The sequence below is a fragment of the Coptis chinensis genome, chromosome 9 (assembly GCF_015680905.1).
Source record: "Coptis chinensis isolate HL-2020 chromosome 9, ASM1568090v1, whole genome shotgun sequence".
Taxonomy (NCBI): domain Eukaryota; kingdom Viridiplantae; phylum Streptophyta; class Magnoliopsida; order Ranunculales; family Ranunculaceae; genus Coptis; species Coptis chinensis.
In genome coordinates, this window is record NC_141464.1 from 42,477,036 (window position 1) to 42,549,124 (window position 72,089).

General features: G+C 37.0%; 3 protein-coding genes and 1 pseudogene across 15 annotated transcripts in view; 1 reads left to right on the forward strand and 3 right to left on the reverse strand.

The window, feature by feature from the left end:
* LOC147476121 (formiminotransferase cyclodeaminase-like protein) overlaps positions 1-120 on the reverse strand; it is a 5,212-nt gene extending 5,092 nt beyond the window's left edge. Inside the window, exon 1 of the mRNA XM_086584153.1 lies at positions 1-120. This exon is cut by the window's left edge and continues 290 nt beyond it. Coding sequence (XP_086440279.1) covers positions 1-101 — 101 coding nt within the window. The 5' untranslated portion in view covers positions 102-120.
* Positions 121-3,753: 3,633 nt separating this feature from the next.
* LOC147476123 (uncharacterized) lies at positions 3,754-4,611 on the reverse strand. Its single transcript, XM_086585635.1, has one exon. The coding sequence runs from the start codon at positions 4,609-4,611 to the stop codon at positions 3,754-3,756; it is 858 nt and encodes a 285-aa protein (XP_086441761.1).
* Positions 4,612-28,555: 23,944 nt separating this feature from the next.
* Positions 28,556-37,927, reverse strand: LOC147476124 (uncharacterized). 12 transcript variants are annotated; one of them, XR_015208532.1, is made up of 8 exons: positions 37,671-37,926; positions 37,200-37,329; positions 36,400-36,494; positions 32,169-32,218; positions 31,422-31,556; positions 31,012-31,092; positions 30,632-30,682; positions 28,556-28,795 (listed from the first exon to the last, which is right to left on the reverse strand). XR_015208532.1 is itself a non-coding variant. In XM_086583741.1 (6 exons), exons 4-6 carry the CDS (start codon positions 31,551-31,553, stop codon positions 28,610-28,612), a joined length of 369 nt encoding a protein of 122 aa, XP_086439867.1. In that variant the 5' UTR covers positions 31,554-31,556; positions 32,169-32,218; positions 36,400-36,494; positions 37,671-37,913; the 3' UTR covers positions 28,556-28,609. The 12 variants fall into 12 exon arrangements, 4 of the variants coding, with proteins under 4 accessions (XP_086439867.1, XP_086439866.1, XP_086439868.1 ...); XR_015208531.1 differs by having other exon boundaries at positions 31,008-31,092; XR_015208535.1 differs by lacking the exon at positions 28,556-28,795 and adding an exon at positions 29,688-29,920 and having other exon boundaries at positions 37,671-37,927.
* A 13,054-nt stretch (positions 37,928-50,981) lies between these two features.
* Positions 50,982-52,335, forward strand: LOC147476125 (electron transfer flavoprotein subunit alpha, mitochondrial-like; annotated as a pseudogene). Its single transcript, XR_015209748.1, has 5 exons — positions 50,982-51,168; positions 51,242-51,455; positions 51,650-51,817; positions 52,037-52,102; positions 52,315-52,335. The product of XR_015209748.1 is annotated as an electron transfer flavoprotein subunit alpha, mitochondrial-like (transcript).
* Positions 52,336-72,089: the final 19,754 nt, after the last annotated feature.

Sequence of the window (72,089 nt, forward strand, 5' to 3'; positions counted from 1 at the left end):
CTTGGGTATGGCTTAGCAGCTTGTTCAAGCGAACTCAACGCTAATTTATTTCGACTTTCGGATATGTAGACTTTACAACATGCAAGTATACCTCTTAACATTTCTCTTTTCCTCTTTCACAATCTGTCCAAAGATATCATCAGTAGGTAACAAGAATGACTGTAAATACTGATAAAAACTTGGTGATAGCCACAGTTTCTCTAGGACCACATGTCCACTAAAATACACATATGTCTATTGAGGATAAGATTTTTGTTTCACATACATCAATCGGTAAAGAGTGCAAGATACTTGAATTTTAAAACAAGTATATGATACTCTGATAAGGGGTCTAATAAGACTCAGAGGCGTCGTCCATAGTCCATACTAAGTTGTAAGAGCACAATCTTAAAAGAAGTGAAAGAGCTTCAAATTCACAACTTGAACAGGGAAACTTGAACGGGAAGACAGACTTTGATGGCCATATATAATTCATACGGTCTTGAACTACATTATGACTTATGAGTTTAAACAATTTTAGATTCAAACCAAGTCACTGATATTCTGCTAAATACAATTTACACGAGCAAACTTGTTTCAGAGATCATAACAGAATAACCGATTGTGCAGGATGCAAGAGTTTCCCATGTGTTTGGAGATACGAGGATTCGAACCTCGAACCTCTCGATTAAGGGCGGGTGCCCTATACCGAAGAAAGCACTCTGTTACCAGTTGAGCTACATCCCCAAATTGATAATATTTTCGAGAGTACATTGAATTGGTTCTGTAACTCTTTATTCTCTCGGAATGGTATGGGTTTCAACCCGAAGGCGATCATACCGAATATCCATAAACCCACCAACCATTTAATAATAATAATATTTTGAAGCCCACAAATTAATTTATTCTAGCTAACTGGCACGTGTTTACGCCACGTGTGCAGTCAAATAGTTTGGGTCCGGCAACACAAAAATCCAATTTTCGGTTGGTGGCAATTTCATAATTGTTTGTAAAATTGAGGGCAGTGTGATAAATCAAGAGAGACGCGTCTGAATTTTTACTATACAAACTAGCCATTAAGCCCGACCTATGGTCGGGCCTACTACCTTGATAGATGAATATATGGTTGAATAAATTTTTTAAATATGTATGTATTTTATGAAATCCATTAAGAACTTTTAGTTTAAAACGTTAAGTTGTGATGGAAGAAGAATCAATGAATTAGAACGATTTATTTATTATTAATTGAACTATTATTTATCTACTATTATTTATCAATATGGTTGAATAAATTTTCTAAATATGTATGTATTTTATGAAAGACGTTAAGTAACTTTTAGTTCAAAACGTTAAGTAACTTTTAGTTCCGGGCAGATGCAGGTCTTTTCTAGTTCACCTGTTGCCAGTACAAAGAATGTCCCAGTGAGAGGCAAGGAGCATATAGTGTTATGGAGAGATCAAACTCCTAAGTAACTCCTGAGTCTAATATGATAGTACACGCACCAAATCAAGGCCTCAGAAGAGGTAGGGGTTGGCAAAGAACAGTTCCTGGGCGTTAAGAAATGCAACAAAAAATTATAGTAATTTTGCCTGGCAGCGTGATTAATTACATCTGGTTTGACAAATGGGCGTATATAGTGTTCCACTTATGGTTTAGCGGAATATATTTGGACTCACCACAGTGGTGACAGGAGGAAGATGTAAGATACAATCAGACGACTCTAGCCTTTTTGTTGACACATTAATGGGTTCCTCATTCTTGCGTTGATCCTATTTTTGGTGCCAGCGTCAGGAAAATGCTGCAAGCATCTTGTACTTGTTATATGGCGACTGTAAGTACAATGTGGTCAAACCGTAAAAGCGTATTTCGGTGTGGCGTTAAGTACTTGTTATATGAACCGTAAGTAGAAGGGCTATCGTATTTTGGGGTGAGTGTGGTCCATTAAGTTGAATGCGGTATGCTTCTTGTATGTTCTGGACTTTTGGGTAGTTGTTGTAAGTAGGATATGGAGTTTAGCAATTGTCAACATAATGAGGAGAAAATAAAACAGAAATGATATATATCTTTTCGAACAATAAAACTTAATAAATTGATAATATCCAATTTTTTCTAATCTATTGATATGATGCAAACAGATACATCAATTAGCTAGAAGCTAATAGTCTACGAAGGCAACAAAACCAAAACAGAAGAACAGATAGCAACACAGAAAGTGCCACTCAGAAAGCACCACCATCTACCACGGCAACATTCTTCGCCATATGATGTTCCTACGGTTAAATGTATATATGGTTCAGTACTCCTATGAAAACACTCCTCCCACCGAAAGAGGTATAATCATGACGCTTTCTTATCTCATCTCATATGATATTTCGAATCGGTTGCTGAAACTGGGAATACTAAATATAGTCTCTAGTTATATCATAACTCTATAGCTGTTGTTATTTCTGCTACCCATTTTTCCCAGGGGATTTGTCCTACTCCGCTATATCTTCTCCTACTTTCTCCACCACCGCAACTAACAACAACAGTAATTCCTTCTCCATCTCCTGCATTGTAAGTAGTGGTTTCTTCTTTTGGAGTTGCTACTTGAGTTTCAGCTGTGGTAGTTATTGTAGTTGATTTAATGCTTCCACCTTCTTGTTTTACTGTAGAGAGATAGGAAATAAAGTCAAAACAAAATTTTTACTTGGAAGTGAATATATATATTAGAAGAAAGAATATTGTTCGATAAAGATGAAATAATATTAGTTTACCAACAGAGGTGTAAAAGTATGTTAAAGAAATGTGTCATCATACTTAACATTCAAATGACTTCGATACAAAAATTTAAATAAAGCAGATAATTGAAAATGAGACAGGAATAATAAAAAGGACACTATTATAACTAACTATGATCCATAATTTAAGGATATATGAGATATGTTCACTCTAACCAAGTTTGTTTTTAAGCGCCGAGGGGTGAATTGGACAAAGTGCTTAAGCACCTGCACCTCCTTGATTTAATGCTTCCACCTTCTTGTTTTACTGTAGAGAGATAGGAAATAAAGTCAAAACAACATTTTTACTTGGAAGTGAATATATATATTAGAAGAAAGAATATTGTTCGATAAAGATGAAATAATATTAGTTTACCAACAGAGGTGTAAAAGTATGTTAAAGAAATGTGTCATACGAACATTCGAAATGACTCGATACAAAAATTTAAATAAAGCAGATAATTGAAAATGAGACAGGAATAATAAAAAGGACACTATTATAACTAACTATGATCCATAATTTAAGGATATATGAGATATGTTCACTCTAACCAAGTTTGTTTTTAAACGCCGAGGGGTGAATTGGACAAAGTGCTTAAGCACCTGCACCTCCCCTCGCTAACAACATAATAGAGAAAGGTAAATAAAAAAACTACAATGACAAAGGATGAGTAGAGAATGTCAAGGAAGATTGTTGAAGACTTCTTGGAAGACAATATTTTTGGTATCTTTGATGCAATTTGTCTTCTCGTGGATTTAATAAAATCTTCAAGCCGGGCGTGAAGTCACACATGACACTGCAACATATAACTGCCCATGCGAGAATACTGAATTTTTGAGATATACTCCAACACTGCTTAGAGTTTGGTCTTGGCTTTTGTTTATTGTCATACAATAACAAAGCTTTATTGGATACTGCGTTCGGCGTAAGACAAAAGGCCAATTTTTATTTTCTGACTTCATCACAATCCGAGGAATGGTGTGTTCATCTCCACTTCGTACTCCAGTAATGATTTATGCTTTTAGGACATAATCAGTTATTTTTGTCACTTTCATCCGAGTACCATTGCAAAGTCCCTTACTCTGGTTTATGTTTCTAATAAGCATGATAGGAGCTCCCTCTTTTAGTTGAATTTGATGATTTGCAATCCCTGATATTTGAAGAATGTTAAGGAAATCCGTAGGATACAAAATGTCTTGATCTGCGATTTTATCAGATGCCGCACTTAATGTGTCTGCACTCAAGTATTCATGTATTTCACCTGGAATTAATGAGAGAACATATTTGTTTAACTCATCTGCAGAAGCATTCGTAGGTGTTAGAATGCATCGACTTCTCAAGTATTCTACATCTTTGTAGTTCCTTGAAAGTTCTGTATAAACAGTATTTACAATCTCTTCTATCCCATCTCCTTCTGAACGAATAATTAGATCTTCAGGTATTTCAATCCATGATGGTTCTTCCCCTTCACATAATGATTGACTGGGCAGTTTTCCTTCACCAATAGCTAATATCCAATTGTTAAATTCTACATCGGATTGGGTACTTGGTGATGTAGAATCTATTCTACTCAAATGCATGTTTATGGAAAGACGAAAAACCTTGAAGTGACGCCATAAGTAGGATCTGTTTATCGAAGCTGATACAATAGCTTCTCTTGAGCCTTTTTCTATAACTGGAAGCGTCTGCCTGAAGTCACCTCCCAAAACAACTGTTTTCCTGCCAAATGGTTTATCTTTCAAGCTTTTATCAATCACAGACATTATGTCTCTAAATGTCTTGTCAACAGACTCAAAGTCATTTTTCTTACTCATTGGTGCTTCGTCCCATATGACCAAATCTGTTTTCTGAATGAGTTTTGCCAAGTGCATCTTTAGTGTATGTAACATTGCAAGTTGTAGATTCATCTGATCGAATGGGAATTTTGAACCTCGAGTGGGCAGTTCGACCACCTGGTAATAAAAGAGATGCTATGCCCGATGATGCTTCTGGTAGAACTATTTTTCTTCGGAGCTTGACTTTGCAATTATTGTATTCCATAGATAAGTTTTTCCTGTTCCTCCACTTCCATATACAAAGAAGAGACTTCCAGCATTACTTTCAACAGCGCTAATGATAGCATCAAAAACAGTTTTTTGTTCGACATTCAATCCACCATGAAGTTGTAAGTACTGTGAGGAAAGTAAATTGCAATTATAATTTAGTTCCTCTTGTATCATTCTGTTCTCAGCTTCATCTGCTTCTGGGATATCAAACTTATAATCTTTTAGACTCCACCCATTCTCGTTCATTAGAATTTCAACTTCAAGAAGTGTTTTCCTTTCCAGTTCCGATTCAGATAAATTTGGATTAGCCCTTAAGATATCATCAGATAGTAACTCCCAATGGCAGTTCCACATATCAATAGCATTGGATAACTCACAAAACACTAAGAATGTTACAAATAACTGGTGTAATGACGAACTGGAAGACCATTCAGCTGCTTCTTTAATGGCAAGATGCCATTCATTGTCATCTTGTAAAAGACCAAGCGCATGGCAAGCTGACTTGTAATCATCATAGAGAGTACCATTAACAGTTCTGATTTCTTCAAAATTTCTAGCTCCCTTTACAATGTTTAGAAGCATATGCATATAGTATCTTTCCCCTTCTGTTGGCTGAGCATAGAATATTCTTCCAATCTTTAATCCTTGGCTTTTTCTTTTCCATTCCTGAAAAAATTAACAAATATGTATGTTATGAATAAATATAAATTTTATATGTAATTTCAAATATAATTTTTTGTTTGGAAATTGTAATGTATTGAGACCTTTGCATTTCTGTCCCACACAAATTGTAAAGGGAAGTCAACATATGTAAGATGTCTTCCACTTTCGGTCTTTTTCATTAATTAGCGATCCACTCGGAAACATAGTTTTTGTCTTTTTTTCACTTGCAACAATTTCAAATTTGGATCCCCATTTGCACGAAAAACAATATTCTGGCGATTTTCAAGATGGAAACTCATTCTTTCAACGTAAGGATCTCTCAGACTAGATGTCAAATTCATAAATCCTCCAACTTGCTTCTGATGCAGATACATATCTGAAGTCTAGATGGTGCTTAATCTCATCAACTTGATGTACGACCCGCTTCTGGTTATCTTGGTCATAGACATTATTTTCTTCAACAATACCTGTAGCTCGATCTTGCCCTTTTGAAATGTACTTGAATAAGTACTTAATCATTCGTGAACGGTTACAATGTTCAACATTGATGTGACACTGAAATTCTTTGGTAAGTTAAGGGTTGTGAGGAACAACCCACTGATTGTCAATTTCAACTGGATTTTGATGGCCCACCACTGCAGTTCTTTTATTATCTCGCCTTCGATAAACTGCAAAACCTTTCTCATCAAATGTCGTTTCACTGCAAAAATCCTTTGGAAATTTCCTTGTACATTTCTTCTTCTTAGTGTCCATACATGGAGAACCCTTTTTCTTCTCACCACACGGACCATGAATCATTTTTTGGACTACAATATCATACAGTAGAGGTTCACTGGCTTTGTCTGGAAATTCAGTTGATATCATCTTGTCTATATCCGAAGCACTTTTAGCTTTATCTTCCAGATGTAAAAACAATAAAATGTGAGCATGTGGCAGTCCTCGTTTTTGAAATTCAATAACATACAATACTGCACACAAAAAAGAAAAATTTATTTATCTTCCGGATGTAAAAACAATAAAATGTGAGCATGTGGCAGTCCTCATTTTTGAAATTCAATAACATACAATAATGTACACAACAAAGAAAAAATTATTTAGTAGCAGTCTTTAAATAATTATAAAGGTATATGATCTTATCAATAAGTAAGAAATATATCTTCCTATTAAGAAGTGAAATAGATGGATCACTCAGAAAATGAGACAAACCATAAGCATCAATCTTAACAAATTGAATTTAAAAGGGTACTAAAGTACATTAACTAAGCAAATGACACTGACACAACAAAAAAATGGGTAGTTTTCTGTTAGATGGATGCTAATTCTGCTTTTGTGGCTGAGTTTTATGAGGACAATTTTCATTTCATTGGGGAGTTATTCTTGTAAATCAGTAGTGCTGCTAACCTAAGAACCTCACTAATGATAATAACTCAACATGTACACCAGCTAATTGAGTATCTCTGAAGGTCTAACTGTCGTACTGTAGCATTTACCAACTATGCCCAGAGTGGGTGCTCGGACTTCTTACTTCTAAAATTTGGTGCTCGGACTTCAAAATAATAACCGTTAGTGTGTTTTTTCACTGGTGAAGGTAGCTTCCTTCTTTTTTCCTCCCATCTCCTCTTCATTACGTATCTGGTTTCTAACAACTTTGACTATATATTATCTTAGCCACAATGCACTGTTTTCCATAAAAAACACATAGCTCAATTGGTGCTCGGACTTCAAAATAATAACAGTTAGTGTGTGTGTTCTCCCCTGTCTAAATATAGGATGTTAAAACACATAAATTTACATTTTACAGTTAATAGCAAACATGAATTCCACATTTATGAATAAATTATTAACTATTGTTTCACATTTTGTAGGTTTTTCCTCTACGTCAATTTATAGTCTTACTGGACATTATCTATTCTATAAAAAAAAAAAGGTATGTGATTATAACCTGCAATGACTCTGCCGAAATGATTTCCATAATGCAATCTTTTCATGATGCACTCCGACTTCATTTTGAATACTCAACACACAACATCAGGAACATCATTAGGCAATAGTCCAGGGTCTTTTTGTAGATAACTAAGAATTTCATTCCAATTTGGATTGCAAGTCACAAAGAACAAAAGATCGTGGTCCTCGCCCATCTACATATGGCAATAGCATCTTGGTAGGTCTGTATCATGTATCTAGGGCCTCCTGTAAATGTTGATGGAAGGATCAAACGTTTACCAATTGATGCTGTTGTAGTATCACCTGTGTTTATTTTAAAATGGGTTATTGATAGATTAAAACAAATTATAAGCTAATGGAAATAAAATTTAAAAATTAAATAATATTACTTATATACTTGTGACCACCGCATCCATCACATTGCTGTATAAATCAGCCCTAATTTCTTCTTGGTGTGTCCGATACCAACACATTCTTTGATCTTCTATACATGTATAACCATCAACAATGATTGTTTGACGTAAACGTCCACCTATCCAGAGTGGGCGACTTTCTAGTGTCCTTCTTTGCAGTCTAAAAGCCCAATATTGTCTCATACTAACCGTATCTCTTTTATGATCATCTATATTAAAAACTCTTTCATTTTCCTCACTATTAGGAAATCTTCTATAAGGAATCCCAGGTCTATAACCATCTTCACCACGGGGAAACATTAAAGGATATTGCAAAGCCATGAATTTAGGATGCAATTCATTTATTCTCTCCAAACCTCCTCTAGTTTCAACAATTATGTCCCTAAAATCATTAACATTAAATCCATCCCCTTCAATTAAAGCTGCAACTTCATTGCCACCAAGATTGTATTGTCTTCCATCACCTGCCGAGAATTAATAAGTCTTAGGCGGACATCAATCATTTCATCTTCTTTAAATCTGTCTCTAGCCATCCTAAAAGATCAGACAACTTTATTGTGTTGATCAAACATTTTGATCAATCCATCAACAATTGCAGGATCAGGAAGTTCATTATATTCATTGAATAATTGCATCTTATTCTTCAATTCATTTTGAGTATCGTATACATATAACTGGGCAAATTGAGGAGGCTTATTTTCGAATGGAAGAAGAGACCCAATTTTATGATGATTTTGCCCACTTATTCTGAAAACGCAAGGACCTCCTCCATCATTGATAGTCTTATCTATCTTCCCTCCTGCAGAAGTAAATTGAAACATGGAGTTGTATGTCCGTATATATCTTCTAAATTTAGTAGATCTTATTCCTCCTTGCAAGTCTAAGAGTTTATTAAGAAACTCAGGGGTAGCCTCAAATAGTGGAAGTTGAACTTTTCCTTCTCCACAACATATAGAGAATGTTGGAACAGATGATTTTCCTTTGTTGTTTCTTTCTTCTTCCCAAAGAATTGCTCCACAGTACATACACTCTTCAGTTGGTGGTCCAAAGTCATGAACTCCTAAAATATAAAAAGTAGTTGTGAATTTGGCAAACATTTTGAATAAAATATCAAAATTGAAGAAGAAAACACATACCATCATTGTTAGTATACTTGCTTAGATCACGATGATTTTTTTTTTTTGCTTTTGCAAATGTTTATTCCTTTCACTGATATTTGTGATTTGAGATATTGAAGTCATTATACGACGCATAGCATCTGTAAGATTCAAAGTACCTATTTGGCTTGTGTAATAAAAAATATAAAATTTCAAAAACTCTAATTAATCCTCAACGGAATATAAAATACAATTTTACCTTTATTTGAACGCAAGTTGTTTCCTTGGATGCCAACAAACGACTTCGATTAAGGTGAGCTATTTTAGCAGTCTGTTCCTTTGTAGATTCAACATTGACTATTTGAGAATTTTACCAAAAAAGGGTCAACTTTAGCCATTTCTTGTGGAAAGGATATTAAAATTGTTGTGTCATTATAAAATCAGTAAGTTCATACCAGTGCTATTGCTTAAATGATTGCTCAGTTGCTCATTTAATTCCTGTGTGTATCAATTCCTCTGTAATAAAGGCATAAAGAAAAATATAGATATCAGTTACTTACATCTATACAATATCTTAAAATCAAATGAGAGTATAAAACGGTATTTTTTTATTTCTCAAGTTACATACCAATGTGACTTTGATATTCCATTAGCTATGGATGTTTTCTTCTATGCTCTTTCACCACTTTTTCTCTATGGTTGCTCTTTGTATTTGCAGACATCATAATTCTTCTATGACGCATAAGGTTAGAACCTTCAATATATTCGCATAAGGTTAGACCCTTCAATATATTATTTTGTTAGAATATTTATCAAGTGTGTAAAATAAAAATTAACACTTCATACCATTATTCTTTTTTCATTGCAAGAATACATCGCCTATTGTACCGAACAATTCGGAGGTATATTTTTTTCGTCATCCATAAGGTAAACCTGAACAACTCTTCCTCTCTTTGGCTAAAGCTTTAACTCTTCTTATAGCTGCTGCTCTTATTCATTGCAAGGAAGTGCATTTGCATCGGAGTTGGGAATAATGTAGGTTTTGGAGCAGACTGATACATTGAGAGTTCTTGGTAATCGACCCAATTGGATTGCCTTGTCATGCCGAGTGATTGCTTGTTGTGTTGCTTTGCCGATTTTGACGCTGATTTGTTTCAGTATAAATATTATACTGGAAGCCTTAGGATATAATCGAGTGCTAGGATTACGTTGCAGGTGTTTGGGGGAATTATTTATATTGTCAGCTGTGCTTGGGGTGTTAAAACTCTTGGAGGTGCTAAGGGCGTTGGGGAGTTTACTACTTCGGCATATATGTGACACTATAGGATTTGTAATTGTGTAAGAACTGAGTTAGCTTTAGAGTTTTAATTGTATAAGACTTCTTAAATTTATCCTTGGACATTTGAGTTGAATTTCTATGCAAGTAAGATAAAGATTCTTAGAGTAGGATTTGTAATTGTGTAAGAACTTAGTTAGCTTTAGAGTTTTAATTGTATAAGATTCTTAAATTAATCTTAACATTTGTAGTAATTTATTAGGTTATCTACTTATTTGAATAAAGAGTGTGAAACAAAATCAAATTCCTAGTTTCGTCAAGATAAAACAGGATCCTATTCCTAGATCCCATATAATAGCTCTGTTCATGTTTGTGCTAGCTCGTGTTAAGATTTCACTACAAAATAAGGCTCTCCGATGATATAGGTGCTGCAAGATAATGTCTAGATAATTATGGGGTGCAAGTATAAAGCTCAGCCCCATCAGTTGTTGTGGATAATATATAGGTGCTACAAGACAACGTTTAGACAGTTTTGGGGGGTTAAGTATTGAGTTCGGCAAATCAGTTGTGAATATCTTTTGCTCCAATTTCAGAAGTTTTAGAGTTCCTAAGATTCATTTCATCTTGAAATTCATCATCAGTTTCACTTTCTATTTAAGAGTGAACCTAACCAACTAACATCATAATAGAAATTACTGAGCCACGTATAGTTCGAACTGAAAAAGGATAACAAATTAAGAAACGCACATCAAATAATTCGAATTAAGCATAACTATTACCAAAGTTTAGTACCACTTCGAGAGGGAATCCAAATAGAGCTAGCAGACCCTCAAAAACGTCATTTCATTTTTACAATAAAGCTTAGTAATATATAGTAAGAAAGATTTAAAAGATATTAATCACTTGTCTAGCAACCAATTCAATTCCTGACTGCATTGGGAGTTGCGGGTATTGTTTACGAAAGTATGAGACACTGAAGTGACCAAGAAGTGGAGCTCCTTCAGCATCGGTTTATTCTGACGATTAAAGTCGCAAACATCCATTGGCCTACCAAGAAGATTAAATTTCCACTTGAGCTGCGTGGTGTTGATATTTCTCTCCGTTCTATAGTTTTTATCAAGTCCATTCCTTTTCCCTATTCAGCTGCATCTGCTGCTATGGAAATGGCTGCTGCCTTGAGTCTACTGCCAGCTTCCCCATCCTCGGCTTCTGTCATGTCACCTAATCCTTTCATGCCACTGATGTCTCTGTCAGCCAGTGGCATTTCACAAAACTTCAATAGCACAGTTTTTACTTGGGGTAAGTAACAGTAGATATAGCTCCCACGGATATAGAATCACATCAGCCCTTCATTCTTAAGATATCTTGAAGAACCTTTGATCGTAACTCGAGGAATGCGAACAGTAGGTAGTTTTGTCAAGGCAGATTCATGTTGCCTTAGCTTCCGAATGGGCTGAAAGAAACAAAGAAACAGAGTGATCCTGTGTGTCTTCAAGTCATTCGGACATGTAAGGAAAAGTTCATATATTGAAGCACCTCTTGATTTGGTAGCTTGAAAACCGCGCATGTTCAAAGAATTTCCTAGCACCGAGGATACTTGAGATCCTTACCTTCACTACAAATCTATCACCACTCGGTAGAGTACAAAACAATGTCGAGAGACAGGTTAGCATCAATAATTACGATGCTAACAAAGATGGTATGATGTTTAAAGCATTACTCTTAAGGGTCCAAGAAACTTCAGTGACATTTCTGATAATGCTAAAGCTTCGCCATTACGAGCAATTGCATCTGCGCTGATGCCCATCCTTTCAAACAACTCATGACGACCTGATCAACATCTTGAACAAACTATCATTACAATGAAAAGGCCAAATGAGCTCAGTGACTGTTAAATTACATCGATGTCCGTAGTCTCCGAACTAATGATCGAGACAAAGATCGGGAATGTTAAAATTAGTCCAAAGCATTAAAATATTTGTCAAGTAGAAACTTACCACCATGTTTGGATGATTTATAAGTTCTGCCAATGCCCATTGGATTGGAGTAGAAGTCGAGTCTGTACCTGCTACGAAAAGCTCCTGAAAAAGGATATAGTAATCGACTAATAGCAAATTAGATTCCAAATGTAAGGATGTTCAAGTCGTAATAGTGAAAAACAGAACAAAATAGGGTGGCAATTCAACAAAAAACTGCTAAGTTATGAATGATGCTAGTCCTAGTGTTTCTCTTTCATGTCTCATCCATTTGATTCTGTTTTCATGAAGGTGGCAATAAACTTCAAGGTTTAACAGGCTATCTCGGGTCAGATTTCTTTTCTAGTATTGGTCTGCAGAATATAGAAAAACTCCCTATAGCCATGTAATGGTCTCATCTTAAAAAAAATTAAACAGATTTGCTTCTAGCCATTGGTCAGGGACTCGAGCGTATGTATACAACAGCACTACATACAGCGGCACTGCAGCAGTAGTGTCTTTTATGTAAAAGTTCACCCTGTATGCTCAGAGCACAATTTAAATTCAGAATAGGCTGATTGTGTTCCACATCTGCAGGCAGCAGCAAGAGAGCCAGTTATGGGAGATTAGTTTATTCGTTAGTAACATTAACATATAATCTCTAATCAATTACTGCAAAATGAGCATACCTCGTGTTGCAATGGATCAGACCACGCAAGTGGACCAACGAAACCTTAACACAGTTCACCTGGGTCGGCTGGATATATTCTTCAACGGATGTTCCACATTCTCATAATGGATATGTCAAAGATCTTCTGGTCTAGTCCCATGCTTCCAATGAATTTAACCATTGGGATCCAATCCATCTATACCCCCTAGTTCAGAGACACTACATATTGTTGGGATGCCTCCTCCTAAAGTAAGATTCTTCACATCTAAAAAAGTAGAAGTTGACCTTGTAACCTTCTAATATATAAAAGTCGACTCTATGCTTCTACTCTGCTTACTTTCAATTTGAAATGGGCTATTCTCTGCTTACTTTCAATATCTATTCCAGCTAATATACCTGGTTGTGTAACTTGTGTATGTAAAACTACAAACAAAACAAAGGAGTAATCAAAAGAGATGGAATTTATTAATAAACATTATTAGGATGTTAATAACAAAATTCGATGCATAAACTAAGAACATGAATATTAAGAATCACATTGTTTTCTTAACACTGGATCTTCCAATGGTTGTGAATATTTACTCGGGAATTCTTAGGTCATCAATTTCCATATTTGGACAGCCTATAAGCAAGTATTCGTTTATTCCCTTTAAATAAGCATTATCTTTTTTCAATGCTTTAATCTGCTTATGAAGTTCTTCTACTTGAATATTTGCTTCGTAGAGCTCTTCACGTCTAGTCATGAGTTCGTTGTAGTTCACATCTAGTACTTCAAATATACATCAGAAATTTATATATACATCAGAAATTTATAGCAAATAAGAATATACATATACTTGTATAGGTTTGGCAATGAGAAGTCTAATAACAAATACCGTCTTTTTCATTGTTAGTAAGTACTGGTTTCTAATAATTACGTTGTGTGAGCTTGTGTACATAATGTGTCGATTTACCGAATTGATAGTGGATACATTTCAGGTTTAATTATAGTGAACTTCTTTTTTGTTATCTTTTTACTTCTTTTTTCTTTTCTCTATTCCTTTACCAATATTATATTTTGAGTACAATAACCCCAAACTTATAGCTTCTCTTCATCTTCCTCAAACCCCGAACTCATAATCTTTCTCCTCTAGGAACCCATCCCCTCTAAATCCTATCAAGGTTAAACCACAAAGTGATGAAGAAGACCTGGTCTAATAAGATTTGTGCATTTCAGCTAATGTTTTGGGTGATAACTATCAAATAGATATCTTGGATATGTTCATGGCAGGAGATGGAAGCTATCAGACAAAAAAGAAGAGTTTCCTTTTCGATATGTGGATGCTTCAAAAAAAATATGTACAATACCTAATGAAAAATATTACTTACTTCTATCTTTCCTCTTCCCATGGTAACAACGGCAGCAGAAGCAGCAACAACATCTTTATCTTTAACTGCTGATAGAGCAGCTGCAGCAATCCTCTTGGCCTCATCACTGGTTCCATTGGGTCCATCATACGGTCTCCTTTGTGGCGGTTCACGTCGCTCTGACTCTATCTTCTTAGGTGTTAGACCAAGAGCAGTCATCCAATTCTATGGAGTAAAGCAAAGATCAAAAGCAATCTACGCAGAATATTCCCATTGTTGAACTATGCCATCCACAGTACAAAGAAGCCATAAATGAAAATATGTGGTGGGGGGGGCACTTACATGGTTATTTTTCTTCCATTGATATCCAATAAAACCCATTTTCATTCTGAGTTTAGATTCTTGGCTGCAACTGTGCATATCTATAAGCACAACCACTATATCTCTATTACACTCTTCACTGCAAAAAATATATATATATATTAACAGATAAAGTTTGAAGTTTTATTTTAAGGAGAAGAAAGATTATTACCATCGGGTGAAAGCACTTCCATCTTTGGCACGTTTGAGAGAGTTACTGGTACTGTTGGTGTCGGTTTCAACTTCAACCCTCTTTCTTGTTCTTGGAGGATTCGTCGATCTTGCTCGAGCCATTATTTTCAGAGAGATTTTGAGAGATGGTTTGGAATTTGGAAGTGAGAAAGGGTGAGCGGTTTGTTTAATAAGTTGGGTGAAATGTTTTTGGATTTTGAGTAGCCCAAACAAATGCAGCACTGGTTGGGGAGAAACAGTGCTAGTTCCATTAATGAGCTCTTGCTTAATATTTCATGGTAATGGCGGTGAATAAGAAGAAGTGGTAGGTTTTTTTTTTTGTTTTGTTTTTTTTTTTTGTCATGCGGTGAAGAGTTTTGTTTGGGTTACTTAACAATTGAAATCTGCAAAAAGGTTGGAGTGGGCCGGCCGACGCAGTTGTAACATTTACAACCGTGTCTGCCACCATCGAAAGTACACAAACTCCCCGCCTCTTAAGCCTTGCGTAGTTTGACACACACCCATTATATCAAAGACTGAGGATACCTCCGAACATGAGATCTCGGTGCATTTGGATCGTCCCGAAAGTAACAATTATTAATTGCATAGATGCTTTTAACTTTAAAGAAATTGTTTTGATATGAAAATGCTTTTGATGAGGCAGACCTTACCCAAGGAATTGACTTCGCAATTCAACCCTCGCTCTGCAAAATTTAAAATTCTCAAAGTGCAACTCAAATTGCCAAGTACAAAGTGTCTATTACAATGATTCTTTGCGAGCTGTGCTAGGCCTACTAACAAAATGTTTATGCTCACTACAACTGATACAATGAATAGCATTTTAAGACGGCCATACCTTGTATTCCCATGGTTGTGTTCGTCTTGCATTCCATAACTGATAAAGTGTTTTCAGAAACTCAAAAGATCAAGTTGTTCATTAGAAAAGAATGAAACAGAAATATGTAAAGAGAAAAATTAAAGAAACCCAAATACAAAAATTAGGGAAGTTTGTACCTCAAGCAAAATGGGTCCCTTCGACTGCTATTAATTAAAAGATATACATACAAAATCCTCATCTACTCCAAAATTAAATTGAAAGGTACTATCTAGTATCTATTGAAAAGTAACGATTATCCAAATTTCCAATTTGAAGAGGAAGAAAATAATCTTATTGACGATCGTATTCAATTGAGCAAAGAAAGAAAATAAAAACTAGAAGAAAGAAAGTGAGACAGTGCCTATGCATGTGCCTATGCATGTTTGTAGAAGATATAGAGCTGGATGGAGTCAACATTAAACTAAAGAAGTTATTAAACCTTTCACATTGCACCTGTAAAGTTTCTAATAGCACCTCCTAGTCTCTATAATTTTATATTGTCAAACCAATAATATAACACTTATTCATATCATTTCAAGTACAAATAAATAGTTTGATATAGATTTAATCTAAAAAAATTACACCAATTCAGCAGAATCTGAATACGTAACTGGAAAAGCGGAATGAAGAATAGAGAAAACCACAATGAATAGGATTCAAGAATTAAAATCCATAACAATATGTGTATGAGGGGGGTGGGTTGTAAATAAATCAATTGCAGAAATCAAAGATTCAAAGACATAGACCACCAAAAGATAGATCGTAAGTTCGTAACACTATAGACATACCAATACCATACACTTGAGGTTGACGACGCTACTTTCGATCATTGATTAGACAGCAATAATACACGCCATCTTGCATTTTCAGGCCTCCCTCCTGCATTAACTCCAAACTCGTTGTAGACATCAATATACAGAAGTAAATCGTGAATTTTTCAGCACAAAGAATCGAATAAAATTCTAGCACCATGAAGAAAAGCCAATGGAAAACTTAATCTACTCTATTTTGACTACATAGAACGAAGTAGCCTAAACAAATACCACGTCATATGAATATATGAATTGAATGGGAATAAAAGGAAATGTACTGCTACGGTTATATTGCTAAAGATCTCCTCCACCTCAAAGAACTCCTCAGCACCTTCGTTTCATCTTCCCTTTCACTTACCACTTGGTGTTGACGCCTTAATAGAATCGGGTTCAAAATAGTACCTGATTAAGAGATAAACACCTAATTCCCAATTTCAACAATAGATACTCCCATTAAATGATTGTCATGTACCTCTGCTTTGAAGTCCTTTGGTAACTGGTCCTTAGCATCCCACAGTGCATCAATCTCCTCACGAATATTTGATCGTATAAAAAAAAGTGTTAAACATAGATCTGAACATCATTTCCTCACGTATGAGATCTTCATCTAAGTGGATGCATTCGAGAACCACATCTCCTTGAACACGACAACGGATATCTATCTTTAGTAGTGTAGATTCTTCTTGTAGATACAGATCAGGATTCATCCGGAAAAATCCAAAAAATTCACTAAGTCACAAAAAAGAAAACATTCTTTATTTTTTTTTTTTTTTTGCCGCTGCACCCAAGTAACTTCTGTTGGGCGCTCATGCGCTTTAGTTTTCTTTTTTGGTTTTGCTTTCATACTTTCCCCAATAGTAGTAGAAGGAAGCTTCTTCAAAAGTGCTCGCTGTTGGACTTGCAGTTCCTAAAAAGCATTCTTCAAAAGCGTCTTTGCAGAAGGTTGTTTTGATGGATCTTTACTAAACACATTGCAATCATCTGTTTGAAATGCTTTGAGCACTTTTGTCTTTTTGCATCTTCTAAATGCGGTGGTTCATCTGCCGGGTCATTAACAACACTTCGTGAGGAGGATATTCCGAGAAAAGGCCATCTTGAGAGAGTTTGAAGAGATGATTTTTTTTATTTTTTGAGAGTTCAATTTCCTAGTTTAATTTTGGAAGAAGAATAAGAGAGAGAGTTTGAAGAGATGATTTTTTTTTTTTGGGAGTTGGGAGTGTTTTGTATAATTGAAAAAAGAGGATAGAGATAGGTTTTTAACTATTTTGGGCTACGAACAATTGAAATAGGGCGTAGAATTCATTTTTTTATATAAAATCTGATGTGTCAGTATGAGAGAAAAAAGGGGGGCTGACGTGGGTCATTGGGAGCATTCTCAACTACTCAGTATTAATGGTCTTTGATAAACGCTTTTACCCCTCTCTCACATATGTTATTACAAACCTCAATTCTAACATAACCGTAATAATCGAACCGGATAAGGGTATAATCGAAAATAACTACTATTCACCGAATCGTTTTCTTTAAAGTAGTTAGATATCTTACATTTATATCTAAAAATTATTAAATTAGTGTACTTTTTGTCTAATATATATATGATATCCGAATTAAGATCCAAATCCGAATATGGTAAAGAGTTTTGAGTGAGAATCCACCCAAACCCCCTACCATTTCCAGCCCTACAAGGGTAGATCTAGGATTGATACTCAAGGTGGGCAGCTCATAATAATTTACATTAAAAAATAATAATAAAAAAAAAAAAGATAAATTGACTAGGTATAGTTGGGGGGTGGGCTACTATCCCCCCTTTGGAAAAACACCTAGTGCAGGGAGACAGTTTCACCATATATGCATTCTATTGCACTTGGGAAGTTGTTCGAGATCTTGGACATAAGTGATTGATTTACCAAATAATGTTGAGGTTTCGGATATATAGTTTGGCTACAGTTCCCATACCTCTACAGCTTAATCTAGCTTTGGCATGAGTAATCCAATGATGGGTAAACTTGGAAAGCAACTATCCGGAGTAAAAACTCGTCGAATGACCGCAGTGGCTAAGTAAAGATAGTATCGATGTGGCAAAAGGCGGTTTTCACCCTCGAACTTGTCAAGTTTTACCACTTACCCCGAACTTCACTTAATTTTAACCACTCGACTTGTAAAACGTATCCAGCTCCATTTTTTCTAGTTCATTTCCGCACTGAAAAGTGATTGGAATTATATTTTCCGACGTGGCAAAATTAGAATTCCACGTCATAAAATATAATTCCACGTCACTCCACGTTACTTTTCAGGTGCCGGAAATGTACCGGAAATATGAAGGTGGATACGTTTTACAAGTACAGGGTTAAAATTGCCTAAATTGAACTTTATGGGGGCAAGTGGTAAAACTTGACAAGTTCGAGGGTGAAATATGCCAATTTGCCTATCGATGTGGTAGAATGAGATAGATCGTTACATACTCAATTACTAGTATAGAGAAAGTAAAACATAACACAACACAAAGATGTACCGTGGTTCGGCCAATAATGTTTGCTTCCACAAAAGCTAATCCTTTTATAAGCATGAGAAAGAAGATTACAATCACTCCTCTCAAGTCTCTCCAAACTTACTAGATCACTCCTATCTCCTTACAAGCTTTTTCTCTTTGTAGGGGTTTTTCTCAATTTTGCTTGCTCTCAAAATTGGTTTCTCTCAAAGACTTCTGTTATTTAAAACCTAACTTTGGTTTTATAGTATTATGAAATTTCATAATATTTCAACAAAAAACGGATCTCGGTTAGGTTCAACTGGGGCCGTCTATGCTTCTTAAAGTTGGTCGACCAAACCGATTTTGAAACAATATCGGCGTAGGAACTTTAGAAGTGAGACGGTTCGGCTGCACCATCCATGAGTGGGAAAGTTGGCAGGACGCCGACCATACTTCATAATGTCATCCAGTCTCCCAATACAACCTAGTTTCTTGTTTTGCCAATCTTTCTCATGTGAGGGAGAACACCCAACACTAGTATGATACATAAACTGGGTGACTGTAGTTCTTTTGTTGTGCCAAGTATGGGTCTGTTAGGTGGTATGTGGTTAGTGTGGAAACGTTTTGTGAATGTGGAGGTGTTGGGCTCTGATAGTTGGTTTATATCCACTGTAATGTTGATCTAACTATGAATGGGAAAGATGAGAAGTTTGTTTTGTCTTGTGTTTATGGTAATCCCAAATTGGTTATCCGTAAGATGCAATGGTCTGTTTTACCTCTGTTGAAACCACAAAATGATGAAAAATGGATGGTGATGGGGGATTTTAACGAAGTAACAACTCAGACATAAAAGTGGGGTGGTCAGCCATTTAACTATGTACAAGCTATACCTTTTATGGATATGATTACAACTTGTGAATTGATTGATTTGGGATTCATTGGAAACAGTTTTACATGGACCAATAAACAAGTTGGGGGAAGGAGAATATGGGAACGACTTGATAAAACTCTTGTGAATGTTATTTGGATGTTGCAGTTTGTGAATACAAAGTTTACCATCAAATGTCAATGACTTCTGATCATAAGTTCCTGGTTATCAAAGTTTGCACTAAACAAAATCACCTCCCAAGGCATTTTCGATTTGAAGCTATGTGGTTACAAGATAGGAGTTGTACAGATCAAGTTAAGTTGGCTTTCGAAGTCGACGTAGTGGGCTCTCCCTCTTTCAGTTTGTGCAACAAGCTAAAACAATTTCAGAAGAACCTCAAATGGTGGAATAAGCACATTTTCGGACATTTAGATACCAAATTGAAAGAGACGCAGCAGAAACTTGAGCATATTCAATATTGTATCCTTACTTACAACGACCCGTGAGATGATTTATTTTATGGCAAAAACACTTTCGCAAATTCAAAAGTACAATGATCTACTTGTTGAACATGCTACTCATTGGGGACATAAATCATGCTCAGACTGGTATAAGTTTGGTGACCTGAACACCAAATATTTTCATGTTTTAGTCAAATGTCGACGACAAAAATCTTTCATTCACATGATTAGAGACCCTATAGGCTGGTGCTATACTCACAGAAAGGCAGCAAATTGGAGATAGATTGATGGAATTTTTTGCAGATTTAATGACTACTTTTGCACCTTCTTTTGATTATGAGATTCTAAATGTTGAGACACCGATCTTGTCAACTACTGATCATCTTGCAAAGCCGATTGATAATAAGGAGATCTTGTTCGCCTTAAAACAAATGCATCCTTTTCAAGGCTCCTGGGCCAGACGATTTCCAAGCAATTTTCTTTCAACATTTCTAGCACCTTGTTGGACCACAAGTTTGTGATGTGGTCAAAAGATATTTTACCCAAGGAACTTTTTCACTTCAGCTAAACCATTCTTTCATTGCCTTAATCCCAAAAATTTCACATCCCACATCTCCTAAACATTTTTACCCCATTAGTTTTACCAATGTTGTGTACAAACTAATTTAAAAAATTATTTTCAATAGGTTAAGACCTATTCTGAGGAAAATAATCAGTCCTTTTCAAACATATTTTCTTCCACAGAGAAGTATCCATGACAATGCTCTTCTAGCAAATGAGTTTTACCATAAAATTAGGGGTCATGGTAATAGGAAATCCAAGTATTTTGCCTTAAAGATTGACATGCAAAAAACATATGATAAACTTGAATGGTCCTTTCTTAAAGTTGTACTTACCAAATTGGATTTCCTATGGATTGGATTAACCGCATCGTGTTTTGTGTGGAGAAGGTATCTTATTCTATTCTTTTAAATGGAGTTGCTCATGGTTTCTTCAAACCAACAAGAGGTCTTCGACAAGAGACCCTTTTTACCTCAAGATCTTTTTATTTTTTTTACACGGAGATTTTGTCGTTAAATTTTTTGAAGATGCAAAGAGAAGGTTTAATTCATGGTTGCCGACTTTGCAAGACATTGTGCTACTGTTTCCCACCTTATCTATGCCGGCGTATATCTTTGTATTCGTGAATGTGGTCTCGGGAGAAATATCTCTTGAACAACTTGCTAACGTAATATTGCAAAGTATCTAGCCAAACAATTAACCGAGAAATTAAAGTCCCGATTCTTCATCATCCCAAACTTCACAGAGACTTGTTTACTTTCTCATAAAATCCTTCGAATGCCATCTACCACCTGTATGTCGACCTATTTGGGAATACCCATTCTTACCGGGCAGAGGTCAGATTCATAAATTTGCTCCGTTACCGAGATTCCAAAATAAGCTTGCCGGGCTAGAAGTCGAAGATTCTATCAAAAGTTGGTCGTCGACCTTGGTCAATTCAGTTCTATCTTCAATACCAACTCATATCATGTCTTGCACATTGCTACCAAAGAAAGATAATTGATACTATAGATATAATAAGATATTTTCTCTTGGGGAACTCTCCATCCTAACGTAAGTCGCATTATTATTTTTCTTGGAGGTCGGCATGTGTATCGCCAAGTGCAATGGAGGGCTTGGAATCAAAGACCTCCAACTTCAAAATTATGCTAAGTTTGCAAAAAAAAAAATCTTGGGATTTGTTACAGCAAAATTCCATGTGGGCGATATAGATGCAAGATAAGTACTTTCATTCAACAAGGTTAAGTTTTCTAAATGCAAAAATTAGAAGTAATGATTCCATCATATGGAAGCAACTATGTGTTGTGAGAAGGATGATTAGAGTTGGAGATATCTGGAATATAGCAAATGGTTCATCTATTAATGCATGGGAGGTTGCTTAGATCTTAAATGACAATGAACATATGTCGATGCCATTAAAACCACAGGCGTGTGATTTGGAGTTAGTTGCTTATTTTATTAACCATGTTAACAACACATGAAATTTGGAGTTGCTACGTCAATTATGGCCTGCTGATTTTGTTAATAAAATTGCCTCCATTCCTTTGTTTCACACGACTAATAGTGATAAACTGGAATGGAAGTGGACCAGTTAGGGGTGCTATTATGTTAAGTCAACATATAATGGATGCTTGCAATTGGTGAATACCGGGAGTAGTGTGGTGGGAGAACAGAGTTTTTTTGTTCAAGTTTGTGTGGAGACTCAAGTTACCTTTTCGAATTAGATTTTTATTGTGGCAATACTTGCAAGGTGTCATCCCAGTAGTGGATCATTTGGCATCCCTTCATTTTCATGTCTATGATTAGTGTACTTTATGTGAGATTACTCCCGAGACTCCATTTCATGTTTTATTCGAGTGCAATTTTGCAAAAGTTGTATGGTGTGGTACAAATTGCATTTCGATGATTGAAGACGTCAACTACTCTTCCATGCATGATTTTCCAACAAAGAGTTTTCCGGATGTTTAATACAATCGAAAAACAAAGATGAAGGGGTTATTCAAGTTTGCTTGCTAGGACTTGGGTTATGGTTCATTTGGCTTGCAATAAATGATTCACGTATGCTTCAACCACAAGGCTCCAAATCCTATTTATTATATCATAAAGATTCATGGACAACTGCAAATTTTGAAGGACATCTTAGATGAAAAAGCACAAAAAGATCGAAGTTCATCTCTATATACATTAAATGGCATCCACCTATTGAAGGATGGGCAAAACTCAATGCAGATGGAGCAACTCTTGCGAATCCGTGGATTTGAGGTGTTGGGTGTGTACTACGATGGTTAATGGGCGCTTTATCATGGGTGCAAATGATCCCCGATTCTCCACTCCACTAACAATTTAGTTGAGTTTCTGGCTATGTTATATATATGGTATACAATATATTGGTGGTGAGACTTCGCATCCATAAGATCGTATTGGAAACAGATTCTCATTTTTTGTACAAATCCATGACTGCTACCGTGGTTGATTCAAATTGGATGTTGAAGAAAATTAGCATGGAAATTATTTCTTTATTACACAATTTTGAAGGGTACATGATTGAATGGTGCTATAGGGAGGGAAACTCATGGGCTGACTGCTTTGGCATCGAAGGATATGTGGAGGCAACATCCAAATGTAGAAAATTCTTCGTGGCTTAGCTTTTAGATGATTTAAGTTACTTAATTACCTCCTTTCTCTTTTGTATGGTTGCTTCGCGCACCTCCTTTTGTTGCTTCATAGCTTTTGATGTTCGGGGTTTTTGTAAATATATAGACTTATAAGTAAATAATGAAACTTAGTTTTCAACCAAAAAAAAAAAAAAAAAAAAAAAAAAACCTTGCCAATAATAGTAGTGGTGTCTAACAAACATGCATGAATAAAATTAAAATTAAAAAAAAACAACAACAACGCGGCCAATCCAATTTATTATTATTATTATTATTATTATTATTGTATTGTATTATTGTGTTAATACTAGTTATAAGGGGAATTATTATGGAACAATCAATTAGACATACACCTCCCCTTTCTTATTCGGTTCGAAGAGGACATAGGAGACTTTGTTTATACAAAGAGTAACTCTCAAGGAAGAAAAAATCACTCTCAAACCCACGTTTTTTTTTTATATAATTACTCACAAGGACCAAGTAGATTTTAGGACAAGTATACCCCTGACGCAAAATTAAAAACGGCCTAAGTGGTAAAAAATCAAGTTTATTCCTGACACGAAATAAAAAAACGGCCCGACCCAACGAAAACGACCCGACGTATGTAGTATGAACAATCGTTGTTTCTATTTCAACATGAGCTATGAACAATCCTTGTTCATATCTCAACATAATGTATGATTAGTGAGAATACCTATTGGAATATGAACAATCTTTGTTCATACTATATCTATTTGGGGAATGAACGATCACGGTTCATACCTCAACATGAGTTATGAACAATCATTATTCATACCTTAACATAATATATGATCAGTAAGAAAACACTTATTGGGGTATGAACAATAATCACTGTTCATACTTTAACATAATGTATGATCAGTAAAAACATATATTGGAGTATGAATAATCATTATTCTTATCTATTTTGGGTATAATCTCAACATAATATATAATCAGTAAGAACATCTTTTGGAGTATGTTCATATATATTTGGGGTATGAACAATTACTATTCATACCTCAACATAAGCTATGAACAATCTCTATTCATACCTCAACATAATATATGAGATATTCACTTATTTGAGATATGCTCACATCTCAACATAATATATGAGATATGTTCACTTATTTGGGGTATAAACAAACATTGTTCATACATGATGAGGTATGAAGTATGAACAATGACCAAAACGATAGAAAGGGTAAAATCAGAAAATATTACTTTCAAATCGGTGCTATTTGTTTTTAAGGGTTATATTCACAAAAAAAAAATTGGGTTTGTGAGTGATTTCGGGAAAAAAAAAGGGTCCTTAAGAGTGATTTTGGGCCGGAATTGGTCCTCTTTTTATCGTTGTTTATAAGTGACGCGAGATTTTGTTCATAAATTTAGTCATTGTTGACTTTCCATTTTTAACATCGTGCCGTCTGAAGGGTAGCACTGTAGCAGGGTTAGATGAAATGCCAAGTCGTTTTAGCACTTGAAATATCAAAACATTGGGTAATACACCCGTTTCTTTTAGTTTTATGGTAATTAGTTTTAGTTCTAATAGGTTATTAGTAGTGACTAATATTAGAATTAGAGCAGGTACTATTTTATATTTCCAAATTCAGAATGGGAAATGGGACAAACACCTTCCTCTCTTATCCAGTTCATTGAAAAGAACATGGGAGACTTATTTGTTTAAGAGTGACATACTGACAATCTGACATGGGAGACTTATTTGTTTTAGGCACCAGGCACTACCGCACTAGGCACTGTTAACCTTCCATAGAATTTATTAATTTTTCCCGATAATATTGCTTATCCTGAGTTGACTTCGCGCCTCTGCATGGCTAGAGTTGTAACTGAAGTAGTGAAGTGCTTTCACTCTCTGAGAATTTCGTGATGAACAGGTAGTTATTTTACTTCTGTTTTACAACTTGTGCTGTCACATGCCTCGTTCCGGTCTCGGCGGTTTTGACTTTGGAGAACCTTCATTGGCAAATTTGAAAAATTACGATGAAAAACAAAATTAGCATTGTAACGTACTTTTTTCAATGCTGCTGGCCCTTTTTCTGACAGTTTAATCAAGAAAGAGAGCAAATAAAGGTGCTGCGAACATTTTTTTGTAACGGCAGTGGAGCGCATGTGGACACTGGACAATACAGATAACTTTACTCCCAACGATATGGCATGTTATTCCAAAAAATGAAAGATGCTCGTGTGGTTTTTATGCTTCCATGGGATGGGGAAAACATTAGTTGGAAGTTGGAACTTTGTAATTCAAGAACCGCGCTCTAACCTAATGTTTCTGTACAGTCTACCGTCTACGGTAGCCAAAGAATGTATGTCACTACACAAAAATGTAGAATTATAGTTGAAAGCTATTCATGTGGCAAGTGATGGGTTCCTTAAATTCTCAAAATACACCAATTTACTGTACGTGTTTACCGCATGGAAAAGATTGATTGACGCTTCCATCAAGCATGGGGTCATGGGGAGCTCACCCTCTGAACCGTTGTGCCATAGCACTCTTCCACTCACAGATGTGTATGATTGGGAGCCTCTGTTATTTGTGCGGATGGGTCGGTCATATTTACCAATGAAGAAAATCAACGTGGAAATGTTGTACACCTGAAGACAGCAACTGCAAATCATCTCTTAAGTGCGTATGGAAGCATGGCCAAAAATGTGGCTACTATAGTACTTTTGCGCAGTCGCAGGTTAAAATATAGAAGAACCACTATCATCTCAACTGAAGTAAGGTTTGTAGATGCCAAAAGAGTGATAGTTAAATACTCAAACGAAATTCTCAAAAGCTTAATTAGTACTAATTGCGTGCATTGGTAAACAAGGGTGGGTTACATTTGTAGAAGTAAGCTATCAGCTATAATTAATACTTCCGTTCAAATGAACGTAGACTATTACGATGCTTAATCCAACGTCATAGTTTGAACTGAGATACCCTAGCGACCTAGCCTTTTTGGTTTTTCATACTGTTAAGCCTTTGCCTTGTTGGACGTCTCCTGTATCTTTGCACACAGGCTATCAGCTCATTTGAACTGCGCGCCCACACAGTTTCTTCCCGTGTTTTGATATCCACTAAGTTGTGTGATTGCCCTCGGTTTAGCGCTGATTATCCAACTGCAGGATGAAAAGTTAGGTAAGAGGCTTGTTCATGGGTACCCTTACCTTGAAGCAGAAGTTGCTAACTGTGCTAGCTAGGAATGAGTACTGTGAGAATGAAGTTGATTTCATTGCAGAAGCCAAGAAGAACACGTCTTGCCTTTCTGGATGTCCATGCTGCCACACAGGCCCGCCCAAGTGTAATTGATATACTTGCAGATGAGCACAAATGAGACAGAAAAAGGCAGGAACAGGAGCTTCAGTTCAGAATGCTGAAGTACGTATTCTTCCGCACCTTCTGAACTTCCACATGAGACCCGGCCTGCGCATTCTTCTTAGTGCAGCATGCATATTGTAGGTGCCCTAAGTAGATAGTAGACAGATTTTGAATAAAACAGAGTGGATTTAGGAATTTCCAACGCTATGGCGGCTTTGATTTTTTTGCAGATACGACTAGAAGAATAGATGAATTATTAAAGAGAAACAAAATGTAGATTAGGAAAAACCCAGTGCAATTGGATGGTATATATTTGTCTAGCGTTATTTCAATAATAATTACAATCCTCGTGTTATGTCCATTTGCAAACTTACACGCTCTGTATGTCTCGCACTGATCGACATACGGCCTCACTAAAAATTGAAGTAAGAAAATGGCAATGGCATCATATGAATAAGTTGCAGGAAAATATGAGGATTGTTTCTACAAAAATGTATCGGAATATTGAACAAAAAAGAAAAATATTAGTCACGTTGTGATAGTGGACAATGGCATCTTTAATAATCTTAGTGCCCAATGACGACTATCGATCCTTCGTTCAGTTCTTTGGCATCAATATATGAGACCATATGTATTAGGAAGTCAGTTCTTAAGAGTTGGGGTAGAAGTGCTTTATACGCGTATGCCTTCAGTGAATGAAAAAACAGCTAATAACCCTTTACAGCCTCGAGCCCATCATCTCGAGATCTCAACAAGTTGACAATAAGCAGCCTATTTTATTGCTTGCTTAAAAAAGAGAATAAAGATGAAATGGTAAGCGATTGCTTTCTCAACCTTGAACCTTCCCATGCTACTGTGGGAGACAGATTTAAACCAGAAAGACTATATCCGATTCGGCGCAATTTGTCATTCATGGAGATCCATGGCAGAAGAGAATCACCATACCTTCAATGCCTTCCGTGGTTGTTGATCTCTAAAGACGAAGAAACCCAGACTGCAACCTTCTATAGGGTGGCAGAAGCCGAATTCTATGATCTTAAGCTGACAGAATTAGCTAGCTTGTAAGAGTTTCTGTGGTGGATTTTCCCAAGGCTAGATAATGGCACACAAGGATAGTAACTTCCTATTCAATCCCTTCTTTCAAACTCAGATTAGCCCTCCACAGCAAAATGTAGTTACGTACCACTTAGGGACGCGGACGAAGCAATGACATGGCTACTATATCATCAAGGCTATTCCATCATTACTTCCAGCAGGCACTTCTTCCCAATAGGCAGTCGCAGCAAAATGTAGCGGGCCTGGTTGTAACAGTTCTGAGATTATTGAAATGTAGCTACAAAGAATGGTCTGTTTTTGGTGTTGATCAGGAAGCAGACAAAAACTTTGTAGCTACATCATTTCTTACTAGTGAATTGCCTTCCGACAACAATGAAGAAGAAAATCAACTTGGAGAAGATGATGAAGAAGTCCCAAGGGTAAAGTTTACAGACCTTTATATCGTTTGACCATATGAACAACAGACACTTATGCTTGAAGTTACAAGATTCGCCATAGGGAACGTGCTACTCATAGAATGGCCCATCTTCGATGAAAGATATAGACCAAGTATCAAATACTTGGTGGAATTATGTCGACAGCTGTTGATGGTTTATAGGTTTCGACATCTAGAATTTGATACGATACATGTCACTTAAAAATTCTTAGTATATAAACTGTATCAATAAGTGGGTTCAGGTGGAAAGCTTGCCTGATCAGATGCTATTCTTGGGAAGAAATACTTTTCTGTCTATTGCCAAGACAGAAAAGTATGCCAAGATTCGAAAGCAATTGCATCTACTTCATGGGCATACAAAGATATCACTTGTATAAATCATAAATAATAATAAAAAAATATATATCACTTGAGTTTAGTTGCTGATACTTGAGTTTCAACATCTGAAGCAAATTTAAATTTGAGAACTTTATGTAGCCTAGCAATGGGTTTGACTTCCTTCGCTTTAGTTTGGTTTGGATCTACAATGCATTTGCCCCTGAATAGATTTGTTTCAGATGGTCCTGTCTCCTCGCACCAAAGGAGCACTATCTGCCAACAGTATTCAGGTTAGCCAAAAGAAATACAAGCCAAATGAAAACAGCTTTCCAAAAAACAATTATAAGTCACCTTTAATCTAAATTAAAGGAGGAAAGAAACCACCTGATTGCAGATGGAACACAAGCTACAAAAGTAAATGATGACTCCAATTTTAACACTGAAGGTACTTACAATTTAGAACATCTAAAGAAGGGCATGCCACTAATGGACTTTTCAATTCTCTCAGGTTTAGTGAAAGAAGGCAATTGTAAGTATATGAACTTAAAGTTAAACACATCTTATCAATATGTCTCAAGGGTCTTGCCAGTGCTGATCAAAATCCTTTCAGAACAAGTATATTCCTAGATCTCCCTATAGGTTTTTAATGGTCATAGGAAAATTTCAAAAAAAATATGTTGGCTCAAAGACATAAATTGCAATAGAGCAAGGAAGACTTCTCAATTGATCCATGGGGAACATAAAACAAGTAAGGCTGAACTATAAGGTTTAGCTATTGTCAATATGATCATCAACTGAATGTTTGATTCTGAAGATGCAATGCAACCCATGAGCAACTTGAAGGGATTAATATTGTGGCTAATCAATTTTTCATCCTCTTCCAATGGATCACCACTTCACCTATGATTATATGGGTGCACCAGAGAGAATTCTCATTGTAGAATCAAGACGGTAGGGTAGGGTTTTATTCACCAATAATTCCAAAGGGCATCTTCAAACCATGTATTTAAGCTTCTCTACAAGCCAGTACTGAGGCAATTGTGAAGGAATCTGACCTGATTCTGTGAATACCTAGGTTACATTGACACCGGCACGCGTGTCGATGTCCGACACGGATACGGGGTGTCGGATACGGCGAGCAGTTGAAGATCGACACGGGGACACGGATAGGAATAATTAATTAATTTTTTAATAATTATAAATTTATTAAATTAGATGGTAAATCAGAAATTCGAGGTAAATTAAATACAATATGTGTCCGTGTGTGTCCGACACGGATACGGACACAGACACGGACACGTGGATACGTATCCGACAGATTTTTTTCAAAATATGGCGTGTCCATGTAACCTAGGTGAATACATAGCATGTCCCAATAGTTTCTTCGTACTCACCAATCTGCCAAGGGAAAAAAAACAGTAGTGAAGAACCGACTAGGTGGTAAGAAATACAAAATCTTAAAAATGTATGACTATGAAACTTAGCAGGACAACAGGATTTCCACATGAAAGTCACATTGTTACAGTATGGTGTCAAGTTGTGGAATGAAACTAGATTACTTCTTTACCCATTCTCTTTCCTGGTGAAACTGAGTTGTCAGTCCAACGTTCCTAGAAAGATAGCACACCAACTTTGGTGTCTTCTTTAAGTACAAATTAGTTATCATGTTGTTCCACTATACCATAAAATAGATCAATGCTGGCATCTGTTCAACTGTTCAAGAAGCTAATTCTATTATCTCTTCCAAACACTTCATGAACTTTCGTTAAGTGTACGTACATGGATGTGGACTTTTAGGCACAGATGTGATTCTAAAACATTAAAAAACAATAATGTAACACTTTCGAAGAAGATGAGTGAAAAATCAGAAGCATGGTTTATCCACCCAACCCACAGGAAGCTTTTGTTCCTTTTTAGTGTTTTGAACCCCTGGAGGTAGGAACACTGCACACCAGATAGAGTAGTCTCTGAGCATATCATTGCAAAGTCTATTTGACATTTCATCTTTAAAAAACAGATTACGTTTAAGTAATTTGAGTTCTCCAAGTAACAAACAAGTTATAACATATCTCACTTAAAGTACGTAAACTTTGCAAGGAAATAACTGACCAGCTTCAAATTGTCACCGATAACCAAGACTGGATTCAAGGTGTCCAAGCCCTAGAAAATTAAAGCACACAAAAAGTAGTCAAAACTGAGAAAAAATTAGCATAACTCTCCAATATACCCATAATAACTGATTTTCAAATACATAACTATCTGCAGAAACAGACATATACAGTGAAGAAATTTAGATGTATAAAAATCTTTACCAGAATCCATCATTGATCATTGGAAGGTTACAGAAAGAGTTTTTCATGCATGGATTTAATTCATTGTTGACGACCATTTATCAGGTGATTATATGGGTAAATGGAAATAAAAATCGGAAACTCAATGTCCAGTTAAATTGATTTCTAGTTTGGAAGATAAAATGAACTATCACCTACTATGTCCCAATGACCTCAAAATACATGCCAATCTGCCACATCTTTAATCCAAGATCTTTGAAAAGCTTGAGAAACATCTCCCTATGGATTGGCATGATACAGCATTTTAGCCATAAGCATAACAGAAGTATAAAAAAAAACATCGCCATACGGCATTGGACATCTGGTTATGGTTGTGCTTGGAAAATGACTGCTTCAGCTTGTCTATAAAGCTGCTCTTTCCAAGATTTCAAACTCTTGTAGTCATACTTACAATCATTTTGCATGATATCAGGCCATATTGCTTATGGTAGTCGCTCGCTTAGCATGCGAGAGGTACGGGTAACGAACCCGCATCTCCCCTTTGAAGCAATTTAGCCAATCCAGGAAAAAAAAAAATCAGGTCATATAACTTATACATTTACACGTACCGATAAGACATAGGGTGCATTAGGAGGGACTGCTCCACAAACAGCATCAAGATCAAGTAAAACATAATCCTTCTCTTCTTCTCCTCCTTTGTCAACCACATTCTCAGTTTGTTTGGAGTTTTCGACTTCCATATCCTACACGCATGATAAAGTAAACTAGTCTCTTCACAAGGCTATTCTACAAAGTAACTGGTACTAGGTCAACAATATCATTATAAACCAAATTAACGACGCTTGAATGCGATGGGTAAAAATGCCAAGTAATCTTGCTAGTACAGTGCTAATGGGATCCAATGACATTTCAGTAATGCACGTTTGATTTAGTCATTTATTTGTATAACTAATACGCATGCAGTGTTTTCTCACAAAATTAAACAACCATAAAATTTGAAGTAATAGTTCAGGCATTATGTAAGTTGAAACCATAGAGAAGTTGGGTCATGCCTTTACATATTAAAATATAACTTGATTTAAGAAGTGAGGACGAATATAAAGAGATTATGAGAGAGAGGGAGAACAGATTAGTAGGAAGTGCGGAAGGGAGAGAATTAGGTGCAATTAAAAGATAGCTAAGTCAGGGTCATAGACAAAACTACATAAGAATTAGATGCCGAGTAATATAGAATAAAGAAAAGTTGATTAATTAAATTAATCTCCCCAATTAAATTAATCCCCCATGAGAACCAACGTGAGGGGAGACAAATTACTGTAAACAATTGAAAGAAACTAAAGCAAAGAATGCCCAACCTGAAGATTCAAACTTTTTTCTCTAGTTGTAATTTCATCTTTTAATCAACCTGTAAAATTAATTAATCGGGTCAAAATAAATAAAGCCCAGTCAAGAGAACCAACTTGAAAAATCAAAGCTTGGCCGGTTGTGTAGAGTAACCAAAAGTAAAAAATTATCTTTTCCTGAAACCCAAAATCAAAGTAAGAAATGGGCACTGCATGAGGGTATAGGAGCGGCGGTTGGGGAAAAAAAAGGAAAGTTTGTTTTCGGGTTTTTCAATTTTTCAGTAATTTTTCTGTAATGGTTGTATGCATAACTCCATTAATGAGATGGTTATTATTAAGTGATCTCTTCCTCCCCGTGACACTATTAAGGTCAACTGCGATGGTGCTGCAAAATGGAATCCTGGAATGGCTTGCATGGGAGCTTCTTTTAGAGATAATACAGGGTGATTTCTTGCTTATGATGTGGAAGAAAATTGGAGTGAATACAAACTATTGCATGTGAAAGAGGTTGGTTGAAGTTGTGGGTCGAGTCAGACTCCGATGCTGCTGGTATGGCCACTACAGAAAGGGTCATTTACCAAGTTGGTCAAATGATATTTACCACCAGTGGCGGAAGCTAGGGGGTCAGGCACCCTGGATTTTGGCAGAATTTTTTTTGGGTTGGTTTCCTTTATATACATGAATTGCCTCTTTTGCCCACACATCTGAAATTTAATGATCAATAGAAAGGCAAAACAGTCATTAAAAAAAAAGGCAAAATCATCACAAAAATAGACCAAGAGTGACACAAACAAACATAATTGTACCATTTTTTTTTATAGGAATTACAGGAGTAGGGAATTACCATTACTGTAGGTGGGAGCCGGAATTTTTAAATTAGTTAAGATTTGGTAATTGACTTGTTAATTTGATTTGAGTTTCACTTGGAAACCGAAACACATGGATCCCTCCAAAAGAATGAAAAATAAATACATAACATATGGGTCCCTCCAATGGATGAAAAGTAAAAGTTATAAAGTCTATCATTTTGCATGCTCCTTAAATTAAATTACTACAAAACATATGGGCAGTTAGAATTTAGGCTGAGTCCAATGGTTATCAACTTCTTATCCCTATTCCTTCAAAAAAAAAAAAGTGGTATAAGAATAGAGAGTGGGTTTTGGTGATCCAATGGTTAGTTTGAAACCCACTTTTTTTTCAACAACAAAAAAAAAAATTAATAAAAATGATTCTACGTCACTTCAAATGGCACCAAAGGAGACAATTTTTCTTCTCTGCACCACTTCAAGTGGCGCCATTTGTATCGTTTTCATTTGACTCCACTTCAACCAGCGTAGAATGCACTATGCATTCCTCAAAAACACTCTATATATATATAGAGTAAAATCCGGATGAGGGGTAATTTCTACCACTGCTCTACTTTTAGGAAGATGCGAGGCCATTGGACTCAGCCTTAGAACATGTGGCATTAAAAATTTACAAATGAACTTTTCTTTGTTGCCGCATTACACAAGATTATTTGCAATTAGAATTTAGAATATGTGACATGACAAATTTACAATTTAACTTTTCTTTGATGTCACATTACACAAGGCTCTTGTGTATTTTGCATTACGCCAAGTGATATTTTATCACAGACGAAGAGGGAAAAAAAAATAAAAACATAATATCATAGGCTATATATAAGACTACCAGTTAGACACCTTATTTAAAACAAAAACTATATCATTATATAAACCAAATAATGGAGGTGTAGAAGTTTGAGTCTAAGAAAAAAAACAGATAAATCAAATAACATTATGAACTAGCCTATGCAATTAACAATTTCATTTAGTCTAATTAACAAAACTAGTAGGTTCGATTTGTCATACAACACTTTCAAAATAAGGAAATTTCCGTTATCCAAAATATTTATATAATTTTGATTTTCAAAATATCTTTGAGTTAGCTGATTTATGGTAGTGATTTAATATGAGAAAATATCTATCTTTTTCTCCATCTAGCAAAAAAAAAAAACTCAAACTAGAAACTTGTAAATTTTTTTTGAGATCTAGTTGTTTCCATTTTTGAGCTAGTTGATTTGTGTGTTGTGATTAGTAGTTTAAGATATGTTTTATTTTCTCATGACAAACACTCTTCTCACTTTGCAATCTACTTTTTTACTTTTAAATTCTAGATTATTGATAATTAAAGAATAATTGGGTTGATTTCGCACCAATTAGACAAACAATTGAACAACAATTGAATTTCCTTTTCAAATCATCGAATCTTTATGTTAATCAATCATGTGATTTATCTCGATTTCGATATTGTTGTCGTCGATGATATTTTTAAGTTTGGAGTAGTAGTCTGATACACATGAAAACACCACTATGCATGTGTATAACAAACATGCACGCACTAGTAAACATGTGTACAACAAATATGCAAACACTACTAAGCATGTGTATACCACACATACACATGCATTGTATAACACACATACACATCAAGGTATAATAATTACATGCTCGTCTAACACAGATGCAAACACTACTATGTATGTGTATACCACACATACACATATCATTACGCATGTGTACAACATAAGTGCAAACACCATTATGCACGTGACACTTGTAAAGTTGCATTCTAAATTATTATATTTATTTTGTTGAAATTTTAATTGTTTCAAAAATTATTTTTAATTTTCAAAAATTTCAAATGTGTCGATATTTAATATCTTGGTTAAATATTAAATCAAAATTGCAAAAAAATTTCATTTTGTGATTTTTTTTTTTGCATTTTTCGATTTTTTTTTTTTTTAGTAATTTTTAAAAATCTTTCTAGAAGTAGGAGAGAGAGAGAGAGGAGAGGAGAGAAAAGGAGAGAGCGCTTGAGAGAGGAGAGAGTGAGAGTGAGACACATGAGAGAGAGAGTGGCTACATGTCTTTTTTTTTTTTTAAATTAAAATGAAGGGCAAAACTGTCTTTTTATGTTTTTGTCGTGGGACCATAATTCCCAGCCGCACCCAGGGACAGATGCAGGATTCAACAACGGGGGGGGGGGGGGTAGCACTAATTTTTACTACTATTTCTTTCTTGACTTTTTTTGGGGTGAACAGTTACCACTGTATTTATGGTTTTGAGCAAAGTTGGGGGGCTACAGCCGGTCAGCCAACTCATAGATTCACCCCTGCTGGAGACGTAATTCTTACCCAATTCTATCCTATGGGCCCGATTTCTGCCCAGAATAATAGAACAATGACTACTAAAAAAAAAAAAAAGATTTGTTGTGTTATTTTAAAAGTGACACAACAAGTCTGATGTGTCGGTTTTTCACAGATACAGAAGTGACACAAAAAGCAGTGACACAATAGGTTTTCTAAATCCGACACAACAGATATAGCAATTGTGTCAGTTTGTAGCTATAAACTGACACAACATGTGTACTACTTGTGTCGGTTTTTTTTGATACACCTCTAAAATTTGTCGTGGGAAAGCATAAACTGACACAAGAAATAGAACTGTTGTGTCAGTTCTTCTACAAACCCACACAACTGGATCCCCTCTTGTGTCACTTTTAGATCACCTGTCTCTCTTGTGTCACATGAACAACAATAACAATTGACCAGTAGAAAAAGCATTGTCATCCACATCTATATAACACAACAATCTAAAAAACAAACTCATTTCATTACTAAATAATTGCACTATCCAACATCAGTTTACAATTAACCAACCAACCAACCAAAATACAACTTCTAATGTATCGTGTCTTATCATCATCCTTTGTAAGAGCATTAATGCTTTGAGGGTTTCCAAATTCATGTTTTGCTCGAGAAAGCAATCTCATAAGAAGTATACAAGTGTCTAGTACCATACATAAACTAACTTGCAGATTTCAAAACTACATAGAACAATTGTACTAGAAGACCCAGCTAGCCCAACTTAAATAGCAATGTGAATTAAGGCATCAATTTATTTTACTATCTATCCAAACATAAGGGTATGAAGAAAAGGCATAAACTAAATTAGGCCCGACACTTTTCCATTTGGACTTCTTGTACTAAACAAAAGTTTTTAAATTGAGCAGAAAATAGGTATCAATTTATTACAAATGAAGTATATTCAATTGGAAGCATATAACCAATCAGCCCACAAAAAGGGAAGCATAACAAAAGGTCTGTCATAACAAAAGGTCTCTAGTTGGGATCCTCAGCATAAAGTTGCTAAACTAATTAAAAACATATAGAACTGATTACCATTTTATCGGAGAGGTCATCATAACCGTCCTTGCCTATTCGATGGTTATATTCGTTAAAATCCCTTCTCTCTGCTTGCTAGGCTTGCTTAACTCCTAAAGGTTTTCAAGGAAAAAGGAATTAGTTTACCTTAAGTTGCCCCAAAATATTCTTTTAGTGGAAATTATAAATAAAATATGCAATTTGAACAGATTGCAAGAAAAACACGGAAGTAGTTCAGAATGGAAGCACATTCAATAGACGAGATATCAGAATGGAGAACATTTGCAAGTGAATCAGGTGATAATGATCTTAATCGTGTGGGTGGACCAAATAATTCGTTATTAACTGATGGTGGTTTATCTACTGTTACTTCTAAATGTAGGTGGTTCTAGTGATTTTTTGTCTTATTCTTCACTTAGTCGTTGGCAGAATTGTGGCTCTAATCCTTAGAGGAGTTTGATAAAGCAGAGAGATGTCTATGAACTAAGGCTACTTAACATGCAATTTGAACAAACACAATCTAGAATTCAACTGCCCAAAACAAAATAAACCATCTTAACAGAACGATAGTTTAACACTCTCTCCCATCTTTCTCTCAAGGTGCTATACAATCTATTCAGATAATTCACATAGTTTAAATACAAACAAAGATTCAGTTTAAATTACTAAAAAAACTGATACGGAAAGCACTAGTTGTTCGTCAGAGTAAACATGCGGTGCCAAAAAAGTGAATCCCAAAACCCAATATACCTACTTGGAATCAAACCCTAGTTTTATAACTGCTCATCACTACTAAAAAGATTAAAAAGAAAGCTTACAAGCACTGATATAAACCGCGCGACTCGAGAAGTTCTGAAAAATTGGTTTGGTATTACTAGTATACTGTTGTGCACAGGAGCGTGACTGGACATGCAGTTTCTACCAATATGTTTTTGGATGAATTGGTGCCTAAGAAGATGAATAGAGCAGATTCTATCAAAAAGAAGGAATGGAAAAATAAAAAATCACAGCATAAGCAACCAAAACTTGTTCTACAATAGTTAAAGCATTACACAGCACAGTTTGTAGCATGATGTTTGAATTTGAATGGTGACCACGGGTGTGCTACAATTGTGAAGGAAGGGGTTTCGAGCTCATACATATAATAATAATTGAAGTATATATACAGTTAAATTTCCTACCAAACCTTATTTGACCAAACATATAAAATTGCAGTTACACGTTTCGAGTTGGCGCAACAAGTAGATTAAACAAAGTAGAATGAGTACAAAAACATGGATAAACCTTACCGACTAGTAGAGTTCGTTTGCACAATCGTTCACAAATGTCGGAGAAAGAGGTCTTAAATAAGCTAAATTAACAACAAGGGCGAGAGTCTCCAAGATGAAAGCTTGAGTTTTTAACAACAAGGATGTCGAAGACGAGAAGAGAGGTTATGTTTTTTAAGCGAAATTAAGTTAGAGTTCTTAATTCTTAATTTGGGATACTTGAAATTTGTCACTTAAGCACGAAATTTTCATGTGTCGGTCTGATGAAGTATAGAGAACACAACACTCACAAACAAAAAATAAGGTCCTGTATTGGGCGCCACCGGAATTGGATTGGGCATCAAGCCCAAATTGTGAAGCCCAACAAAAAGCCCAATACCCCCCCCCCCCCCACCTAATCGTGAAACTGAGAAAACTTGTTGTAACCGTTATCTCTTTTGCGATTTCTCATCCAAAACCCTCGACAAAATCCCTCTCGCGATTTGTAAACAATCATCCTTCAATCCAACAACAGAAGCATTTTTTCACAACAACAAAGCATTGTGAGTTGCTGGGCCTGTTGGTTCTCAAGTTCTTCAACTTCTCTATCTTCAATCAGCTTCAAGTAAGTTAATTTGTTTTGTGTTATCAATCAGCTTCAACTTCTCTGTCTTCAATCAAATTCTCTTTCAATTTCTACAATCACTTTGAAACCATAGAAAAATTATATCAGTTTGTATTAAAGTTTGTTTTTTTCGACCAATAGAAATGATATCAGTGTATATTATTATCTTTTTTTATACATTTTGATGGTAATAAGTAATAACGATGATGGTATGGTAGAGTTTTTGTTTAGTTTAGCACCATTCACTGTTATGATGATAAATGGTATCATTAATTTCCCTTTAGTTACATTTAATCGAAAATCATTTGTTTTACCAATTTAAAGAATTTCGTGTATTTGGGATTTGGCATAATGTATGAGGCGATTATGATAAGGATGACTATAGAGTAAATAAGGATTAGGAGGTATATCAACTTGTTTATCAATTGGTTTGAGTGTCTCCCTCGCATTTTCAACAGTGTGTTTAAAAGGATTGAAGGAATTGTGAATATGTCGTAGTCTTGATTGCATTATTGAGTGGCGTTAGAATCCTTTAGAGTTGTAGCTGATAACTCCTGTACTTGATTTTATTGCAGAGTTTCACCGGATAGCCGACTTTACATCTTCTCACAATCCAATCGTCTCACAATCCGGTATGGCTACTAGATATAACCTGTTATTTTCCTCTCTCACATTGCACTTTCGAAGGATGCCTTGTACTCACATTTTCTGTAATGTTTCTATTCTTGTCTTTGGGTTCACCTATTTTTTTGTGTAGAAACCGAGAATCTCTTATTAGCTTCTACAAGATTTCTTATTTGCTTTGAAATATTAGTTTTTTATGTGTGAGCAGTAACATGAAATTAAGAAATGGGTTGTTCACCACTTTTTTGTTTTTTTGTAGTTTTATAAATGTGTGTTGGTAATTGAGTTTGTTTGAGAAGTAGACTATTTGTTCTCAAGCTCAAATGAATTTGCAGTTTATACAAGTGACCCAACCATGTACTATAAAGCATTACATTATACATTGCATATGCCAATTAAACTAAAGAAAGCTATTGTTTTGTTTTTTCGGATGTTGATGGAACAATGACAATTGAATTTGGCACATGATATGCCATTGTGTTCTAAATAGTATTGTTGTGGCTGAACAATTATATTTGAACTAGATGCTTAATCAGCCACGCCCATTCCGTGTGGGTTATATTGAAACAAATTTACAAATGGTAGACCCGAGGATCAGTAGGCTTAAACAGAGTCCAACAAGCCCACACCCACTTTCCCATGAGTTAGGACACAATGAGGTTTTCAAAGCTTTAAGACCTATAGACCATCCAACATGCTCGACCTTTTAACCCTCTCAAAAAGCAACCAAATTCGGTCAGTCATCAATTTATTCGCGAGAATTCTCTGTTTTGTACATTTAGGTACTACCATATCTTGCATTTTTTTTCGAAGTTAATATGTGTCTCTTTGATTCTTTGTTATGTTTTCTTTGGGTAAATTGGTGATGATGATTGACGGGGTGCATATTAAAAATGTAGTACTAGGGACACAGAGAAAATTGTTTCTTCGTGCATAACTTCGAAACTGCCTATGTGATTTTATTTTTTTTATCATGTGGATTTTGATTCAATTTTTCTTTTATACTTAGTGTAAGCATCGGTTAGGCTGCGAGGCTTGTCGCATCTGTTGGAGCTTGTGTGGAAGTGAGTGTGTCGGATGAGTAGCTAGCAATCTTTGCTTTCCAAGCTTTGAAGCCTTAGTCGCATTGCAAGCTATATTCTCGCATTTTTCGAAGGTAACTACTAACCGAACTAATAATTGAAACCGAATATTTTAAATTATGAGGCTTATTATTTTAATTCGACCAATGGACTTCACTCACTCTCAGATATTTATCTCTTTATTGCGTTTATGAATTCTTTAGCATGCGTTTTAAAATGTAATGGCTTGTGTTTCACGCGTAGGATTTAAAATGTACATATATTTAGCTAAGATTGATCTATACTTAGGTGTCGGCAAGTAGTTGGCTTCTCTTTAAGGAGAAGTTAAGTAGCAAAAGCCGAGCTCGAGATATTATAAATACTTATCTATTTTACTACCTCTGCCAGTGTAGAATGTTAGACCCAAATGCACATATGACAGCATTAGGCTCTGATTCTACCTAAATTGATGTTAGCAATGCCATATAACTAGACCCAAAAGCCGATTGTGTTATCCCAGGGCATTGTGGTGTTTTTTTTACTGTTTGCCCTTCCTTCAAACTTACTGAATGTATGTTATCAAGGTGGTTTTTTTAGGTGGTTTCCCCTATGCTTGACGAGGGACAAAGTCAAGTTCATTTTGTTGTAGAGAGAGTCCAGTTATTTTGTTGTAATACTTGATATACATAAATGACGGTTCATACAGAAACGGTCTTGTATATATATACATTTTCATTGTCATGTAAAAGTTAGGTTATATGTACATATGGTTGTTGGAAGGATGTCATTATTGATTTCCAAGTTATGACAGGTTTAAGTATACGAAACGTTGACCAAACAAAGGAAACTCTGCCCAAAATTCGATAGAATTTGGATAGCGTAACGCCTCATTCTATTTCTTCATATATACTTGGAGTTATCATAGCAAGCTTATAAGTATATTAGTTTTACGACTGGGATGATCTTCCTTTTCTAGTGTTTTTATTTGTACATTGTTTCTTTAAATATGGTTTACTAATACTTGTTTTATTTTTCTTTGTAGCGATGGGTCCTCGATCAAAGAATGTGAAGAATGTAGCGAAAACTACATTCAAGGGTGTGAAGAAATTGTTTGGTGGCGGTTCCTCTAGTGGTGACGCAGTTAGAAGAAAGAGACAGAGCAGAGGGCTTAACATCATTAGCGCGTAGAAGGGACTATTTGGAAAAAGAGGTTCCTGAGGTTGATTCATCGAGTGAAGATAGTGTAGATAGTGATAACAATGTAGGTTTAGATATAAATATGGACAAAGGGAAGAGTATAGTGGAAGGGGAGAGTGAGGAGAGTGAGGAGGATGAGCAGGATGATGATGTGGAAGAATATGTGGTAGAAGACGTACCACCAGTGGAAGAAGCACCTTCGATATTGGATTTCGTAAGAAAATCCAATGATGATTTGGAGTTTCAAAGAGGTGTGTATGGGGGTGGCCCGTATGAGTCAGAGTTGTTGTATGACTATGCGGAGCATGTCACTTGCGATGTTTAGGAGAGAAGGGTAATATTTTGTTTTTCTTGGGTACTTTGATTTTCTTTTACAAAATCTTTTGTTTCTGCTCATATATATCTAATGCATGCTCGGTTGTTTAAGGAGGATCGCGGAGCGTTGAAGTATGTTTCACACTTAGCGAAGTTATCCCAATGGGATTTGCAAGAATGAATGTGAAAGGTCTCCCAGATTTGCCCAACAGTTGAGAAGGACTAGGTTGTTTGATCTCGTGGAAGGTTATCACGAGCATATGGATCCACCATTGATCTCTGCGTTTGTGGAGAGATGACATCCGGAGACCAACACCTTCCATATGCCAGTTGGGGAGATGACTGTGACTTTGGACGATATTGTCCAAATCTGTAGAGTCACAGTTAGAGGAAGAGCAGTAAAAGGGGATAGTGAGCTGAACTTAAACGAATCGATAAATCTCCTACATATTGCTCTGGGGCTCCCTATTGATTTGATTAGGGCGGAGATAGAATCTAGCAGATTCACTTCAAAAGTAAGGCTAGAATTCATCCGGAAGCATTTTGCAAACAAGGTTCATGATAGCCCCATATGTGACGCTGCTGGGAAGGTGGTGGAGAAGGCCTCGAGTTTACAGGAAGTCCAATGGGTTGTCAGAGCTTTTATCCTGTTTTTCTTTGGATGTGCTATTTTTACTGACAAGTCTGGGACTGGAGTGCCTATATGTTATTTGAGGTCGTTGTTGAAATTCAGTGAGATAGAAAAGTATGCATGGGGTGCAGCAATTTTGGCGTTTTTGTATAGAGGTCTTGGGGTTGCCACCTGTGCGAAGGTGAAAGGAGTTATAGGCTATATGACTCTTCTACAGGTAAAACTTGAGTATTTTAGAGTTTATTTTTTTTAATGTTAATTTTATTACTCTATCAATATGTTAACTATTTGTGTATATCTAGGCGTGAATCTATGAGTATTTTTCGGTACTCAAAGCAGTCCCAAACTTCGACTATAGCTCGTCTCAGCCGCGTGCTCATAGACACACAATAGTCGCTCCACACTATTATGATACAACGCATGCATTACAGTATTATCGAGCGATAATTAATGATTTGAATTATTTCAATGTAAGTATTTAAGTTTGTTTATATATTTTTTTTAGTAATTGATCATTGGAGTTGTTAATGACACATTTGATTTTGTTTCAGGTTGATTGACATCCCTACAAAAATGTCAGAGATACAAACCCGATCGATGACATTACATTTTTTGAGGGATTGCTATGTTTTTTCAATATTGTCGAGCTTTACGCTGTCGTATGGGTGCTGCGTCAATTGGGTCACATGCAGCATGTACCTGTAGATCCTCCAATACCAAATTGGAGAACAAGAATTGTAGTAGGATGCAGGTATGAGGTGAACTGGACCAATATTAGGCCACTTTACTGGGAGTCATGACAGAATCACGTGATCCAACCCTGCAATCGAGGACCTATCTCGTCTTATCCATGGGAGTGTCATCAAAACTACATTACTTGGTATGCAAGGAATTCTCATGTAGTTTTGGTGAACCCTGAGCGTCTTCCTATTCATCCCTCACTGGAGACACTACCTAACTGTTCACCGATTGTAAGTATTGTGATTTTTAATTGAGTTTCTATAACTGTGATTTTTTGCATTCGATTGGTAACTTATCTTGATTTTCCTTTTTTTGACAGAACAACGTCATCGATGAAACCAGACGTTTGCTAGAGAGAGGTATGCAATTGGCTAGGAATAATATGCCAGAGGAAGCAAGGTCCTCCTTCGAACGGGCGTACAACTTGACTAGGTGCAAGTACATTGGTGGGCGTTATAGTTCATGATTTGTTTCAATTTAGGGTTTGTAACTTTGTAATTTGTTTGATGGATGGATTATTTGAAATTTTGTTAACTTTGTTTCAGTTTTAGTTTGATGGATGTAATTTGTTTCAGTTTAGGGTTTGTAACTTTGTTAACTTCGAATGGATGGATTATTTGATTTGGAACGAATGGATGAATATGATGTTTGAATGGATGTTTGATGTTTGAATGGATGAATAATGATTAAGTGGAATTTGATGAATATGAAAGTGTTGTAAAAATGAAATGAACTTTCAAAATTTTTTTGTCCAAATGACCTAGCCGCATCGTTTGGTATAAAGGCCAAACGACCTCATCAGATCGTTTGCCCTTTATACCAAACGACTTCGGCAGATCGTTTGCCTTTAAGCCCAAACGACCCAGCCACATCGTTTGGTATAAAGGCCAAACGACTTGACCATGTCGTTTCGGTCATTATTGACAACATACGAACATTATTTCAAATCACTCGATTGCCGTCCAAATAAACTAGTCGATCACTCGATTGCCATCCGAATCAACTTAGTCGATCTCTCGATTTCCAAATCACTCGATTGCCGTCCGAATCAACTTAGTCGATCGCTCGATTTCCAAATCACTCGATTGTCGTCCAAATCAACTTAGTCGATCACTCGATTTCCAAATCAAATTAAATAAAAGCCCTAACATTATTTCCAAATAACATAAAAATAAAATCAAATTACACTTGTTCCAAATTACATCAAAATATCAAATTACATCAAAATATCACTTAGTCGATCGCTCGATTTCCAAATCACTCGATTTCCGTCCGAATCAACTTAGTCAATCACTCGATTTCCAAATCAAATCAAATAAAAGCCCTAACATTATTTCTAAATAACATAAAAATAAAATCAAATTACACTTGTTCCAAATTACATCAAAATATCATATCGACAACATACAAACAACTTAGTCGATAACATATACTGTTGGGTCTTCAACGATCTCGTTTTCCCATATTAAATTGGGAATGTTCAATGCCATAAATTGTAATTGCCTTGTTGTCAAGGCCAAATTCCAACTTTCAGCAATATCATATCGAGCTCTAAGCCATTGGCGCATTACTGGAGGAACCGGACAATCTTCAACAAGTTCAACATTGACAAAATGATTTCCACCAACATGTGCGCTACCCAACACTTGGGTCACTCTTTCAGGATTTGATTGGGTTCTCAACGGCATGATAAGGAAGTGATAAAACATAAAATTGATAGTTTACTTACGAAATGAACGATAAAACTCAAAACGTAAGTAAACTAAAACTATCTTATGTGCCTATATTTTATCAAAGATTCTACTCTCAATCCTATGAGATATAGTGGAGTAGATGATTCGTTCCACTCCTAGTCCTTCCATCTTTGTGTTCTCTCACATTATAAGTAATTTACTCTAAGTCTAATGAGAGATTTACGAAAAGGCAACTTAACTACGATGCAACTACCCACAAGATGCAACTAGTCGACTATTAGAACAACTATGGGAATGCTATGTCGATTCTATGATAAGGAGTTAGAGGGGGGTTGATTCCACTTTAACTCGACTTAATCCTACTAACGATGAATCGTCGTAATCTGAATTGAACTGCTTCGCAGAACAATCTAGTTACTCATAATCCCTAATTACACATGGCATTTCTACCAATTCATAACTAGCATGTGAACGATTACACACATTCTCATGGTGAACTAATCATTTCTAGAGTGGAAAGGAAATTACGACGACTCTACGATAATCAGAATCAAGCTTTCATCAAGACTTCTCAACCCCCTCTAATGGGGGTTTAGCCGAGAATCATCACGCTATCATTCCCAAAGGAATTCAAACAAGACATGATATAAAGATTGAAACTTTGCTTGTTTAAACTTAATTCAAAACTACTAATGCAATAATTGAATTAAACTAATAATGACAATTAATTGAATCTACGAATTGAAACTAAACAATTAATGGAAATGAAACTAACTTATGGAGAACACTATTTTATTAATCTAATGAATAATAAAACAATGATTCAAATACTAAATTAATAATCTAACTAATCTAAGTCTAGCTATCTACGTAATAAGGGAAATTAGATCTACACAATTGTAAATGACAAGAATCCAAATTGACAAACTAGCTATTTTATTAATCAAACTAATTAAGAATAATGATTCTAAGAGTTTAATCTAAAAGCAAGAATTGAATTTAAACTAAACTTAATTTTATTACATGAAAACTAGATCTATAATTATCTATAGTTTTAGGTCTAACTAGCTACCATTAATAAAGAGTTAAGCTTTGGTTTTTATACTTTCAGATCCAAAAATCGTGCATGGGCTTGGAGTCATGTTTTGGGCCTGATTAAACCCAATTCTTTCAGTCCAAAAAGGCCTCTTCAGCTGCAGTTGGCTTCAACGGACTTTTCATCCACTTCTGCTCCTCTGATTGGATCAAGGCTTAGACTATTGCAAAGCTCTTTCCGAGCCGGTCGTTTTGACATAAGGTAGGCCCCATTCCAAGGTCTGAGTCCAAAGATCACGGCCGGAAGTTCTGGCGACTTTTGTCTTTTTTACGCCCGCTCGACTTTTCAGCTTTTGGCCGGGCTTTAGAAAGGCTTTGTCTTCTTGAATCTTGGCCTTTAATTACGGAACTCCTTAGTAACCGACCTTTGCTCCTTTATCTAGCTAAAGTGGCACATTTCTGCACATAATGGACTTTGAAGTCCGAATGCATAAAACACGTGTCGTGTTAACTCTTAATTATTACTCACATAATTGGTCTAAAAGTATGGTATTCAGGGTTAAAACTACAGTTTTTGGGCTCTTATCAAACCACCCCAAACAGCATTTTGCTTGTCCTCAAGCAAAGATGAGAAATTAGAATAAGTGACCAAAATGGAGTTTATCTACTCGTTTATTTGAGTCACGATTGCATTGACCATATCTTGACAAGGCGCTTAAACCACTAGGAATTCCCTAGTGGATGAGTTATAGCCTCGTGAGAGTTTTCCGATGAAGGTACTCACAAACTTCATCTATACTACAACAACTAAGAAATAAAACTATTGTTTCCTTTATTCATGCTCTAAATTAACTATACCTCTCACTAGCAATGCATATAGAGTAATCAAGTCGAAACCTAAGCTAATATATCCATAATAATCAATCATCTACAATAAACATATATACAATGAGTAATACTATGAAATGCCTAGCGTGTTAGTTTATGAAACTTCGAATAAGCGTCCTTAAAGTGGTTCTCACAATAATAGTCAAGATACAACACTTTGATTTTTCCACTCAAGTTTCACTTACTCCGATTAATGCGGTGGGCACACTTTATCTTACAATCTCAATGACAACAAGGAAGCTGGAGTCGATCAAACACATCCGCCACTTACTATCACACTAACCTATTCCTAATTGAGCTAGAGGTCTTTATTAGGTGTTGCGGGGATTAGGAGATGGTTTAAGAAGGAAGGAAATGGATATTCAAAAAGGACAAGTTTGAGATAATAGAGTCTTCATACTATGTAACTTAGAGAAAACCTTGTTATTTACTTTTGCTTCTATACTTTGTTTCCATCCTTAGCCATATTTTTTTTTCTTTGGCTTTTGACTCCTTTTATTCTATTTTTTTGGAGTTTTTATTTTATTTCTATTTTTATTTTTCTTTTCTTTGGATGGAAATTTCTTTTCTTTATTTTCTGAAGCAATTAACTAACTTTTGTTTACACAGGTTTTTCTCTTCTTCTTTATTCCTCATTCTATTCTCAGACTTGTCTAAATTGGGTAGGTTGATTTTTTTTTATTTTTTTATTTTTTTTTATTTTTTTTTATTTTGTTTTGTTTTGTAACAGGGTAAATGATTTGTGGTTTATGGAAGGCTAAAGAAAGGCTCAGAGGGGTGACTAGCGGAAAATAATTCATAGGTTTGAATTTTTGGCTATATCGATCCAAAGAGGGCCTAAATTCTCGCTTAGGATATGGTTTAGTGATCAAGCAAGTGGACGTGTGATATCTCTATCCGGATTTAACTTCTCCCTTGTGTCATTTCTCAAATGTTTAAAGCTCATATAAGGCTTTTTAGCTATATTCTCACAGGATTTGTAGAATAAGTACTCTAGCCTAGATTTGAAAACTTCATCGCTAACAATCATCGATACTCATGTAATATATTTATAGATAGATGCAAAGATTATTACCTACATATTAACCTAAGTTTCTAAAAATTATTCTAATGCAAAATCTACGTGAGACTTCTAGATTATTAAGAGCATAGAGAAGGAAAACAATACCAATATTCCTAAGTGTATAGCATGAACTTATTTATTTATATTTTTGAAATTTTGAAATTTTGACTAGAAAACAATTGCATATTATACATATTTATATCCTAACAGATGTCTTAATTACACGTGTTTCTATGCCCCCCCCCCCCAAACAAGAAGCATGCTTTGTCCTCAAAATATTTTAAATAAAGAGGGTAGGAAAAATACCATTGAAACGCGTGAAATTCAGGAACATCTGCAAAACAAAGTTAGAACGTACTAATATAGGAAATAAAAACTAACGCAACTCTATACGAGTTCTACCCATTATGGGGTTAACAAGAATGAATTTGCTTGGGACATAAGCAGACACTAACTAGAATTAAAACTTACCTTATCTCCCGCTTTACTCATCATCTTCCTCATCCTCTTCTTCTATAAAGAAGTGAGGTTCCTTCGAGTCCTGCCATGCCATGATAATTTGCCAAGCTTCCCGCCATTTATCATCTATTATTGCTAACCTATTAAGAGCCACTTGGTCTGACGGGGTGTAGGGTGCAACCTGATGAGGTTGTATCCTCCACCCTTACCAAGTCATTACACGGAAAGATCGAATAATACTATTGGTGGGTCGCATGCGATTAATGGGCCGTAATCCAATCCGTGAAACGTGTACAAAAAATAGAAAGAAACATAGCATAATCACGGAAATTAGAACAGGCATAAGAAGGTACTTATGCCTCATGCTATGGGATCGAGCTAAACTAGACATCAAGGTTCGGGAAGGTCATGACACATACGTCCGTGGCTAAAGCAAGGAAGACGCCGCAAGTGGCATCATTCACGTAAGAAAAAAATGCCATTCCCCTAAAATGTTTAGCATGATCCAAAACATAACAGTTCCTATGTTCATGGACAGGCTACCAAAGGCGACGTTATATTCCCCTTGGTCCTCGATATGGAAAATGCCTGCCCCATAGGACTCATGCAAAAACTCATAAGTGTAGACATACATATTATCTATCCAATAACACCATGGGTCTTGTATTTCAGCGAGCATAGCAAGTCCAAGAACAAATGCTAGCAAGAACCTGGTAATTTCCATTGGTTCACTATCAATGTTGATGGAGAACACTTGTTCTCCATCTGGTCTCTCAAAGAAAATGCAGTTATTATAAAAATAAGATGCTAGTGTTGGAGAATAAAGTGCATCAGATCTTACCATAAAAGCGGTTCCGACCGTATGTGATCGCCTTGAAAACCAAGCACCATAAGTAGTGCTTTGGAACAAATCTTTGAAAGACTGTTCGAAATCAATGTAGGAGATGTCATCTAAAAATTATGCTCTGGAATAGCTGCGAATGATCCAGGAACAACCCGCAGAAAACTGGAATTTTTCTGGTCCACGAAAGTCGTAGCGCTTGAAAAGCGCTCTGAAGATTTTGGAATTCCAAGAGTTTGAGAGCGAAGTCGCTCACCTTGAAGCGCCGATCGCTCTGTACAAAATTCGACAAAATTGTAGAGCGAGTGCGCTTATAGCTCGAGGTTTGAAGAGCGAAAAATGAGGCGAAACGTGGGAAACATGGGATTGAAAGGTGAGTGATGGAAGTTAGGTCACTACTAAAAAAAAGGGTTTTTATCTCGGTTCTAAAATTAGCCTTATCTCAGTTCAAGTGGTAAGCGAGATAATTTGTCCTATAAACGAGATAATATGTCCCATAACTTAGTTACTAGTTCTGAGTATAAATCTGTTATCTCATATCATACTTAACCGAGATAATACATATAGATTTTACAACTGGTGGTGTGAACTAATATAATAAGAAATTTCATTTATCTCGTATTATTGAACTGGTATAATAAGAAATTTAATTTATCTCACACTCAACTGATATAATTGATATTATACCAAATATCTCGGTACTCAACTGATATAATTCCTATTATACCAAATATCTCGGAATAGATATGCAAACAAAACAGAAATCGCAGAAAAAGAGGGGACCACGATTAAACAAGGAAGTCATGGCTTTCTCCAGTACTCTCTCATGAATAACACGAACTCACGATGGGCAACCGCCTACTCCCAACTATCTCATCCTCTCCACACTCTCTTCATCTCCTCTCCATTGATCTCCACATGGCACCAACTTCAAACAATTTCCACTACCCATTTCAACTCCACGGTTGTTCAACACCTCCTTTGGTTTTCAGGTGCGAAAATTTAATTTTTACTTTGGCTTGTATTTGATTTTCAGATTATTAAGTGTGGTGAATATATGTGTCGAATTACCATTGGTTTTCCTCAATTTGGGGTGGCAATGGTTTTTACATAATAGGTAAAAAGAAAACCATTGGATTTTTAGAAATAAAACCTTTCACCTTTCTGATGCAATATATATGTTTGTTGAAATGCTTCGCAGAATTCCTATTTGGTAAAATAAAAGTTTTCATCAACAAATTTCAAAAAATTTAGTTGAATTTAATTGTAAATTGAATGTCTCGAATCAAGATTGAATGAAGTGTTGTTTTTTTTTTGTTGAAATGAAATTTCAATATTATACTTTCATTCTTATAGTTCATTCGCCCAGACAATTCTATTCAGATGTTTCCTTCTTTTGAGTGCAATTTCAAACATAGGTTTGCAGTAGTTTTTGTACTTAGGTGTGTGCACACTTACGTGATTTGATGTGTCATGCAGTTTGCTTGATCCTGCCGAGTTTGTCTACCCAACCGGTTTTAGGCCGAAATATATCCACCCGACACCTCGTGTTTGTTTGTTTGTCTCGTGCATTTTGTTTCATGTGAGCTATGATCCCTTTGATTTACACCATCGGTGTACAAAATACAAGCTAGAGGATGTAGGGTAATTGGTTATATAGCACGGGTGAGATTGCAGTAAATGTTAAGTGCTACTTACAACTTTGGGTATGTTGGATTCAAATGCTAATAAGTTTGTGTAGGGTGTGTGACGGGGTTCTTAACTTAATTGATTCACCTTTGGGTATGTTGTCCGCTTTCAGTTGTATACACATTTGTTAATGTTTCGGAGGACAAATAGTCTCACGTCATGTGCATAATGGACTAGCATGGATTATTGCTAAGCATAATGAACTGGTGGCTTGGAGTCCAACAGAAAGGTGAAACCCATACTAATGTTGTATATGAGTACCTGCTATACCTTGGCGACAAATATTACAATTGGCAACAAACTTCTTTTCTAGGATTCTTGGACCATGTATTTTTGGAGCAAGTGCTTTCCATATCCTTGGCGCGCTTCCTAGATTCAGGATTCTTTGACCAAGTATATCTTTTGAATTATTTTTGATAGCTTTATATACATGGTCTGAAATTTAGTTAGGTTTGAATCTACTCAGTCTTCAAATATTTGACTGAACCAAATTGTCGCTTCGGAAGCTGGTCGAGGCTACTCTAGTGGACACGTGAAACAATCATCATATAACGCAATCATAGCTGCAAGGTCTATTAGTGAACAGAATTCAATTTCTTTATTATTAGCTGGGTCAGGTCTGTCCCTTCACAAAGCAGCTTCACACGCTGCTGCCTCATTCCATCCTTCCATATCTCAGATACGTAACATTCTTTTATTATTATTATTGAATGTAATGTTTAATTCTCTAATATTATTTATTTGATTATTAGGTACTTGTGGCTTATACGGATAAACTGTCACATCCACTTGCATAACCATGGGCAGAACTAGTCCATTTGGTTCAGAAAAAAGGTGGCTACTCACATATAATTGCTCCATCGAATTCATTTGGAAAAAATGTATTGCCGCGAGTAGCTGCTCTTTTAGATGTTTCATCTATAATGGATGTAACTAATATTTCTGGGTCTCAAGTATATGTCAGGTAAGCTCAGGTTTCTTCCTTGAGATGGAATACATATTAGTCTTTGATGTTGTTATACATGTTATAAGAAGAATTATTTAAAATGGATGTAGGCGACACAGTTTAGATTATATCCAAACATAGCAAATGTGTCACTTATATATCCTTATGTGTATGCCATTTAATAATTGGGTGTAACTTCTTCTTCATTGTAGGCCAATTTATGCAGGGAATGCTCTTTGCAATCGCTCGATATAATTGGTGTTGATCCTTGTATGTCTTTGACCATTAGGTCCACCTCATTCCCTGCTCCTCATATTTCATCCGATTCAAAATGGGATGCACCTCTGCTTTAGCGAGTTGATATCTCAACCTATAGTGAGGTCCGTTTGTCTTACTATTTAATAAGTGTACAACATTTTGTGGATGCAAGACTAATTGTTTTAACTTGATTACACCTTTATGCTATTTATTATGTTTGTTGAGTATACGGTTTGTTGAGTTTCCATCGCTTCAAACCAGTTTTGATTTTTTCCATTTGACAATTAAAATCTTTCAAACATATCTTCTTCTTTACATTTGTCTTCTAACAATGTGCAAACACCCTTGGAAAATCCAAATATTTAAAGCATACATCTCAAGATCACGGAATCATGATTTGGGCAAAGGTAAGGGTAGTAGTTACAAGCGCCGGGTCGAGCTTTGAAAAGTCCCGAGAACTTCGATTCGGAGAAGCTTGGTCGAAAAGCTTGGTGCGCAGGTATTTGCTAAATAAATCTTTTAACATGCATGTTCCTCGATGCTCTTTTTATGTTTATTTTACTTTTCATTTTTTTCTTGTTTTTTTAAAGTAAAAGTCTTTATATGTATCTAATCAAAGGCTAATTACATCAACCACTAATAACTAGTGAGAAGCTACTTTTAAGACCAAAACCCGCTTACACCCCCAAAAGCTAATATTTGCCTCTTTTTACGGTTTGTCGCATACAATTCAAGAGGGTCACCCATATTTCCGGATATTTCAAAGTTTAGGGCTGTGAGATTCTCGCTTGAAAACCTTGCATGACTATGTGGATCATTAAACGTATTCTGACCTCTATTGTTGTTTTGTTTAGTTGGAGCCACTTTCGGCTCATTGTTGATACCTCTATTGCCAAAAAGTAAGTACTTGTTATACTTTTTTGTAAGTTGTTAAAGAGTGAGCGAAATAAAATTTATTTTGGTATTTGGATTACTGAAATATGTTAATTGTCAAACTAATCATTTAATATTTTCATCTTGGCTTGGTAGGTTCCATGCGTGTCAATTTCAAAGAGAAGATTTTGGAACTTCTATTAGCTTTCTTAGGGAAATATGTAAATAATTTTTTACTTAGCTACTTTATGACTTGATATAACAATTAGTTATGTTCGTGTTCGATATTGTACATTCAATTCTTATCTTAATAAAATCAGTTTCTTTAAAGAAATTTATTTATGTTGGTTTGTTTATGTTGATTGGTGTTGATGTTTATGAATACGAAGGGGAATGTGGTTGTTTGGGAGAGTGGTTTGTATTTGCAGGTTGTTATAATTTGTGAACAATACTAGCACAATTAGGAAAAAAAAATGACAAACTATGTCGACTAAATAAAGAGGTGAGATAAAAGGGAATTTATCATGATTGTTTCTTTTTATATTATCTCGGTTTCAATAAAAAAATGATCTAAGTTTTCTTCTATACTAATTGGTTTCAGTCACAATTCATCTCGGTTTTCTTCTATATAATCTCGATTCCATTAAGAAAACTGAGATAATAGATTTAGATAAGATGTCAGACTTCTGAGATAATTTAGTAGCTTATTATCTCGATTTTATAGAACTCTATTATCTCAGTGGATGTTATCTCGGTTTGTTTGTCCTATAAAACCGAGGTAAAAACTCTAACATCTCACTTTTTAGCCGAGCTTATAAACCCTTTTTTTAGTAGTGGGTGTAGTGTGGGTTGTGAGTGTAGAATGAATGAAGTTTATATAGGTTTTAAGTTGCTAAAACGGATCGGGAAGTTGCCAAAAAGTTTTTACGGCAGTTTCCGGAAATACTAAAATTTCCAACCCCGAAAACGGAAACAACTCATATTCTTGATTCTAAAACAAACCTAGTATCTTTTAGGTTGAATTTAGGATAGAATCTACCTATTTTATCGAGATTTCATTCTACCATGATACTTATTCATAGATATGCCTAATCGGCTATATTTTCACCTTGACTCCGCAATAAATTCTAAAACGAGGGTCATATAAAAATCATCTTTGGAATAGATAACACCACCCCCAAACAATTTGGGAAGGTGGGATCAATATGAAACAACCGCGACAATGAAAATAACCGCATTATATTAAAATTTTCATTCGAAGTACATTTCACTACAAAATTCAAATTACGGAATTAAACTTACATTAAAATAAATAACAATAATGAAACTACAAATAAAAAAAAACATCAAACTATACTATCCCTAACCACTTCGGTATTGGTAGCGGAGGGCACACGCCAGAGATGGCTCCCCGAGCTCCCCGATGGGCGTTTAGCCTTTCGGCGACGACGCCTCGTTCGATGGTGTGTCCTCGGAAGGAGAATCCTCGTGAGGTGGGAATCGTGGTAAGCATGTTGGCTGGAATCGGGCGGCGAAGCTTCTAGCTCGGCCCTCATCTGTTCCCCACCGCCGTCCTCCCTCCTGGTAATGGATCTCAAAGTTATGGTGGATAGCCTGTCGAGTCCGAGGGTCTTCGCAGATAGTGTTGAGTGAACGCGATGCCACGATGAATCTAGCCAGCCATGCGTTCGCGATCCGACCAACACCTCTCCAAGGCATCCACATCAAAACAAGTCAAGTCCTCCTCATCCTCCGAGGCATTCTCATTTCCCCCATCCTCCTCGTCCTCTACCCTATCCTCAGGCAACCTCCAAACTCGTTGGACACAATCCTTATAGATGCAAGGATTTCGGTGTAGGGTGATGTAAGACCTATCAGACGCCGGAGCTGCTCTCAACTTCGGCATGATTTTGGTTATCAACACAGGGAGAGGTGCAACAGACTTCCCTACTCCCCTAATCATGCTAAGCAAAACTCCAAGATACGTAACTCGTGGATGTATCCATAAAATGTGGAGGCAGCTTCGGACCGATGTCGAACCTTCTCCTTCCCCATGATGTTCCGACCAATCCACCGAAATGCGGCCACCGGGTTGGTTCTGTTGGATGCTCGGTGAACACAATGCGATCTCGCATTGTAGTTCCCTTCGAACTATCACGCTCATCAACGGCTCTACCCCATTATATTGGGACTCTCGTAACGCGTGACATCGGATGGATTCTAGGCGGAATGCCTAGAATCTCGCCAACAACCCAAAGAGTTACTTCCTTCCTCCTCTTCGCTACCATAACAAAATTCTAGTCCCTCCACCTCCTTTGTGTTGTAAAACCGTCGGACTAAGTCTTCGTGGTAAAAGGCTTCACTCGAGTACCACAAGCTATTCCAGTCTCTACTAATCATTTCGTCACCGTAAAATTGGTCGCCAAGAAAATGCTTGCTCGGCAAGATTCGGCGTTGTTGAGCCATTGGAGTGTTAGAATTTTGTGGGGGTGTAAATGGGATGTGGTGTTGGAATTTAAGTCGACCGAATGACACAACCAGTGGTGGTGGCGCGGTGGTGGCGCGACAGTTCACAATTTGAAATTTTCGGTGGTTTTTGGTTTTTTAACTTGGTGGAGGTGGTGGTGGAAGGATTTAGAGAAGATTTGAAGTGGATTTTTGATGGTTTTTTAGGTTTCTTATTATTATTATTTTTAGGTTTTGAGCTTTGGTGGTCGTTAATGGCGGCTTGGAAGTGAAGAACGCTTGTTGTTTGCAAAGGTCGTATGCGGGTTGGGCCCAAGCCCAATTCGAAATTTTCAATTTTTCGATTTTTCATGAACTTCAAACTAAAATTGCCGCCGTTTTGATTTTTTATTTGAGATATGGAAATGATCGAGAGAATTTCCAATCCAATGATCCATAAAACACTCTATTCCGACAGTGGATGACATATAAGATAGTGGAAAACGCCTCGAAGTTTGACATAATTATGCTTAACGAATGAACTATAAATTCATAGAATATGTCAATCCAATCGAATTATAATTAAACGGCCTAAACAACACTAATGTGACATAAAACATTCTAGGATAACACCCCACCCCCAAACAAATTTTTTTACAATAGAGTTTAGAAATTTTGTTTTGTTTTGTTTTGTTTTGTTTTTTTTTTTTTTTTTTTTTTTTTTTTTTGTTTTTTTGTTGTTGTTGTTGTTGTTTTTTTTTTTTTTTTTTTTTTTTTTTAAGTGGGTCTTTTAAAGTCAGATTTCCAAGACTTCCTAGATTACTATGTTTATTATTTAATATGTATACATATTATTATTATTATTATTTTTTATTTTTATAAATACGGATTAATATATAGAAAAACAATAAGCAATAAGGACATAATTCACCCCATAGAGAAACATAACTCAAAAATCCGAGAAAATATGCAAGAGTGGAAAACGTGAATTATGTTAAACGTGGACTTAGGATCCGGTACTTACAGCCACACACTCCATAGGGAGGGCCCGGTTACCTTAATGGTGCACTCACCAATATATGGAAATGAAAGGAAATGCACCAAACACAAAAGTTGAGTCGTTTATAGTTAGATACTCGAGACTTTATCTAAACATATGTCTGAACATGCAGTTTATCATATATCAACAACCGAAATAGTTGTGGATCATTCCATAAATAAATATCACAGAAAACATATCCAAACACAATCAAGCACCAAGATTTCCTATGACGCAACCTAGTGAATTGACAGCGAAGTCGGATAAACCTATAACGTAAGCTAGCATGCACCTTCTTTTTCATCTTTGAGCGAGAGGGTGTCCTAGTGAATAAGTGTGGAAAAGTGAATGGTTGTGGAAGATATGGTGGATACGGATAAGTTGTAGAAGGAAAGAATGTAAACAATGAGGATGTGGGTTTAGCACAAAACTCATTCATGGTGTAGGTAGGGATTGTTTCAAGTCTGAAAATGAAGGTGTCAAATGCTTGGTTCTTCTGAAGTATTTGTTTACTAGGTGGATTTAAAAAATTATGAATCACGAAGAAACAAAAAGGATCGAAAGTGCAAACTTCGAGATTCCTTTGAAAGGGGGAAAGGAGGGGAGTCGAGGTGGATGTTGTGCAAAGTAGTTCTTGATTGGGTGAATCATCACCGCTCTAAGAAACTCATCGTCAAATTCCTCATCTAGATTGGTCATATCCACGTTACTATGATAGTCCTCTATATCTTTGAGAAAGTCATCTATGTCATCCTCATCCGTAATATGTGTATCGACTAGTGTAGGGATGAAAATGTTGGAGTCTGAACTTCCAAAGGAAAGAAATTTGGGCATATGATTATCAGGGAACGTGTTGTTGAAATAATCTCGAGCAAAGCTCTCGATCATGCTAACCTCTCCATCCATAGACGAATCTGATAAATGTGTCTTTGTTTTAAAAACATTTACTTCAACAGCAAGATGGCCAAAAGACATGGACATCGAACCATCGCGGCAATTAATGAGCGCATTGGTAGTTGCCAGGAAAGGACGCCCTAAGATGATCGGGACAGAGTCGTTAGCGATTTTGTTTCGGCAATAAACTGCTTCAACACAACGAGAGCAATGGTAAGAATGCACTAAGAAACAGAGGAATTTGATGTTGAGGGAGATGAAACTGAACCAAATAATGACTGCCTACGTACCCAAGATCTATTCTCTAGGGATCAAGTTTCCACGTAGTTCCTTATGAAAAATAATGTGGTATTTATATAGGTAGAGTAGAGAGTCCTTGTATCTCAAGTAATCTTGTTGCTTGAGTAATTGTGATAGAATACAACTCTCAACTGATAATTATCTCTTTGATAAGAAATGAATCTGGACATAAATCAATGTACATTAGTGGCAAGCCATGTGGCTAAGGTTCAGCCTTAGACACATAAGTTAATGGGCCTGTACATTGATCCATGATATTGCGAATTGGGCTTTAGCCCTGTTGATTAAATGAATAAAATAGAGACCCTTACTAATGGACGTTTGCCACGTAGGTGGGGGTCGAAACACTGCCCCCTCTTTGTCATGCGAACAAAGTTCACATGGCAAAGAAGAGAAGAAAAAGCAAGGAAAAAATGGAATACGAAAATAGTAAGCGAAATGTATAATAAAGTGTCGTGTGAACGTAAACGATAGAAAAATGGATAAACGGAAAAAATTCGTGAATTATCGGAAACGAAATAATGTTAAATTAACGTGTACAAGACGCAATGACGTAGTTAAAGAAAAGATGGCCGAAAATGTACAGAAAAAATAAAAGATGCACATAAATAAAATTGCAAAAGAAATTGATTGGCGAAAATGTACCGAACGCGTCACGTGATAACGCGAAATTTGAATTCGATGAAGCGTGCCAACGGAATAGCGATACTTGGATTATACCGTTGAAAATTAAACGTAGGGGCAGTTTAGTAAGAATATGAGGAAAAAAGAATAAAAATACGAGTTGGAGTCGAACGTGAATACTTGGGCAACTAAAACTGTATTTCACCCCGAACTAGATAAGAATCCAGGTTAGATAAGAATTCACCCCGTAAAACTTATCGCCGAAATAGTATAAAACCGTATCCGTAGACCAAACTAGATCTAATAGTAAAACAGTACTAGCAGACGAAACAAAAGTTGTTGTTTTCACAGGAGGAAACCAGCAGAGAAACAATGTGTGGGTTACGAAGTCTTGAGAGGCTTCAAGCTCGCAGCAGCGGTGAAAAGAAGATTTAACGGCGATCGATCTTTTATAGCAGCCTTTCGTCGCATACCTCTCACGATTGTTTTGTTAGAGTAAGTGCCTCTACGTATGCTGCTTTTGCCAGCCGAAATTCTCAACAGTTTTCTTTGATATGATTTTTGAGCATGTTTTTGGATGAGAAAATATGGCAGTTATCTCAGATAATCCTCCTCCATAACTATTGCATGATTGCATATATCCCTTTTCTCAAAATAATTGGAGATGCAGGGATCCAAACTACCCTGAATTTGGTTGGGGGCCGCCGCACCTTCTTGCTTAGAAATTTGCATGTCTTTAGTTTTTTTCGTGCATGAATAACAAGCCTTGCAAGGTCTTCTAAGGATCTCGCATTCGATACAGATATGAAAGATTGTGACTTTCTTTGGTAATGCTCTGACAACCCTTTCTTGAACGGAAGTTGTTGCATGAGAGAGGCTTTCACACAAAGGACCACCTTTAATATGATTAACTTGGCTGCAAAGTGATGTCCCACTTTAGACCCAGAGTCATCTGGCGATAAGGCCATACTTCTTTGGGAAGGCTATGGAGGAAACACTGTGAGGAGAAAGATGATGGCGCCTGTATCAAAACTGGTTTTAAGTTTTGAACTACAACATGATACGGTGCAGCTCCCACAAAGGAAGGGCACCATACCGCGCCACATTAACAGAGTCGCGATCTTTTTAAGTTTTGAACCAAAACATGATACGGTGCAACTCCCACAAAGGAAGGGCACCGTACCTGTGCCACATTAATATGGCCCAATGAACCCGGTTTTTGCGCTCGACCCGATTTTTGACCTATCCGACTTTTTTTTTTTTTAAAGTTTTTATTAATAATGATAACGAAGTTTTACAAATAATTAGGACAAGACAAAACAAAGTTTTCAAGTCCTTTCTTGGCAAATCCTATCCTCCTAAAAACAAACTCGTTAGAACCAACCGCCATTACGTTGCACCCATAACTTTTGCAATCTCTTAAGGAGCTCAACAAACCGTTGCCAAGAAACCAAAAGTGTCAAAACCGAAAGGAATGAAACAATCTTTGGGTTAGCTCTACAAGCCTCCTTTTCTCAATTTTCCCCATACCGCCCGCTTTTAGCCGCTTCTCCCACCTCAAAGACTCCATTCCCAAGCCCTACCAATGGAGAGGCTCCAGTTCAACACACGATGCCTCCCTCGGACCAACCGTAGATCAATACAACTCTCCCTCATTCGATCGGTGAGAAAATTCACGAGGAGCCTCCTTCTTCACCTGCACCCCAAATAAAATGCATCACATAAAATATCTCTAACATGATCATGTCGGTATTTGAAACCCGAAATATCTACAATGTGTCGCATGGTCCCCAAAAAGCATCTAGTGAGCTGGAAAGAAACTACCGCACTATACGGGTGTAAAATACAGAAAAAACTCGATGACGATCCGCGGTTAGTGAGGTGGAAAGAAGGTGAAATAAAAAATACTACTTGGAACCGGACTCGAAGGAAATAAAAAAAATACTAGGACTCGAGAAATTTAAAATGGAGGAAGTGTACGAATTTGAAATGAAAGTCGAAGAAGATGAAGTAGTAATGGCTTACACACAATTAAATTGCAGGAGTGCAATTCCGTTGAGCAAAGAAATAGCGCAATTACTGGAGTGGTGGCAAATTGCACCGGGACAACTGCCAATATCGTTCTGGTTAATCTTTACGAGAGCGCACCATTTACAAAATAAATTTAACAGAAGGTTCGGGGCTCAAGAAATCTTCGCGTTGATACGACCGAAAGCCATACTGACGAAAGGGTACATAAAATTTGAAGTTGAATTCAAGGATTCAAACAGAAGTTTTAAAGGGTTCCCAAAAATATACACCGGATGGGATAGATTTCTGTACTGCTTGCGAGGGAAGTGGAATCCGACAGAGTTTAGAGTGCCGAACAAATTTCGAGGTAAGCCAAAATATAAGTATTGAAAATTGTACTACGAGTAAACTGTTGACTAACACGAGTTATTTTGTGTCTAACAGAAAACGCGAGTACACTACCTGACATTGAATTGGACAAGGAAGTGGAGAACAACCTTCGTTTCTTCTTTCATGAATGCTTAGACGAAAGATTGGTAGATCTGAGCTACTTTGATGATATTGTTGATTTCCAACACTATGGGGGTATCGAACAACGGCCCGATAGGTCCAAGGAGACACATAGTGAAATGGCGAAGAAGAGTAAGAGTCTTAGAAATGCAATATTTGGCAGCGATAGCGATAGTGAAAAAGAAGATGGAACGGAGTTAACACAGCGAGAACTAGTGCTGAATTTGCCAAGCACAAATAGCAAATTGTATAAAAGAAAATGTGCCACAAGAAAATGGGCGAACGGAGACCAAGAGAGACAACCAACGTTACAATGTATGATGCCTCGAGGGACGAGACTACAATGCACAAAACATCCCAGACGAAAGATAATACATCCGCAACATCAAGAGGAAAAGGTATGCACCGTAGAAAACATAGATATGTAAAAGTGTGGTGAGATGTAATATCTCGTTCTGGATTGGTATACACAGGAAAAGAATGGCGGGGAAAAGAGAGAAACAGTGATACTTACAAAAGATAGTGCAGCGAAGAACACAAAGTCGGTGAAAGAAAACAAATAACAAAACAAAATGCAGGAGCAAAAAAACCAACCACCACTGGCAAGTACTGTCAGGGGTAATACTACGCATGGAGGAAAACCACAGAATCTGTTAACAGTAAGTTGACCGTTGATTTTTACTATTTCGTTAGGACGGTAAAGAAATTTATGTCCAACACTAAACCGATGAAATTGGTAGATAAAGCAAAGATGTTCAAGTCTGGAAGACGAAGCGAAGGTATCGCCAGGGACCACGCCAATGGAGGGGCTCGAAAAACATCAAAACTGTGACCAGAATACGGAGAACATTGGAGAATATGACAGAGCAGTGTCAATGATTTTTGATAGTATGAACCAGGTATGATAGTATTTTTTTTATCAGTTATTGCAAACTTGTGTTTAAGTCTAAAAGATGATGAAATCAGATATTTTTTGCCGTAGGTTAAAACGGCGGTAGTACGGGCCAAAGAAATTCATGAAAAAGTCGCGAAGAAAAATATCCTTCCGAATGAAGTCAATGCCTTAGAAGAGATAGAGAAAGTGAAGATACTCAACCAAAAATTGGAAGAGGCAAACAAAGCGTTAAGCGGAACCATCAGAGAGTTAGAAGACGAAAACAAAAACTTAACCGAGCGGACGGAAGAAGCGGGGAGAGATCGTCATCGAAGAATTTGGGAAAGCCTGTGAGATAATGAAGGAACACAAACACTTAAAAGCAGATGTGATAGAATTGAAGTCACTTGTGGCGACTAAAGATCGAACTTAAATAATCGCAAAAAGAGGTAGAGAAAAATAACAAGCGAATGACAGATTTAAACGAAATGGCTCGCCAAGATCACGCAAATGGTACACTGTGAATCGTCCGTAAGACAACTGACAGAGACTTTAATAGAAACGGGCAATGAACTAGAACGTGAGAAGATGAATTACAAGGATTTGTACGAGTTGTATATGCGAAAAGTTGGGAAGAAACCATTGGATTTTCCCAAACCAATGATCATGTGATTGCGAGTATGTAATATCGTAGAGCTAAAAATTCTTTTTATGAAAATAAAAATAAAGTATGTGTTGGCTATTGATTATCATTGTGATGTCAGATAACATACCTGTATAAAACTTAGTGTTGTTGATTTATGAATGTAAAAGAACGAGACGCCCCCATGTAGAGAGAAAAACCTCCCAATATAGAACCATTGGAGAAAGTTATTGAAAGGCAAAGGGGACATGATCGTCCTCAATGAACCTAGCTATTCAGGTGTTAAAATATTTGTACCGAACGTGCAGCAAGGCTTGACAACTATTGGAGTTGTCACAGGTTCAAAATCGTCACCCATTCACTGGGACCAAACTAAAACACAACGTCATTGCCTTAGTAATGGAATTAGCACAGATATTGTATTGTGGGAGTATTGCAATAATTGTTCCGAGCAAGAATAACCATCTTATTGACTTCAGTTTCCGTCAAGTAGGCATGAATCGAACTTACTTGGACCGAAAAAGGCATAATATGAATGACCTCCCTAGAATGAACGTTAATGAATGATATTGTTGAAAGTAAAAGTACAGAAAAATAGAGAAATGTAAAATGACAACCAAACTAAGAGAATGGAAGTTAAATGCCTTTATTGATGGATAAAATAGAACGAACTACATAGATGGATAGATTTGTTATTGATGGAGTAATGTAAAATTGCAAAAATTTCATAACGGTAAAACTTGTGAAGGTGGTAAGCATTCCATGGCTTCTCTATTATTCTTCCGTAAATAGTCACGGAGGAAATATGACCCCTTAGATCTTTGGGCGATCTATGATGTAGGGTCCTTGCCAATTTTCCCCAAACTTTCCTCGATTCTATAAGCTTTGGGTTTCTACAGAGAAACCCAGTCTTGAGAAGCAAAAGACTTAGGGCCGGATCTTCTTGTCGTAATTCCGTTTCATGTCGGCTTTTGATACTTAATAAGCCGTTGTAGTCCCTCGAGGCGAACCTCATCAATAAGAGCTTTTTGACCGAGCCAAAGTAAGCGTCATTGGAACTGTTTCAACAAAGAATCCCGACCGAGATGTCTTGGAAATCAGTTACAGAGGTAAGATCGCCCAAAGACCATATGCAAGGTTAAAAGGTGATAATGCAGTTGAATATTTTGGCGTTGTCCTATAAGCCCACAAGACAGCTGGTAACTCCTTCACCCAATTTCCTTTGGCTCCTGTCAAACGCCTCTCTAGGTTGGCCAAAATCACCTTATTGGTGGCTTCGGCCTGCCCATTGGTTTGCGAATGATAAGGTGCGGAGAAGTTATGTCGTATCTTCAAATTAGCACGCAAACCCGAAATTTCTTCAAAGATCAAATTGTTTACCATTATCTGGTACAAGTGCCGCAGGGATGCCAAAACGACAAACAATATTTCTCCATAAAAACATTTTGACGTTGGAAGCATAGATTTGGACCAAAGGCTTTGCTTCTACCCATTTGGTAAAGTAATCGGTTGCCACAAGAAAGAATCGTATATTGCCTAGAGCTTTAGGTAAAGGGCCAATAATGTCTAAGCCCCATTTGGCAAATGGCCATGGGCTTAGCATGGGATGCAACTTCGATAATGGGAGTTTACTCATATTGTCATGCTTTTGGCATGGCTCACACCTCTCAGATAGGTGTTTTGCATCCTTTTGCATCTTTGGCCACCAATAGCCCTGTGTCATAGCCTTATGAGCTAAACTTTGTCCCTTGGAGTGGCTTCCGCATAAGCCGGAGTGAATCTCTTCCAAAATTTGAAGTCCTTCCTGTTTTGAGAGGCATCGCAACATAGGGTTTAAGTCTGAGCCTTTGCGATATAATTGCAAACTTTAAATCGAATGATATCACAAAAACTTCCATGCATCGCGTTTGATTCTTTCAAATGAAGTTTTGGTTCGCGCGAAAGAAGAAACTTGCAAGTAGTGGATATAAGGTAGACGCCAATCTTGCTCATCGAAGATCATCACTGGCTCTGATAGTATCATATCGGGAACTTCAGGACTATCATCTGCTTCATGTACCAACTCACTATCTGTTTCGGGAGCGAATTCAGGAGGAACAAACGGATCTACAGATTCTAATGGAAGATCCAAAGTATGGTCATGTTGTGAATTTTCCATCTCCCTTTTCCGCTTCGAAGTCATGATTGGTGCGATTATACGTGGGTCGTATTTCGCTGTTGCATACAAGCAAAACAAGTAATTGCTTTCATATACATACAAGTCATGCAATTCTTTTTCGGTAAAGTCAATGCTTGGCTCTTTCTGGAACTCCACAGTGATGTGTCTTGACTCTTCACTTCTAACGGGGGCGAGAGATAAGCCAATGAATCAGCATGATGACGATGTCATTTCGGTCTTTGAGTGATAGAGATGCTATCAAATTGTCGAGCAAGGCTATGTATCAAACCAAGATAAGCCGCCATACGGTCATCTCTTGCTTCAAAAGACTTCGCCAAACCGATTGGCCACAAGGTGAGAATCCGTGTATAACCGGAGCTTTCAGCCCCGTTTCAAAGTCGTTTCTCAAGGCACAAACGGCAGCCTCATACTCGGCCGTTATTTGAAGCGGCGAAGCCAAGTCGCCGCAATTTCTCAATCTTCTCTCCGCCGGGTTTAACAAAAACGCATCCAATTCCAGACCCAGATTTATTATGGGAGCCATCTGAATAAACAATCCATAGGTCAATGGGATTAGGAATTGCGTTTGTAAGTTGGTCTTCGTCGCCCCCAATTATTGGTGGCAGAATGTCTTCCATGGATTCTTCTTGGCGCAAGAAATCGTCAATAGGAGAATCATCAATCGGAAAATCAGCTATCAAAGAAGCTAGAGCATGTCCTTTTCAGCAGTTACGACTTTCAAAGACAATGCTATATGCACTAAGATAACTTTCCCATTCTGCTAATTTGCTTGATTCCTGTGCATTACGAAAGATCTTGCGTAAGGGATACTCGGTATAAACTCTGACCAACCTCCCCTGGAAGTATGGTTTTAACCGACGAGCGGCATGAACCAATGCAAGTGCCATTTTTTCCATCTTTGAATAACGAGACTCAGCTCCGGTTAACGTCTTACTGATAAAAAAGATGGGTCTACCATCATCGAAGAAAAGAACAGCACTAACAGCTTGAGTTGTAGCTGCTAGGTACATGCCAATCGGTTGACCTGTTGAAGGACTTGTCAATATAGGAGGACTGACCAAGTATTTCTTCAGCTGTTGCAATGCCATCTCACAATCAATGTTCCAAGTTGCCGCCCCCTTTAAAGTCTGGAAGAAGGGATGACAACGATCGAAATATTTAGAAATAAATCTATGAAGAGCGGCAAGCCGACCAGTAAGCCGTTGAATTTCCTTCTTATTTTTTGGTGATGGCATATCAATAACGGCACGTATCTGATCAGGATTAGCCTCAATACCTCTACGAGTCATGAGGTATCCCAGAAATTTTCCAGAAGAGAGGCCAAAAGAACATTTGGTGGGATTGAGTCTCATGTTATACTTGTTAAGCCTATCAAAACAAGTTGAAGATCGGAAAGATGATCACCAAGTAAGCTTCGATTTAATGACTATATCATCAATATAAGCCTCCATTATTATCCCCGCCAGATCGGAAAAATTGTATTGACAAGCTTTTGGTAGGTTGCACCGCATTTTTCAGACCAAAAGGCATAACGATTAGTAGCAGAAAAATGCCTTGGTCGGTAATGAAAGTGGTGAACTCTTGGTCATCAACATTCAAAGAGATCTAGTAGTACCACTGAAGAAGCATCCATGAAAGATAGGCGTTGGAATCGAAGTGGCATCCACTAGTTCGGAAATTCGTGGGCAATGGATACTGGATGAATCGGACAAGCTGCGTTAAGGTTTGTAAAGTCAATACAAATTCTGATTTGTCCGTTCTTTTTTGGCACTGCGACGACATTAGCAAGCCATTTTGGGTAAGTAACTCGTCGGATAAAGTTAACCGCAAGTAGCTTATCAATCTCCTCTTTAACTTTAAGCTTCCAATCAGGTGCCATTCTCCTTGGTTTTTGGCGAACTGGCCTGAAACTTGGATCAATGTCAAGTTTATGACAGGTAACAGAAGGGTCGATTCCCGACATTTCCTCAATTTTCCAAGAGAAGATACGCTTATTTTGCTGTAAAAGGAAAACCAACACTTGTTGTTCTATTTCGAAAGTTCAAAATGAAATAAAAGTGGTTTCTTCTGCTTAATCTCCTACTTGCACTTCCAAAAGTCGATCCATCAGTAGCGCCCCTTGCACATGAGCCTCAATATTATAGATGGAGGGCACGCCCGGCAACCGCAACCTAAACTTGGGTAGCGCTTGCAAGGATCGTATTACCTCGAACTTCAGATTTTTATAGTCATCCATTGCTTTGTCATGACAGAATGGGCGATACACACTCCTCTGAACCTTGCAAATATGCCCAGAGAATGGGAACTTGACACACTGATGAAATGTGGAGACTACAGCCCCCATGGAATGTATCCAATCTCTACCCAAAATTGCGTTATAGTGGGATCGACAGTCCATCAATAAGAAATCGAGCTCAACTTCTTTGTTCATTAATTTGATTGGTAAGGTAATTCTTCCAACCGCTGAAGATGTTGTTCCATCAAAACCGATGATAGGATTGTCTTCGGCGATGATCATACCCTCGCGAAGTTGCATCTGAGAATAACATCCACTGAAAATGACGCTGGAAGTGGCCCCTGTGTCGATCATTACCCGTTGAACACGAGAAGCACCTATAGACACAGAAATTATAACTGCGTCATAGTGAGGGTGATATACACCACGAAGATCATCATCAGTGAATCGGAGGGGCTCTTCTTCAGAAGTTTCGGTCTGGATTATTCCTTTGACAAAATCGACTTTGTTGATACGGTTAAACTCACCAACATAACTAACTTTCAAACGTTTTTTATTCTTACTCTGACTTTTGGAAAGAGACTCAACATGAGAATGGGAAACATTAATGACATGCTCATAAGTTCGCGAATCACTTTGTTGAGAGTTTTTAATAAGATATTCATTTAAAAGTCCTTTCTCCACTAATTTCTTAATCCGACCCGGAGAGAGCGACAAAGTTACTCATCTCATGGCCATAGTCATTATGGAATTTACACCACAAAGCTTTGTCCCTTGTCGCTTTGGTATCTTACGAAAGTGGATAAAGGGCGGGGAAAGAAGATTCCCACTTATCAACTTCCCATATATAACGTAGTACTTGGCATTGAAATGGGTCGGTTTAGCTCAGTAGAGTTTTTTCCATCACGATTGAAATTGACTTGCTTATGATTGTCATTCTTTCCATCGTTATGTTGTTGATCCGACCGTCTTTGCTTCGGCTTAAAATTCTTCTTTGTCGGAAAAATCTTTACTCGAATATCTTTGTCCCTTTGCTTTTCGCCGATAGGTTCTCCTCGATCACGGATGTGTTGTTCAGCCCTAACATACGGATCGTGATCGAGTTTTTAGGGACATCTTTAATTAGAGAGTGGTAAAGATCCCTTACAATGAAGTTCGAACTTCCGTCTCTTTCATAATATAATGCTTCTTTAAAGGCTTAAAAGAAGCATCCCATCGAAACTTCACGGAACATCTGGCTGCCTTTCGAACCTAGTAACAAAAGTATGTAACTTTTCGTCACGTTGTTGCTTGATGTTCAGAAGTGAGTCGACATCCTTTGGCGTCTTGCAATTGTGGCGGAAACGATTAACAAACTGATTTTCTAGTTCATTGAATTGGTGAATTGATCTTGAAGGCAACTCACTAAACCAGCGTAATGCTTCTCCTTTTAGAGTTGATGGAAAAAGCTTGCATATGAGCGGATCATCTCCACCCCATAACACCAACTTATTTTTGAACGATAGAACATGCAAGCCAGGATCTCCTTCTGACTCATCATAAAGTTCAAAATCGGGTTGTTTGAAGTCGGGATGGTGGTAAGCTTCTTGAATGTCGAGCGAAAACTTAGCAAATACGCCATCATTGGTATCAAGTTTTTCATTCTTACATCCCTTGACTCTCTATCGTTAAGTTCTTTTGCAATCAACTCTTTCAAAATTTGTTGTTACATTTAGAGAGTTAAAGTATTGGCTCGAACAACCTGGAAGCCCCCCGTGCCCATGTGGAGAAGGATACCTTCCATTATCTCTTATTGGAGTTAGAGATCTTTGGCGGTGCATACGATCAGCTCCGACCGGTGATTGTCTCAATCTATCCACGTAACCCGGCCTGTCTAGGCCGGTAGTCACCCTTTGGGCGGGTGGTCGATTATAATTATACCGCTTCTCCATGTTTGGTTGCTCTTTATGCGGGATGCCCGCCTTCCCAATCATGTCGGACATATCTCGGATGGCGGTCTTCCCCGAAATTACTTCGAGGTAAATCTTCCCTTTGAGATCGGACATGTCTAGGGTAGTAGTTATCCCCGCCAATCCGATTCTCCCCATAAGTACGGGTAATAGGGTCATTACTCTTGCGAGCACGACCGGTTGATTTGATTGTGTTGAGAAATAGCACGTTCTTTGAGGTGACGGCGAAGTGGATCGTCAAGACGGTCCCATATCTTGGAATGGCTGCGTCCGCCGTCGGGTCGCCTTGATGTTGTTGAATTTGCAACATCGCCCACCGACCTTTGCCTCTTTGCGGCTTCCTTCTCAGTTCCTATTTAAATTTTTGACTCGTTAAGTAACTCCCGCTCAAACCGTATTAGGGGTGAATTGGCTGCTACTATCACCTTTTCCGTTAGTTGGCGTGAGAGTAATGTCCACGTCCATATCCATGTCAACCGAAGGATCGACATGGACATGGCCGGGCGACCGCATGGAGGATTACTGACTTGTCAGTTTTCTTGTTGCAAGGCTGTTAGGGTTGGTGCTGGCGGTTGTACGGCCTTTTGTGATGGCGGAGGCGGTGGCGGTTGTGCTGCTACAGTCGGATGTTGAGAATTAATCCTACCACTAGGATCAACTTGATTGTTCAACGATTCTTGCATTGGCCAATTTGAATTTCGAGGGTTGCGATTCCTGTTAGCAGGAGGAATATATTGACTATTTGGTCTGCTTCTTGTGCTTACCATCTTGATTGTTTTACGTGATAATGAATTCTAAATTCCCCACAGACGGCGCCAATTATGTTTCGGCAATAAACTGCTTCAACACAATGAGAGTAATGGTAAAGAATGCACTAAGAAACAGAGGAATTTTATATTGAGGGAGATGAAACTGAACCAAATAATGGCTGCCTACGTACCCAAGATCTATTCTCTAGGGATCAAGTTTCCACGTAGTTCCTTATGAAAAATAATGTGGTATTTATATAGGTATAGTAGAGTGTCCTTGTATCTCAAGTAATCTTGTTGCTTGAGTAATTGTGATAGAATACAACTCTCAACTGATAATTATCTCTTTGATAAGAAATGAATCTGGACATAAATCAATGTACATTAGTGGCAAGCCATGTGGCTAAGGTTCAGCCTTAGACACATGAGTTAATGGGCCTGTACATTGATCCATGATATTACGAATTGGGCTTTAGCCCTGTTGATTAAATGAATAAAATAGAGACCCCTACAAATGGACGTTTGCCACGTAGGTGGGGGTCAAAACAGACTTCTGTATCGAGGATGACAAAATCAGCCGGATAGTAAAAATCCTGAACTTTTACCAACACATTTTCGACCACACCCTTAGGATACTTAATAGACCGATCAGCTAATTGCAACGTCATTTTAGTGGGTTGCATCTCGTCTAGACCTATTTATCTATACAAATAAAAGCGGGAGTAAGTTAACACTAGCCCCCGTGTCTAATAACGCCGGTCGTCATATAAGAATCTCCTAAGGTGCATTATCAGATGGGGCTAACCAGGGGTCCTTGTACTTAACAATTCCATTATGTTCAGATAGAGTTGGGAATTGTTCTATTAAAAGGTCTTTTGGTATATTGGTCTTACGCCTAGTAGTACACAACTCCTTAAGAAACTTAGCATGGTGTGGTAGCTTTTTAATAGCTTCGAGGAATGGAAGGTTTATAGTTAGATTCTTGAAAACGTCCCTAATCTCCTCATAATTAGTATCCCTAGTTAACACGGCTAATTTTTGTGGAAACGGTGGTTTTGTCTATATTTAGCAATGGTATCACTGGATGTTTAACCATGGCTTTCTGTTTCTTAGGTTGTGTTGTAACCGTACCTCTACGATGGTAGGCTCTTGAGTTTCTATTTCGCATTATCTAGTAAAATAGCGGTGTAGGGGACTCTTGGTGGGGGTAACTATAGGCATAGTTACTTTGTTATCAACCACTCTGCCGAGCGGAGTGGTGATGGCCTTTAGCTCACCTACATTTTCATATTCATAACTAGTATTATCGGTTACTTCAAAGCTGTGTTTGTTGTTTTAGGATTAGGTATTGCGTGACACGAAATACACCTTTGGGTTGGGCTTTATCTTGGGCCAACTGTTGGCTTAAATTATTAACGGATTGTAAAAGCTGTTGGTTAGATTGAGCCATGGTTTGGAAAAGTTTTGGCTCACTTGTATGAAGGTGTCAAGACGATCCGGTTGTGTGGGTGTAGTAGTCACGGGTGGTGTGACTGAAACTATTTCGCGTGAATTATTTATGGGTGGATTTTGATAATTATTATTTACCGGAACGATACCTCTATTAGCATTATAATTATTATAACTACCTTGACCTTGTGCTTGACCTTGTCGAGGTTGCACTTGGTTGTTATAATTATTAAAATTACCCTGACCCTGTCCTTGTCGTGGTGGAGCTTGGTTAAAACTGTGCGTTGGCCTAACATATTGATTATTGTACCCTGGAGGTGTGACGTGTTGGTTATTTCTCCAACCGAAGTTGGGATTTTGTCTCCAAGGGGCGTTAGGTTCACTATTAATGGAACAAGCCTGTTCATAGGCTATAGGACAGTGGAAGTCGGGATGCTCAGGGCTCCAACAGAAACTACATGGATTTGAATTTACATTCATGACGGGCTAGGCTTTTGTTGAACAGAAATGGCCTCTACCTTTTTAGTGAGTGATTCGATTAGAGTTTTAAGCTCGGGATCGTGTTTAATTTCAAACATACCGGCTGCCTTAACTGTATTTGATGAACTAGCGGAGCGGTGGATATCGTCACTACCCCCTAGTTGTTATTTCGCTTAGTTTGATCCTCTAAAAATTTATAAGCCTCCGAGGCTCCTTTGCTTAAGAAACTACCCCCATTCATTATGTATAAGACTTCTTTATGGTGGTGTAGAAGTCCTTTGAAAAAGGCACGAACTAACGTGTCTTTCGCTAAGTTATGATGTGGACACTCTATAAGGAGATTGGTGAAACGATTCCAAGCCTCTGAAAATGATTCATGAGGATTTTGTCGAAAGAAATGAATCTTGAAAAGCATCTCATTCGTCTTTAGGGGTGGGTAAAAATGTTCCATAAACAGCTGAACAAGTTTAGCCCACGAGTCCACAGAATTAGGCGTTTGGGCAGTTAACCAAGACGCCGCCTTATCGGCTAAGGTGAAAGGGAATACCCTGAGTTTAATTTGTTCCGCACCAACCGTAGGATGGTGGAATGTTGTTAGGACTTGTTCAATCCTATGCATATGCTGATAAGGTTTTTCATGGTCTAAACCGTGAAAAACGGGTAACAAATTAAAATATTTGGGGATTCGAAATCCCCAATCGGTCCGCTAGAACGATGCAAGATTTGGGGCTATCGCCAAGGCTTTATAAAAGTCCGAGAGGAGTCTCTCCTTCGTCGGGCATTGTGTCGGTGGTGTGTGTGAAATAGTAGCTAGAGGTGTAGTGGGTGGTATACTAGATAGAATTGTTTGTTGACGCGTTGTTGTGTAATTACGTTTGGTGTTTTGTTCGACCGGACCTTAATCTCATACAAGGCTAAGACCAAATTTAGCTAAACACATCAACACTCCAAACAATTACGATATACTAGTATAAACCTCTAACAGGGATGCGAGGTGCGGAAGAAAGGAATACCTGATTGCATCCTTGCTTCGCTTATGAATAAGCGTCTTGTTTCTACGTGTTCGATTGTATATAACAAATTAGAACACCGAAAAACTTGAAAAATCGGGTTCGAATCAAACCCGTGGAAATCCGGCAA

What these genes read in the sequence shown, in the direction of transcription:
- LOC147476123 (XM_086585635.1), bottom strand. Translation starts at nt 4,611, where the DNA reads ATGCACTTGGCAAAACTCATTCAGAAAACAGATTTGGTCATATGGGAC.
- LOC147476124 (XM_086583739.1), bottom strand. An exon ending in ATGCACCCTATGTCTTATCG is followed by an intron (nt 30,683 to 31,421) that starts GTACGTGTAAAT and finishes TTAATTTTCTAG; the next exon opens with GGCTTGGACACCTTGAATCC. An exon ending in TCGGTGACAATTTGAAGCTG is followed by an intron (nt 30,467 to 30,631) that starts GTCAGTTATTTC and finishes TCTGGTGTGCAG; the next exon opens with TGTTCCTACCTCCAGGGGTT.